Raw genomic sequence first — 72089 nt, 5'->3', positions numbered from 1 at the left:
AAAAAAAGAAAAAAAAAGTGTGTTGCTACATTTGGAGGCCCATTTAACTAGTAGATATGGAAGGTTATTTAGAGCCCTAAAAGACGATGGAAAGGCCATCTTTGATCCGTTTGAGCCTTTCTAGCCATCCCTTTTATTAAATATCCATAGTTAACCCTTTTGAGCCTTTAAAAAAAAAAAATTTCTTTGTCAACTTATCATCTTGACCCACTCCGATTTGGAGTATTATCCGATATCTTATAAGTTCCATCACCTATTTATGTTTGAGAAAATGTAAATAATTATGTTGTTCAGTGAAGTTATACCAAAAAAAAAAAAACAACAACAAAACAAAAGTTGTTGTTTCAAAAGAATAAAAATAACAAAAATAGGTGAAATCCACCTTGCAACTTCCAAAAAATAAAAAAATAAAAAAATTCTTTGCATTTTTCTCAAACATACACTTTGTTTTCCTTATTTCCTTTATTTGTTAACCATATCCCTAGCCTACGTTACATCCTAATAAAAGTCCTTCCTGATTTTAGGGAACTATAATCTGAAGTAGAAGCTAGTTATATGGGCTAAAAAGATGTAGTGGTGCATATAAAAAAAATAAATAAATAAATTGGGTTGACTAACAATTTTTATTTGACTTGAGATCGTATTATTTTTAAGCTGAGGGCATATTTATTTCATCTTGGTGAGAGCATGTGATATCACTTCTTTATTATTTTCTCTCAATTACCATTCATTGGAGTGACTATTTTTATTGGGTTTAATTTATTTGTAAGAGTGTCACTACTTCCAGTGAGATTTTGGGGTTTGACATGTCATTCTTGAAAGTAGCTATAACAAAGTCTACTGGGCTGATTCATGTGGATGGTTGATGTGGGTGTGATGTTGCTTTAGACTGGAGATAATGCTTATACTTTTATTTGATTGCTATCATTAATCTGATTGAATAAACACAAGTGTTTCTAAAAAAAAAAAAAAATCATTTTGAATTTGAATTTTGTTTTTGCTTTATTTGCTAAAGACTAGCAATAAGCTGGTTGGGGGGTGTGTTGAGTGTTAGAAAATGCATATTTATAAAGGAGAAAACCGTCATTTTACATTTCAAGTCTTACTAACAACCCTTACTTTTATGTATTTAACATTCTTGTGATTTAATTACGTGTGTTTTATTTTAATTAAGTAATTTATGTATTTTAGGGGCATTATAGTCATTTCACAATAAAGGAGAGATCAGACGGCAAAACGGACATCACTTTTGAACTCAGGACGGTCGAAAACCTTAGGAGGAGCATAAAAGGAAAAATGACACTATTCACATGTACGGTACTATTCACGTATACGGGACTGTATACGTTACTGTTCACGGCACTGTTCACATAGACGGATCGATGACGTGGCATTGACCGATGATGTGGCATTGACTGATGAGGTGTCACGATCCTGTTGGACTAAAATTCTTATGTACTGTTGATGGTGACGTGGCAGCATATCAGTGGACGAAAAATCTCGCGTACGGTGCATGCATCACACAGGATTATTTTCAACCAAACCGCGTTACTGTTCATCCGGGTCAAACCGCGTTACTATTCAAAGTCGGATCAAACCGTGTTACTGTTCATCCGCGTGGTCAAACCGTGGACTGTTGACTGATGACGTGACGCAATCCTGAGCGTCCAAACTGTTTTTAATCCGATGGCCATGATTTACTCCATGTATCTATAAAAAGGGGGTCTCTCCCCCCTAATTTGATATCTCTGAATCCATTTTTGGGATCTATTTTCTGTAATTCCCTCTCCATCTTGTATTTTCTTCGTATTTTAATAAATTCCCATTTTGCCCTTAGTTCAATTATGAGTGGCTAATTTTCTTTCAAGCTTGGGTTGAAGGTGAAGTCTCAACATGTGTCATGGGCTTAATTTCGTAAATTTATTTTCTCTTCCCCTCTAGTTTTTGTGGATGTTTTGACTTCTCGTCGACAAATAATACTAATCTTGTCTAGTACCGCCTTGGTTTCACCGGCCCTCTAGTACAAGGTTATTATTATTTGGCACGATAAGCCCTTAGCACCATATTGATTAGAGCGTGGTTCATGAGGTGTGGATTCCCCCCTCATGATTTAATTGGCATTAATACGGATTATTTAGCCCATGATGCATGTTGATACGGATCCAGATACCCAAGTACGTCAATTTAATAGATTTTCTCTTCAATTTATTCTCTCCATTGTAATTCCAATTTTAGAATTTATTATCGCCATTTTAATTTAAGTATTAGCATATTCCAAATCATTTCCACCATAAATCCAACTACCCATTTACAAAATTAATTCTATATATAATTAAAATCCACCTCCTCGTGGGATCGACACTCGTCACCATTAGTCTATACTACAATAGATTCGTGCGCTTGCGAGTACATTAAAATTTGCACAACATCTGGCTTATAGACTCAGGAGCTACCTGGCACATGACTTCTCAGAGAGAATGGTTCCACACATATGAACCTATCTTAGGAGGATCTGTATATATGGGAGATGATCATGCCTTGGAGATCGTTGGTATTGGTACTATCAAAATAAAAATGTTTGATGGTACAATTCGCACAATTGGGGAGGTACGACATGTCAACAGCCTGAAGAAAAATCTATTGTCTTTGGGACAAATAGACAATTATGGGTGCAAAACTCATGTAGAGAATGGAATTATGAAGATTGTTAAAGCAGCGCTTGTATTGATGAAGGCAAAAAAGATCGGTGCTAATCTATTCACGCTTAAAGGAGAAACACTACAGGAGGCTGATGCGTGTGTTGCATCAAATGGAGAAGAGTCAACGATGATGTGGCATCTCAAACTTGGCCACATGTCAGAACAAGGTTTGAAGATTCTTTCTGAGCGAAAACTACTTCCGGGGCTCAAATCGGTAAGTTTACCATTTTGCGAGCATTGTGTTACAAGTAAGCAACATAGATTAAAATTTAGTAGATCTATTGCTAGAAGTAAGTGCATTCTGGACTTGATTCATTCTGATGTTTGGGAATCACTGGATATATCCATGGGAGGTACAAAGTACATGGTGACTTTCATTGATGATTATTTCAGAAGATGTTGGGTGTATCCAATTAAGAAAAAGTCAGATGTATTTCTAGTGTTTAAAGAATAAAAAGCGCGGGTGGAACTTGAATCTGGTAAAAAGATCAAGTGCTTAAGGACGGAGGCTAAAAGCCGAACCACGTAATTTTCGGTGTCCTCTTTTGTGCTTGTTCTTTATTTTCTTCCAATTTTATTTTAGCTGCGTGTCTGCTCCACCCACCAATTTTCTAACAGTGGTATCAGAGCTATTGGTTGTATTTTTGGAGTCAGGAACTGTTCACGTAAGGGGTACTATTCACGTATACGGCACTGTACACGTATACAATACTATTCACGTATACGGTATTGTTCACGTATACGATTTTGTTCAATGAAGAAGAAGAATTTTGCAGCAAGTTTGAAAGAAAAAGAAGCACATGGCTTTGACAATAACCCATTCGGGTTTAAGAATTCAACCCAAACAAATTGAAAATTATTTCAGTCGATTCAGTTTAGTTCAAATACAGTTTGGGTGTTACAAAATAATTTGTGTTACAGTAACTATTGTCAAAAATAATAAAATAAAACAGATTTTGACCTACAGTTATATAAAAGCCAAAAGTGAAGAAAAATATGCATCACAGAGTAGTAAGTTGCAGGAAATTGATAACCAAGATAACTAATTTCAACAAAAAATACTCATCACAGAGCAATAAATTGCAGGAAATTGATAACCAAAATAACTAATTTCAATAAAGTACGTTGCATGCAGAACAACATCTACTTCCAAGCTACTACCATAATAAACTATGATCTATCTATATCAAAATGGAAGACAAAATATAATATGAACAAACATTTCTCAAATGTAACATTTGGAAGACAAAACATTTACAAATCATTATTACTTAACAGGAGCAAAGATTTCTAGCTGGGGACCAAAGTTCTCCCAAGAGTCGATAGCCTTCTCAGTTTTGACCCCTTAATATCGCCAATTACTTCCTCAATCTCATGAGCCGCTGTGGTCAACTGAGGATGCCATGATGCGATTATTGTGCAACTGTGGTGCGGCTGTTATGGGATGACGTGACGTTGATTTAAGAGAGGAAAGATGAAGGCTATTGCAATCTATTATGTCCATGTCAGCTCTCTCGTCGTGTGGTTGTGTTCTCATTCCGACATAGAGTAGTGTAGGGATAGCCAACTGCTAGTAGCTTTACACTTGATACAGAAAAGATGTGGTAATAAGGATTAGGGTTTTTTTTTAATTTGATTTTAGGGAGTGGATGTGGCTTTGTATTTAGAGTTTTTTTTTTTTTTTGTTTAAGGTAAGCTTTTTTTCCCATTACAACTCGTTCGATTTAACAATTAACCCAAACTGAATTATAAAACCAAACAATTTTATAAGTTTAAACCATTTAGTTTTTAGGGTAAGGGGAATCAAACCGAAAACCGAATAAAAATTCCAATTTGGCTTGGTTTAGTTTAACTCAAACTAACGCCCACCCTAAACTAAGGGGCTAGTATTTCGGGTTGGATTTTTCCAATATCACTAAGGGGAATAGCAAAGAAAGTCTAACTTGAATATCTACTAGTTTGAGCCTCTTAGCTCAGCCTGAAAAAGTAATAGCTCGACATAGAATTTCTCTTATATCACTAAGGGGAATAGCTAATCCAGTCCGACCTTAATATTTACTAGTAAGACCTAGAAGCCTATTAGCTTGACATGAAAATGTATTAGCCCAACATAGAATTTCTCTAATGTCATCAAGGGGAACAGCCAAGCAAGTCCGACCTGAATATCTATTAAATCTAACTTGGAAGTCTACCAACTCGACTTGAAAAAACTTGCCAACTTGACAAAAAATTTTATTTATCAGAATAAATGTGGCCTATTTTTCAGGAAAGTTAAGTGTCATAATTTTTTAAACCACCCTCAATTGATAGTAACTACGTGCAACTATTAAGAGAGTGTGCTGAAATCAAGGAAGTAACCACCCATGACCAGGAGCCTATCCAAGCTAAAGAAGGTATCATAGGAGGGTTTTAGCAAATTAAAGTAAGAAATTCTATAAGAGATCAACTACTTGAAGATTCTAAAAGATCTTCAACAACACCCAAAATCCTTTAAACTTCAACTTAATTTCAATTTTTCCAATTAATTTTCCTCTCCTTATAAATCAAATATCTAACTAGGCATCAGAGGATCTGCACCGAAACTCTATCTGGCATATCCTAATCGTGATTTATGGTTGGTAGGTATAGAGAGTTGTGTTCGAATTAGCACTTGAGTTAGGATTCGTGTTGTTATCTCCCAAAAAATAACTCCAGTTGTTGAAGTTATTTTTCAGCATCAATAAATCATAAAATGTTGGAGTACGAATAAGTAATATGTATAAGTAATTGATTGATGGCTCCCAAAAGAAAGAATCACTATCCATGGTTTTGAAACAAGAAATTAAGAAAGAGGAAAAAAAACTTAGGGATTTCAAGAGCTTGTTCAATATGAGATGGTGCTAAATATATGTATAGTAAGTAGTAGAAGAACTTTTTTATCAAATTTTATCAACATGTAAATTGCACTGTGTGCACTTTCATTAGTTCCAATATGAATGATTAATTGCTTTTGATTCGTTGAAGGTCAATCAATCTTGTGAAATTACAAAGAAAATGGGTAGTGGATTAGTTTAGTGAGTAGCCGAGGAGATAAAAGAAAGTCTACGTGTCAATTTTTTTATTTAAAATAATATTAGAAAAAATCTAAACTATTAGATGAACTAAAAGTGGAAATTAAAAAACTGCATGATAAGTTATATCCCGATACCTAGAAAATAGAAAGCTTAAATAAATAAATAAATATATATATATATATATATAGAATAATTCTTATTTTATCTAAGTTAGAATGTCATTAAAATTTAAAAAAAAACACAAATTTTAATATACCTTTAAACAAAAATACAGAATCTTACATGTCAAGTTTGATATTGTAGCTAATTATACATCTTTCCACAATTGTGGCAGATTTATGAGATGTCAAAAACTTCTTATTTTTTAAAATTCTTGGGTAGAAATTATTCTTTTGAATAAAATGACAAATTTTAATTCGACTTTTGGTATTAGTGGTCCCAATTGGATGTATAAAAGAATCAGATATGTGGTTTATTGTAATGGAGCTAATGTTATTTGAAAAGAATGTATCACCTGAAATGAGTTAAGAGGAGGTCAGTATTGAGTGGATTTTATAATAGACCATGATATACCCTAGTATCATAGAAAACTATTATAGAAAAATATGAGACCTTAGTACAGTGCTAATGGAAAACGACCATTTTGAGGACTCAAGTTAGGCACTATAGTAGTGATTAAACTAGAAGATGTAGAATACCAGGGATATGTTTTTTAAAGTATTGGTATTGTAGAGGCCAGCCACCACCCTTAGGATTACAAAATGATGAAATGGAGATACCAGGATATTTTTTTTGGTATCATGGTCCCAATTGGATGTATAAGAGAGTCAGATATGTGATTTATTGTAATGGAGCTAATGTTATTTCAAAGGAATGTGTCACCTGAAATGAGTCAAGAGAAGGTTGGTGTTGAGTGAATTTTATGGCAGACCATGAATACCTTAGAATTATAGAAAACTATTATAGTAAAATATGAGACCTTATTACAGTGCTAATGGAAAACAATCATCTTGAAGACTCAAGTTAGGCACCAGAATAGTGATTGAACTAGAAGATGTAGAATACTAAAGATGTGCTTTTTTTAAAGTATTGGCATTGTAGAGGCCAACTACCACCCTTAGGACAACAAAATGATGAAATTATGGTTAATGTACATTCTTAAATCACCAATTGATTTTAGAGGAATTTGACAACCTTTACTTTAAAACTTCATAGTTAAGTGTGTCAAAGGTAGAGTAATTCAATGATGGGTGACTTGCTCGGAAGTTGCAACAAGCACCTCGATCCAACATAAAGAGAATTTATTATAACATGTGATTCATTCCGCATGTGCTAAGTGACCTATAAAGAAAATGAATGATTAAATCCTTATTTTCTCATCGCATAAGTTTATGAGTGGCGATAGAGTGGGCAAGGTTGGGGGGGGAAGGTCTTTCTCCATTCTCAATGTTGTGCAAATTTTATTGAACTCGCAAGCACACGAATCTATTGTAGAATATATTAATGATGACGAGTGTCGATCCCACGAGGAGGTGGATTTTAATTGTGTGTAGAGTTAATTTTCATAAGTGGGTGATTGGATTTGTGGTGGAAGTGATTTAAATTTATCCTTAAATTCAAATTAAAATGGCGGGAATAAATTAAAGTGAAAATCTATTAAAATGACGTACTTGGGTATCTGGATCTGCATCAACATGCACCATGAGCTAAATATTCCTTATTAATGTCAATTAAATCATGAAGGGGGTTTCCACTTCTCATGAACCACACTCTAATTAATATGGTGCTAAAGGCTTATCGTGCCAAATAATAATAACTTTGTACTATGGAGCCGGTTAAACCAGGGCGGTATCTAGACAAGATTATTATTGTTTGTCGATGAAAAGTCAAAACATCCACAATAATTAGAGGGGAAGAGAAAATAAATTTACCAAATAAAGCCCATAGCATATGTTGAGACTTCACCTTCAACCCAAGCTTAAAAGAAACTTAGCTACTCATAATTGAACTAGGGGTAAAATGAAAATTTATTAAAATACGTAGAAAATAAAAGATGGAGAATGAATTATAGAAAATTGAACTCAAAAATGAATTCAGGGATGCCAAATTAGGGGGGAGAGCCCCATTTTTATAGATACACTGAGTAAATCATGGCCATCAAATTAAAAATATTTTGGACGCTCAAGATTGCGCCATGTCATCAGTCAACAGTACGCGGTTTGAATAGTCAGGCGGCTTGAATAGTGACGTAGTTTGGTTGTAAATAATCTCGTGTATATGCATGTACCGTACACACGATTTTTGGTCCATTGACATGCTGCCACGTCACCGATCAACAGTACATAAGAATTTTAGTCCAATAGGATCATGATACCTCATCAGTCAATGTCACATCATCAGTCAATGTCACGTCATCATTCCGTATATGTGAACAGTGTCGTGAACAGGAACATGGACAGTACCGTACAAGTGAACAGTGCCATTTTTCCTTTTATGCTCCTCCTAAGGTTTTCGACTGTCCTGAGTTCAAAAGTGATGTTCGTTTTGCTGTCTGGCCTCTCGTTTATTGTGAAATGACTATGATGCCCCTAAAATACATAAAATACTTAATTAAAATAAAACACACATAATTAAATCACAAGACTTAAATACATAAAAGAAATGGTGTTAGTAAGACTAGAAATGTAAAATGACAATTTTCTCCTTTATAAATATACACTTTCTAACACTCAACATTCAATACTATTTAGAATTTGGCATCCATTTCCTAATAAATTTAGTTTGGCTGGCAATAAAGAATCCCATGTGAGGACTAATTTCCACATCCCTGCCCTACCATTATCCATTTTATACATGTTAGATCTTTTATATTTTATTTTCGTGAAATAAAAATTAAAATGACTCAAATAAAATCACTCACCACATATTGTAAAATATTTAAATTATTAAAAATAGAAAACATCTCCAACATATTGATACAATTTCTTGAATCATATAAAAATGTAAAATATTTGGATAAATAATATTTTAAAAAAATACATTTTTAAATTTATGGGAATTGGGGTGGTGGGATGGGGAGTACAAAACCAAATTAAACCTTAAATAGTAATAGAAGTATCTGTAAATGTTGTTATGAAAATCAACTATGTTTTAAAATATTGAATTAATGCTCACTACTTTAACATGTTATCTATGACTTTGATTCAGTCTATGAAATACATTATCTGTGATTTAATATGAATCAATCAACTATGTTTTATGTTGTTTACATCTTGCTTATGGATTTACTGGTACCAGTCCTACAATCTACTGAGGGATTGATACAATTATGAATATATTGAGTGGTCAAGAGTAACTTCTTGATAAAAGAATTGAACTGTGTTTTGACGTACATAACAAATTATCTAGGACATGATAAACCAATGAAGAGTCTCTTCCATATGGTTACAATCGAGATCACTTAGCTCTAATATAATTTTATCTTTGTTAATGAATCAAATGGCATATTGACCTATATGAAAATTACATTACATCAGGTAGGCCATGGTTCTCTAATTGTTCGAGCATGATATGTTTGGTTCTTCGCCAGTAATATCGCGTTTTGGTTATCACAAAAGATCTTAATGTCCTCTAGCATTACTCCCAAATCACCTAACAAGCCTTTCAACTAAATAGCTTCTTGTACAACCTTTGTTGTTGCCATTTATTATATTCTGTAGTGGAAAGGGCAATTGTCAAATGTAAAATCGACCTCTAACTAATCAGACCTCCACCTAATATGAATGCGTAACCCATTATTGATCTTCGCTTTTCAAGGACTTGGGAGAAATCAAAATCACAATACACAATACATTGTTGACCACAATCCTTCTTGAACAATAATCAAACATTAATTGTCCCATACAGATATCGGAGAAGTCACTTCGCTGTAAGTCAATAGTTTTTGCCCCGATTATGCATGTATCTACAAACCATACTCACGACTTGAGATATGTCGGCCCTTGTGCACACTATAGCATATATAAGACTACCTACAACACTAGCATATAGAACACGAGCCATATAGTCGCGCTCTTCCTAAGAAATATGACATAAAGAAAAGCTTAATTTAAAATGAGAAGCTAGAGGAGTATAAATTGGTTTAGTTTTGTCACTCATACCAAAACTTTCTAGCACCTTCTTCAAATAAAACTTTTAAGTCAACCATATGCTTTCATTCCTTTTGTCTTTACAAATCTTCATCCTAAGTATTCTCCGTGCATCACCGACGTCTTTTATCTTGAACTCAAAAGCCAGCTGCTTCTTTAATCTTTGAATCTCACCTCTATTCTTCAAGTTATAAGCATATCATCGACATAAAGTAATAGACAGATGAAAGTTCTATCTTGTAGTCTTCTAAAGTAAACAAAGTCATTTTGTTCACCTTTAGTGAATTATGCCCTTTCATGAATTGATCAAATCTCTTGTACGACTGCCTTGATGATTGTTTTAATCGGTACAAAGATTTAATCAATCTACACATATGATTCTCTATTCCACCAACTTTGAAACCACAAGGCTGAGTCATATAGATTTCTTTTTCCAAATTTCCATGTAAGAATACCATCTTAACATCTAATTGAGGCACTTATAATTTCATATTCAACTACTAAGGCAAGTAGGAATAGAAGTATATTTTACAGCTGAAGAGAGCACTTCATTGTAGTTAATACTTTTTTTCTGAGAAAAATCTTTTCCTACAAGCCTTGCCTTGTATCGAAGAGTTTTTTGATTTGGAGAACCTTGTTTCTTGGTGTAGACCCATTTATTGTTAATATCCATTTTCTTTTTAGGTAACTCTACAAGTTCTCAAGTCTGATTTTGATGAAAAGATTTTATTTCTTCTTCTATGGCTAACTTGCACTAACTACTTTCACTACTGGACATAGCTTCATTAAAAATGTTGGGGATATTATCATTAATAACTGAAAGTGCATAGACTACCACCATGTCATTAGTAAGCCATCTAGGTCATCATCTTGTCATTATATTGTCATTATCATCTTCTACATCTTTAGTTGTTTCTCTCTCTTATAAGACATCAACAGAAATGACTTTTTCTTCAACTCTTGGGGTCTCCTCCAAAGTTGAACTTTTTCTAATGTAGAACTAATCGGTACATATGGAGTTGCATCAAACTACATTTGGTGCAATTTCTCATTAATCTTATTCTCTACTTACTAAGAAGTTGAAGCTTTCAACATAGAAGCTTCATAAAAAATGACATCTCTGCCATATAAAAAAATTTTAACTTCGAGATCCCAAAGCTTAAAAACTTAACTCCACCTTTGATCCTATAAAAATAGCTTTTCTTGCAAGAGGATCGAGCTTATCATTGTTTACATGATAATAAGCTGGACACATAAATACACGAATGAAATCATAGTCTTATGCATATTTTCCAGACCACATTTCCATAGGAGTTTTACCTCCAATTGCAGCAAAAAACTGCCAGTTTATTAAATGACTTGTGTAACTCACAGCCTCAACCCAAAACTTTTTATCTAAACTAATATTAAATAACATATGTCGTACTTTCTCCAGTAAAGTACGATTCATATGTTCAGCCACACTGTGCTATTGCAGAGTATGTCTCACTGTAAAATGTATTTTTATACCCTCACTCTGCCATACTTGTAAGAATATATCAGAAGTATATTCACTCGTATTATCAAAACGCAATACTTTGATCTTTCTGCCAATTTGAGTATCCACTAGTTTCTTCTATTTCATGAAAATCTTTAAAATCTCATCCTTTGCTCACATAGTGTATACCCACACATGTCTAGTGAAATTATCAACAAATGGCACAAAATAATAGTTTTCATCAATTGATGCAATCTTGGTTGGTCCTTATACATCACTATGAACATATTCAAAGATCTCATGAGTATCGTGATTACAGTACTGAACTTGACCCTTGTTTTCTTGCCTGCCACACAATACTCACATAACTTTATTTTACATGTGTTGGTACCTTTCAAAAGTCCATGTCTCATCAAAGTTTAGAGAGATTTTTCTCCAGCATGTCCCAGTCGTACATGCTATAGCTTTGTGGTGTCACTGTGCGCCTTAAAAATATTAGTTTTATCAGTTGTACCTCCTTTCAAATAGTATAAATTGTGACACCGAACCCTTACAAAATCACCATAGGTATGTATGTGAACTTCATTATACAATTTTCAATGTTAACCTTGTAGCTTTTAGCTTCCAAAGTACCTACGAAAATTAGATGTTTCTTTAATGCTAGAACATATCTAACTTCTTTCAATTCTCTGACTATTCCATCGAACATCTTGAGCCGAATTATTTCTATCTCCATCATGCAACAAGGTTGATCCTCTAACTAACAAAATTTCAGACGATGCTCTTTCGAAATGTTTATCCTTATTCTAAATTTCTAAATTAGTCAGTGTTGTGTAGACATCTATGAAGATGATCACATTTTTACTATATAATAAAGTAGTCATAAAATGGTTATATTCCTCTAGAAGTAAGTGCAATAGAGTCATAGCCTTGACTTCGTCCTTAATATCTTCATCAAGATTCTTCAAATATGTATGTAACTTTCCAAATCTTGAGATATGGTCGTACATTGACACATCGGGCTTTATTTGAAAGCCATATACTTGGCTCATTGTATAAAGACAATTTTGAAGACTTTTCAACAGGTACTTTTCCTCTAATGTATGCCACAAAGTCATCGCACACTCCTCATCTTTTACAAGATATTTCATCTCTTTGGTCAAGCAAGATCTTATCTGACCACAAGTTTTCTCATTCATACAATCTCAAGTTTTTTTGTCATACAAGTATCTTTTACTTTTCAGAACAACATCGAAACCAATTTGAATAAGGGCATCCATAACTTCATGCCTCCACATGCTGAAGTTGATTTTCCAATCAAATTTTTCAAAATCGATCTTCTGGCTTCCTATAACAGGTGTTGCATGGCGATGTGACAAGTCTTGCTTCCCACTTGAAATGTCTCCTAAAGTATTCTGGGTAGATCTCTCCCCACTTCTGAAAGTTTCACTTTCTACCATTCTTCTCGATAAACTATTCTCACCTGAAAGATAAGCACGTATGAAAAATGCACCAAGAAAGTTCCTTGGAAAGAAAGAAGGGGTCACACTAGTCCCACTTAAAACTCAAATTCCTTAAGCTCTTATCACCTTTGCGATAGAACTTTCCTAGACATGCACTTATCTACACAACTATACTATAAGCTCTTGATACATCCAACAACTAATTGTTGTCTCCACCGTAGTTGTGAACAATACTACATATGTGAATAGTACTATATATGTGAACAATACCATACAACCCAAGTATGAACCTTCAACTCTAATACCACTTGTTGTACTCTGACACTAGTTGTGCGCAAAATATGGAATCAAACGCACCATATAATCATAGAAAAATAAAGGACACAAGAATTTAATGTAGTTCGGCGATTATGCCTACATCCACGAGAGCAAGAGAAAATAATTACATTACTAACAATTATTTTAGTATAATATTTGAATAAAAAAAAAACTCACTTCCCAAAACCCAAGTACACCCAGTACTCTTACACACACTTGAAAAAAAAAAAAGAATCTCTCAAATACTCCAATTGCTCACTCTCTCAACAATTCTTCACTTGAATTGTTACTCTCAATTTTGGGATGATATGGAATGAAAAAATGCCCTATATTTATAGGTTTCAAGCTTGCACCACTGTACCTAACCCTTTAATTGCATTTCAACGGTTTCAGCCATCTCCAAATGCATTTCAATAATTCCGGGCACCTCCAAATGCATTTCAACAATTTCGGCCATTGATTTAAAAAACTCTTTAATATTATCCAAAAAAAAGTCTTGCATCCAACAAGTGTTCATAATTTTGCGAAAGTCTTCATGCCCTTTTTTGTTTCAACATTGTTGACCCTGGTTCACTCTCATGTGTTACATTTTGCTTATGAATACACTTCTTTTGTCCATTGAATAATAGTAATAAAATTAAATACACACACTCGAATAGAGAGAACTGTGAAACCATTTGACCATATGAATGTTTGACATAGTGAGTATTCATTGAACTGTAGCTGTTTACCTGTTCTTCTCTAGCAGCATTTATATATACAGAGTCCCAGTACATTGTTTAATCCCTTATGATTTGTCCTTCTCATGCAAAACTTAACCACTTCTTGCTTCTGACATTTCTAACAATCACTTTTCTTTATTCGAAAGATGGCTACAATTCAGTTATTAAAGAAGGCTGGACGCCCATAAGAGCATCCGGTGAGCCACATGAGAATTGCAAATTTAAGAAGCCAATGAAGCATGAGTGCGTACGTATCTTGGAGATAAGAGAAGTTGCTGGGATTGAAGAGGCAGATGCAGATGCCGAGTATGATAATGCATTGAAGGAAGCCATTAGAGGTGTGCAGGATGCCATGACTGCCATTAATGAACATTTAGAAGAAGTTAGATATGAGATTGCTGCACTTAAAGCTGAGTGACTTTACCAATGTAAGATTTTTTGGCAAGAAATTAACTTAAAATACAAAACATCGGGATAATCCATATGGTACCATGATTGCTTGGAAGATTGGGTTTTATTCATAATCAATAGATTGTATTGGATGAAGAAATGTACATAAGATTTTCTATTTGGTATACATTGTCTTCAACAATTACGGTTTGATAATCATAAATAGTCCTCCTGCCACTCCTCAATTACTGTCAAGAAGCTCCAGGAGTAAAAACTTTATAACAATCACGTTAAAGAATTTGTGCTTTAATTAAACTCCACAACTTTTTCGTGTATAAATTATTTAAACCAATATGTCAAAGATTATATTGGCACACATTCAGAATTTAAGAAAAGAAAAGAACTAAGCAAAGAAGAAAAAAATAGTTTCAGAGTTTCTTATATTATTAGCATGACAACAGATAAGCATATTAGAAAGATTGTAGGTCTCAGAGTTTTCTTATTTTTGTTCGAGATAAAAGTTTCCAAATATAAAATTTAGTTCTATTTGGGAGTGCTCTCCCAATATTCTTCCACTGGGGCTTTGCCATGCTTTTATCGTAATGGTGCGAAATTGGCTTTAAAGAGTTTTAACAGCAACGCCAAGCTATTCTGCCTTTTCGATCCAAGAAATGCATTGTTGGAACTAGGTTAGAATGTCAAGTGGCTCTAGATTCAAGGGTTCCCGATGGTCTGCTACACTCAAACACAAGGGAAGAATCATTTATACAGACAAGATTGTTTTTTTCTAGGAGCGGCAAAACGAATAAACTAATCGAATTCAAATTGAATCTTAAACGAATTGAGTAAAAATTCTGTTTACTCAATTTGATTCATTTATTAAATGAATTGAAATATAAAAAGTTGGATTTGATTCATTTATTAAATCAATATTCGATTCGATTCGATTCGTTTAATTCATTTAGTAGAATTAATAAATAAATTAGATGGAATCTTGATCATTTACTATTTATTTATCCCATAATATATGAACGCATAACGAATTGAATTGGATATAAATTTTTTTACAAATCCTTTGAATAAATTTGTCGCTGGTTGGGGAGAAATAACAACAAAATCAAACGAAACCCATCTCGGTGATGACGACTTTAAGAACTCAAGGTGAGAGATTTCTAGGTAGCAACTAATCCGCGACGACTAGTATCCCAACCCACGAAACGGTTCTTCTATTCCCTCCCTACCCCCTCCCCCTCCTCGCGTGCCTGTAGCTGTGAAGAGGAGGAGGTTTTTGGCTTTGAGTGAAGAAGAAGAAAAGGAAGTTGTTGTGAAGAGGAAGCTAGTGAATGATTTTGATAGAGTTGCTAGTGATGATTTGATTGGAGTGATAGTGAGAAGCAAGTTATCTAAAGGGAGGGATGAGATCGAGGAGTTGAGTGTGAGTCTTGAGAAGACCACCAAAAAGGCCAATAACATGAAAACTAATATTAGAACTTTCCCAAGATTAGCTAAGTGTAGATAAAAAAGAACTAAATTCGTTTGATCTTTTGTTATCATTAAAGGGTGGATAAACGCTATGCCTGAACCTGCTTATATATTGTCTTATTATCGTTAATAATTACGAAATTAATTATTTAAATTTAAAATTTTTTTATATAAATTTAAGGATGAAAATATAATTTAATTAAATAAATAATAAATGAATTTTAAACTAATAGACCGCATTCAATTAATTACGATGCATTTATTAAACAAATCCTAAATAATGAATCAATGTCCTCAAACTCAAATTTAATTCGTTTATTTAACAAATGAAATCGAGTTCGCCCATTTATTAAATGAATTAATTTTTTTCGAACTCATACTCATTTAATTCATGTCAAATTGAATCGAATAAACGAATCTTCACCCAGTTTGCCACCCCTAGCTTTTTCAGGTCGATATTCAAACAAAAATACTTGTATGCACCAAAATCCCCAAGTTGGGTGGTAAAATACATTACAAAGGTCCAAATTTTAGCAGATTAGTTACAAATTCGTGGCAAACTCGCTTTAGGAGAAAAAAATATTGATGGCTCAAATGCTATAGGAAGGTTTCAAATTTTTTTATAGATGCAGTACTAATTAGCAAACATCGGATTTTTTAATTCATTTAATAAATGAATTAAAATATTTGGTTGTGACAACCACACTCCCAAACGGGCATTTAGTAAGCTTGCGAAACCCAATGGCAATAGGTATGAGTACTGAAGCGGCCCATCAGGCCCTATTTTGTTTCACATATTGTGTCCGTATTGCATTTGCTCTTTGTTTTCTAGGCTCTTTTACGCCTTTTTGAAGTCAGGTTTGTTTGTTTGGCTCAACTTATTGCCAATTGTATGGGTCAATTCACTTCTTCACCCTCATCATTTTTCCCTGTCAAGCCAGCAATCACTAACATGGAGACTATCTTCAATTAATGAATTCATTTGAAAACAAAAACAGAAACACAAAAATCAAAGGGCATTATCGATTTCACATCAATAACAATCAAATTCCATTACAATGATTTCTTACATGTGATTTGAATCACCAGAAGTTCTTATCCCAAAGGAAGAATCTTCACCTGCCCAAAATCAACCCCTTCTCAAATGCAATCGTATTGAGTGGATTCTTAAACTTCACTATTGATTTCTGTAGCTTTCTCAGATTGCTTCCTTCAAAATTTTGCAGTATTTAACATAAAAAATAAAAAATGAAAAGTCCATCAACAATCACCTTTTATGTGCAATTGCCTCTATTGATCAATGTGTGATATTCCGAATCCTCAATACTAACAGAATCGAAATGATCTCTCAATTGACTTGTAAACTTTACAAATGTCCCGACCGTCTTCTATGTTACAATGATCAGGATACAAGATTATTGATTAGATTTGTTACCATCTTTCTCCACTTCCGTCCCAGTACAAGTAATTAAAATTTGCAACTCAAAATGCAGCCTCCAGAAGAAACATCAGCCTGAAATGTACTGTTTTTGAAAATCCTTAGTTACCTGAGAAAGGCAAGAGTGATATGTTCATGCTACCAGAATCTTGAGTCATCCCAACCGAAAAGAAACAGAAATTGAGAGGGAAAAAAGTATCAAGATGAATCAATCCAGAGCTTCTTCTGTTTACTGAATTTATTCTAGCTGCATAAAATTGAAGAAAATGTAGAGAAAGCACTCTCACCCAGAAGCAGAAGAAGCTTTGACCCATGTACTGTAGATCCCATAATCTTTCACCCTATATAATGCATCATGCATACAAAAAATTACAAAATAAAAATGAAAGAACGGATTCTCAATGATGATAGAATCGATGAATGAAAATGAAAAGAATATGATCACCTTCAATATCTTTAAAGTGATCAAACTGAAAAACAAATGACAAACAAAATTTTCAAATCATAACAACCAATGAGAAACTTCACTTACAAGAACAAATCATCAAGAATGATTTCAGAAAACAGATTGATATAAAAGCGAAAGCCATCAGGGCTGATATCTCTGCATAAAAGACCTGCAAAGGATATTCAATTACATATTAGAGATCCAAAAAGTGCCAGTTATATTCTAAGAAAGCTGCATGACAATGTACCTTTGCCCTCAGCAGTCAGAAGATGCTCCTTGGCCATGGCAGGTGCAATCCCTAAGGTCATTGCAGCATCACTTGCACTTATACCATGTCGAAGGGCTTCAGGCTTTGTCACTAGGGCTCTAAGTCTACCAAAAACCTGCATTATCATGCCAATTAATTAAAAAAGCAGGAAATGTACTATTTTGATAATATTATTTTTGTATTGTTTTATAAAAAGGAATTTAAATATTTATTTTGGGGTTAAATTTAAATATCACCTTATAATTAGGGAAGTGCGTTATTTCCCTATTGGAAAATGGAAATCATGTATGTGTGTCTATATAAATACATCATAAATAAATACATATATATCACCAGCTTTATTACAAGTCTCTCTCTCTCTAAATGGAACTGATACAATAAGGCTTAAGACTAAAATTTCACTAATAATTCTAAGCCTCATCTGCAAATTGACACAAGAAAATGAGGGAACCTTATAATCTATTGGTGAAGCTTGATATGAGGGCATTCTACGATGATATAACAACTAAAGTAGATGCTCAGCCAAATTCCAGGAGGAGTGACATCAGAGGTATTGCGGTAGTGGTGCTTGATGCGCTCACGAAATGACAATGGGTTAGAGAAGAAGATTTAGCAAAGGAATTGACGGTCAACTGCTTGCAAAAGCAGTTTTAACGGACTTTGCAATTTTTGGAAGAAGAAAAACTTAGTTGCTCGAGATCAGAGGAAAGAGACTGTTAAGGGTGCAAAGATATATAGTAACACCGTTGCTAACACAGTTGACGGTCAACTGCTTGCAAAAGAGGGAGAATAAAAGATTAAACTGCACACGCACTCTTAATGTTCTCTAGATTTTACACATATACATATACATACATACAGTCTCTAGATTTTATTTATATGTATATGTGAGTGTGTGTGTGTGTGTGTATCGAGTGGGAGAGAGAACTTTCGCATCCACAGACAAAGGTATCTAAAACCAATCATAGATTGGGGGGGTTAAAGCGCCCAACTCATAATTGGCGAATTCGTAGGTTCAATTCCTACTGGATGCACGCCAATGGGACCCGTTGATTCTCTCCCAATTGGTTGGACCGTAGGTGTGATGATTTACTTCACGGGCGAGGTCTCTGGTTGTAAGTTAATGCTAGATGAAAAGGATTTCGGTTATAGTTTTCCTTGCGACGGTCCGGGACGCCAAGAGGGGAAACAAAATCAAGGGGACTTTCCAAAGGTCAATAACTAATGACTTTATACTTCATCAAAGATTGTTAAATAGCTAGATAATTTCATTTAGAAACTGTTACTATAGAGAAACCAATGACAATGAATGGGGTATACAGCCTACTATAGAGAAACCAATCAACATCAATGAACATAAGTATTAAAGCGATAAAGCTAAAAGATAATTGAGATTACACTGAGAAGATAACTCCCAAAAACCTAATCCTCTCCATCATCGACTATAAAAAAAATAACAATAAATAACAAATAAATCCATTTCGAAGTATAACTAGTAAAAGATTTCAACGATAAGCAGTACTTTAAGATGAAAGTGATCACCTCCTCATCACTGTGGGACTTGCTCTGGATGGCCATGACCCCGCTATCAAACTTCCGAAGCATTACCGGACTGTTGAACAGAGTATAACACATAAATGACATTAAATGTTATCTCGCTATAAACACAGGAGACAGATTCCAACATAAATTCAGCACCAAATTTTTTGCGTCACAATCTCATATATGTCAGCCCACTACAAAAAGGTGAGTGAAGAAAAACTGCACATACACATCAAACTTCTCCCAAAGAGAACACGCTTGCGACAAATCGTCTGGTGAGATCAAGGCTGTTTATTTGTTTTAAAAGGGCGGAAAAAAAAAAGAGACAATATTAATAGGATAAAATGAAGAACTTTTCAACCTAGGCTAGCAACAAATTCTCCAGCAAGACCAATTCTGTGTAAAATGAAAAACTAGATAGAAAGGGAGGTGGGGGGGGGGGGGGGGGGGGGGGGACCACTCAAAAAAACAAACCCAAAAAAAAAAAAAAAAAGAAAGAAACTAAACCTGTGCCCCGTGCACGATTAAAGAGACAATAGACATCTATAAGATTGATCATTCCTCCAGCTCTCTCTAGGGGAATTTTGACAAAATCTGCCAACTATACATCAAGAAACAATAACTAAGTATCAAAAGCAGTCTGTTTCAGGTGAAGGAAAGTTACCAACTAACAAAAATAATTGTCCTGTATTTAATACAAAACATGCTTAAAGAATTCAATCACTGCCTTTTAACTTTTTACTAGTGTTATTTAGTTTCAGACATCTTCCTACTTAACTGTCATTTAGTCTGCTCGCAGTTATTTAAAAAACTTAAATTAAGCAATCAAAAAAAAGTTGAAATCTATTTCATACATAACCACAACTACTTTTTCAAATTTTAAGCTCTATATTTTTTTATAATAGTGTATGTTTCAAGGTGGTTTAGTTAACACGTATTTATTATGAGGCCAATCAATTTTTTTCTTCAAATTCAGTGGGGTTTATAAGAGGAATGAAATTGATGGTAGCAAAGGCAAATGGTGTCAATCAAGTCCAAATATTTTCTTGGAGACTCTACACTGCTTCTAATCAATGACATAAAACCACAGACTGACAAAACAAGCAAAATGGCTAGCCATAAGCAGTGATTTAACATAAACTTCAGCATTTTGTTCAATGCATAGTGATTTTTTTTTTTTTTGGAATAAGAAACAAAGAAACTTTTAAAGAAAATTAGAAGGGAATAAATATTACAAAAGTGAACCAGAGGTTCACAAACTAAAATCTTCCCTATAGTGTAGAACACCAAAAATCTATACAGAACTTTGAAAAAAGAAATCCTTGAAACCCAAGACATAGGAATAAGAAACCATACCAACAAAATTAACCCAAAACTGCATCCCAATCAAGCTGAATGAAAAGGAATGAGGAATCTTGAAAATCCTTGGAAGTTGACGCCCAAAAAGAAGAAAAGAATTGAATCCTGTCCATAACCCATTAACATCATCCTCTTTTTCGCCTACAAAAATACGGCTAATTCTTTCTTCCCAAGTCACCCAAAAGAGAGCTAGGACAACACACTTCCATAATGTTCTAGCTTTCCTTCCTTTTCTAAAGGCAAAAATGTTAACCATAAATACTGCCTTACAAGAGGTTGGTGCTGCCCAAAGAATATTAGCTGCAACACATAAACGACCATAAAGAGAGGCAACATCACAATGAAGAAAAGGATGGGTGCTGGTTTCTTCATTCTTTCTACACATAACACACCAAGAAGGAGAAAGACATGTCTTAGGATTTCTACTTTGAATCTTCTCTCTGGTATTAATAATTCCAAGCGCTACTGGCCAAGCAAAAAATTGGACTTTGGGAGGAACATTTGCTTTCTGGACCATCCCAAATACATTACAATCACTATTAGAATGTCTTCTACCAACCAAGAAAATAAAGACTCGCAAGAGAACTTGCCAGAGCCATTTAACTTCCAGATTCTCTCATCATCTTTACTCTCATAAAAGGGGGAAAAAGAAAAGTCCATCAAAGCTTCAAGGCAGTGTACTCTTGAACCTCTATATCATTCAAATTCCTCCTCAAATTAAAATTTCAACTCCATTCTAGGAAAAGGGATCCTTGACTATTCTAGATTTGATAGTCACATTCTTAGAAAGACATAATCTACACAATTGAGGAAACTGCTCACAAAGAGAGAGGTCCCCTACCCACATATCTTCCCAAAATCAAATTTTCTCACCATTTCCCTCTGCAACTATGATAAATTTATGTATATTGAATCAATCATGAATAATCCTTGCACCCATTTGGTTTTAGTAAACATCAAAATAAATACTCTCTTCACTTGTGCTTTTCAGGAGTTTAAGAAATGTTTACAAATGTCACTAATTGAAATCGACAAAAAATTATATACAAGATGCTTTACACCGCCAATGTCCTCAAAGGAATGATTTCAGCAATTATAATATTAGTTGGAAGGAATTGTAGGACTTCAGAAATAGATTCATTGAGGTAAATAAAGCACAATGCTTTGGTTTCCATATGATTGTTGGTTGCAATTGTTATTGGAAGTATGATCACAACGCATCACATACATTTTCTATTTAAAGCCAGAGTGTAAAACCTACCAAGAAATTCTAGGTTCTATATGTAACATTTCAGCTGAACTAGCTCAAATTACTCTCCTAAACCTAAACCCTGCAGTGCTTTATATGATTCTTAATAAAAATAATAGGACAACAACACTACTGATGTCAAAGATGAAAATAATAACAATAATAGCAAACCTGGCGAGACAGTTGTTGGTGATACAAGGCACCTGCAGATTCTTTGGTAACGGGGGATACAATACCGACACTTAGCAACCAATCTTGCATCTCTTCTTTAGAACCCAATTCCTCATCATTTGCTGAATTGGATTGAGAACTCGAGCCAGCCAGAAGTTTTTGCCTCATTTTCTCAGCTAGCATTACCATCTCTTTAGCTTTATTCTGCAAATCCAAAAGAGTGATTAAACTTAAAGCACCTAAACAAAAAGAATAACAGTGGAATCAATAAACAAAGTTTGGAAGAGAAAAATGCATCAATTTTTCAACAGCCCCATATAAAGAATCTTCAAGGAAAAGTGTACCATGAGAGCATTCAAGTCCTGAAAAGCCTCCTGCAAGCTTCTATCAGTACTTTCCCACATCTCTTGTTCTTTTCTAAGTAAACCCCCAACCCCCACCATTCGCACCGACCCATCACTCGCATACAATGAAGCTGAAGCCGAAGCTGAAGCCGGGCCAGTCTCCGACGGCGTCGTTTCCCACGCCCACGCCCTCCCCCTCCAACACTCCCACATCTTGGACAAAAACAACTCCCAATCCCCTTTCCCCCTCACAACCACCGTAATCACAACCGACCGCAAACCTGTGACCCGGCCAGGGTCCGAGTCGAAGATCCGATTATCGGGAGTGGCGGAGACCTGGAATCGAAAGCGAGGGGAGTGGAACACGGACTTAAGTGATCGCTTGGAGGAGAAGATGTGGGTGATGGCGGAGAGAGGGATGGCAACGGCGGTGGAGGAGCAGGAGGAGGAAAGGAAGAGGAGGCGATGGGTGGTGAGAATAAAGTGGCCGGATTTTAAGGGAGGGAATGAGACGGCATCGTCTTGGTCGTGTTCAATGTCGACATTTGAGAGGAGGTTGCATTCTACTTCGTTTGGCACGAGAACAGGCCGACCGCTGCTCGTGACGGAGGCTGGCAGGAAAAAGTTATTACTGGCCATTTAATTGAATTTACAAAATTAAAAACACATAAATAGATTTGTTCGTCTCTGTGTTTCTTCGAGTGGGTGATCAGATTTTGAAGACACGGGCCTAAAAGGAGAAGGCGAACTAGTTTTTGTTAGTTCACAATTGTTATATGTCATATAAGTCTCCATAGTTTAGGTCTTCTTAAATATGGGCCTAAATTTGTACATTTGCATTAAATAGGTCCTGACATTCTGCTGAAAGACCGAAATACCCTTTTGATTATAAACCTTGGTCCTTTAAACCCTACCTCTTGTGCCTCTCGTGTGTGTTATTAACTTCACTCTGGAAGAATGCAACCTCTCTTCAATGCTTTTGCTAATCAAACCCAGTCCAATTCTTCCACTTCTACGCTTCCTCAGATGGTAATTTTTTTAATACTTGGTTTTATTGTTTATGAACTACAAGCTTTTATTTAGTTTAATATATTTTTTTGATAATTCAGCAGGCTTTTAGACCTAATATGTTACAAAATTCAGTGCCAATGCAACCTCAAACGGGTATAATGAACCCTCAAGTTCCATTTCCTTTGAGTAATTCCAATATGCCGGCAACAGCACCGTTGATGAATCAAAATAATTTCATGAATGCTTCTAACCCTCTTCTTATCGCACAAAGTAATCATCTGGGTTTGCCTCAACTGGGTCATATGTTTCCTGTACATGGGAATTTCGGCAACATGCCGCTGAATGTAAGTCAAGGACAGTTACTTGGTCCTAATTTGTCGAATCTGCCTCAACAGTTTAACCAAAACATGGGTTTCTCAAATGGGCAAATGTGTCTGCAAAGTGTGAATCAACTTTTGTCTATGCAAATGTCAAATCCCTGCTTGTTTGGGAATCCACAGTTTGGTCTTGTGAACCAAAATCAGCAAAACTTTGTTCAGCCAATAAAGGATGTGTCAGGAAATAATACCCTTAAATCTTGTTCAAGTGAGCCTCGTCAAGGTCAGAACTTGCAACCTTCTGCTTTCATGAGGTCACAGGTATCACTTTTACTCTCTTCTTACTTGTATTACAGGAACTCATTTCATGTGGAAAGATAACTTAAATTATTGTAGATAGTACAGCTGTATGGTCTTCTTCTTTTTTTCTTTTTTCTTTTTTCCTTTTCTTCACTTTTATTTTTTTAACTGAACAAGTTAAAAAGAGGATATTAGGGTAAGGATGCGTTTGGAGCTGAGGTTGGGCAGTTGTAGCTTAAAAGATTAAGTAATATGTTTAGCAATAATGTGTTTCATAAACACTAGTTGCTGAAGTTTGAAAGTTATGTTGATATGATTTTTTATTCGGATAATGAAAAATCTATTATATATTTAATAACTTTGTCAAAATTATTATTTAAAATTTATATTTATTATATATTATTAACTTTTATTTCATAGTTACAGTTTTTTTCCAGAGCACCTCAATGCCAAACAGAACCTAAATTTAGTATTATTAATATTACACTTCCTAATTGTGCATACGACGCATATTTTAGGTGGTGAATTTAGTCCTGCAAAATTGTGACCCTAAGATGGTGCTGAAATTGTTGATATCTAAACTACACAACAAGAACTTTTTCTTATTGTTTCTTGAACTATTGTGCTGTTGTGAGTCCAATTTGAGACCAAAAGAATTGATATGCAAATGATGGTTTGTTTTTATGATTGAATTAGCTCATCATATATCAACTTTTAGAGTTGCTTTGGTCTATGGTGCAATATGAAGGAAGGAGGGCCTGGAAAGAGGGTTGGTGAAAGAAGATTTCTTAGCTCAAGATTTTTCTTCATATTTTCTCAATCATTGTTACCTCATTTACTATTTGCAAAGAATTATTGATAGGATGGGAAATGAATTTTATTTAGGGCAGCACCATTTCATGCACTTTTTGGCCAGCACCAAACCTGGTTTAGCAGTACAGCTGCTTTACAATGCTGACTATTTTTCATGATTCTTTAGCCAACTTTGCTGTCAAAACCTTCTTTGAAATTGTTATTGTGCATGAATTTTCTATTGATCTGCAGCTGCCGTTGGTTAATTTATGTCTTCTCTTGTTGTTGCAGAGGAACTTTATTCAAAATGGTCAGGGTAGCATTTCAAAGAGCAATTCTAAAAAAGTTTCAGGAAAAAACTTCATCAAAAATCGAACAAAAGAGTTTTCACAGGGGTTGGTCCTGCCTTTCTGGTTTCCTGATTTCAAAATAGTTTTACAAGTGCTTTTTCAATTGGTTGATTATAAATGTTTAATCTGTGCAGGTTTCAGAAATCTCACTTTCATCAAATGCATAATGGGAAGAGAAAATTTGGGTTTTATAATGATCAAAAACCTAAAGGTTTGTGATAATGCAAACATTCAAATTTCTAGTCAGAAGAACAAAATAATTGGAGTTTGATGTGATCGGCATGATATAGTGTATTGGATTCCCCTATGTTAGGAAGCAATTAAAGCTTGTGGGTGGGGTTAGGATAGAAGCTATTTTGTTGGAAACTGTTGGTGAGAGCCAACTGCATAACGTAACAAGCAGCATGTCTTTAAGTACAAAGTGTACTTTTAACCTTAATACTGTGAGTTTGTGTGGCCGATCTGGTGTTAATTCTCATGTAGGTGGAATTGAGTAACTTACCTAGGCCCATTTCAGGTTGACGTGCTGCTTGAGGTTTTCGTTACTCAAATTTTGCAGTAGTATTACACGTGTGTGGATTATGTTGTGTCAAAATAAATTGGTGATTTTCCTAAAGGTTAAATCAATTAGAGATTATTTAAGAATGATTAGGGTTTTAGAGTGAGACAGAAAGAATAGTTCAGTTTAGAACTGTCATAAAATTTTACAAAAGCCTGGAGGATTACAGATATGTAAACCTTGAGTGCATGTCATTATCTTTCTTCTCAAGATTTGATGGTTATGTTTTAGAAAGGTTTCCAATTCTTGAAAGACCAGATTGGAATAATCTGTAAGAGAATTGATTTCAATATAGATGTGATCCAGTATGCTAAAGGATCAATCTGACTCTGGGGCTATCACTATTATTCTTCAAAATTTTGGGGATATGCTTATATTTGGGAATAATAATCCTTCATTAACTCGTCCGCATGGTAAGATGAGAAAGCAGTCTGTATAAATAATACATGTTTATCATGTGACTGATATGCTGCATAGGGAAAACAAATTATGCATGAAAGATATATGTTGCATATTAATTATGCATGCTCTGCATCCTTTTTGTGCCTTTTAGAGTCTGTGTTACTGACTGATTTCTCTTTTCAACAGGACATGGCAATGGAAAGGCAACAAAATTTGGTCTGGCTAATCAGATGAACCAACCTCAAGAAAAGAAAAGGTAATAATGTACCCCTTCTTTACCAATTGAGGAGGAAAATCTTATGAAATTAGTACCATATGGAGACTCATAAGAAGTGAAGTTTGGACTGGCATGTGTAAAGTATGACATGAATTATTTTTTGGAACAAGATGGGCAATTTAATTTATAAGTACTATTTTAATATTGTTTCAGTTGAGCCTAAGTTTTTAGCTGGCAAATAAGAGCTTTACACTGAACAGTTATGAAAAAGATCATAAAGCGTGGTTTCATTTTTCAATATGCCTTTTCTTTTCAATTTACACGACTATAACATAGCTCTAAATATTTTGCCAGTTTTTCTCAAGTAGTGAAGCAATTATGAAAATTTGATTACCTTTGAACATTCAAATGATGGTCTATCTGTAGGTTTTTCCTTTTCTTTTCTTTTTTTGTAGATTCAAACCACCTTTTCATTATCCTTTAATGCCCAAGGATGCAGATGGTAGATTTTGATTTCTTTCTTTGGTCTCTATATGCTGCTTCTTATGCATCTTTCTAATGTGCTCAGATGGGCTTGTTTCTCATTCTATCTTTTGCAGAAAATCTCTTGCTTTGACCTATACGGAGCAAGAGGTCAAACAGTGGTGTGAAGAGCGTAGGAAGAACTATCCAACAAAAGCCAATATAAACAAGGTTAGATTAATTGTTCTGTGTGTCCTCAATGATGCTCTTTGATATTGATTTTATGTTAATTTAGCTTCACATCTGCAGAAACTGACTGAAAAGCAATCAAACTCTGATGTTATTGATAAAGAGGCCAAAATGCGACGTGAGGTACATTTATTTGGTTCTAACCTTATTCTTTAATATGAATGATTTTTGCTTAAATTTTGCTTGAATTTTGGCAAAGCACATTTTGTCATCCTCACAGCAATAAGGTTACATGATCTAGAAGTTATTGGAGTGCTTTTCCCATTATAAGATCACTTTTCTTGGCAGTTCAATAGCTTTGACTTGTGTGTTTGTGTATTTACTTTTGACCTTGTGATTAATCACTTTATAATATTCATCGTCCAAAACCAATTCTTGGAACTATTTGCCTCTTAATATTATTTGTCTTTTATTTCTTTTTGTTATGATGTAATATTACTGTTACTTAGTTCATATGAATCTTCATGATGTAATGATGAATGAGACACAGGCGAGCTCAACTCATCCTGATCTCATGGATTTTAGCCTGTTCATTGCAGAAGTGAGCCAATGAATTGTATGGCAACTTTTTTTATGTTGAAGATTACAATGGTGATTCCAGTTTCTTTAAGTGCCTGTTTTTTGAAGTTTATACAAATTGCGGCATTTAAAATTATTTGAATTTAGAATTTTCTGTACGGAATGCATAATTGGTTTTGACAGACAGCTAAAGGTACATATCAACCATACATTATAATTCAATTAAACTTTTTTCTTGAAAGGACTAAATAAAGAATTGCTTCTCAAAATGAATTGTTCTCTTTGAATAATTTCAATAAATAATGGACATATAGCTTCTGTAATAGAAGGAATCTTTTTTTATTGGTAAAGAGCACGACCTAGGTTCACCATCCGTTGGGTTATCCCTGTTTTGCATGTTGATATGGATCAACATATAAACAAGACCCTTATACTTTTTACTTTGTTTTTTTCTTTAATTATCAAGAAATTCTGATAATATAATTTGTTTGCAGCAACTCAAGGAGATCTTGGCAAAGCAGGCTGAGCTGGGTGTTGAAGTTGCAGAAATTCCATCGTATTATCTTTTAGATTCAAAGAAACAAGTTCGTGGAAGGGTGGAGAATACAATGCCATTGAATAAGAGGGGGAGATTTCAGAACAATTATGATAAAAGAGGAAGAAATAAAAGAAAAGATCAGTTTTCAAAGGAGCAAAAGTTAGCAGATAAGGATTCATCCAACACCTCTTCTTTCAACAAGAAGAAGCCAACACTTCTGCAAAAGCTTCTGAGTGCAGATGTAAAGAGAGATAAAAGCCATTTGTTACAGACTTTTCGGTTCATGGCAATTAATTCATTTTTCAAGGATTGGCCTGAGAAGCCCGTAAACTTTCCTTTGGTTATGGTCAAAGATGGTGGGGCTGCTGGTGAGGTGGTTGAAGAGAAATCCTTGCTTTTAGGTGAAGAAGATTCTGAAGGAAAAGGCAGAAGGATGGTTGAGCATTTTGAACATGATGAGAATAGGGAAAGAATGCACCATAACATACAAGGTTTTGAGGATGAGAATGATGATGAGGAGGAGGATAATGATAATGGAGAACAAATGAAAGTTTATATTGCAGGAAAAGGTAATACTAATGACGAACATGTGAGGCTTGAGGAAGAAGAGGGAGAAATTATTGACTAGTGCTGCTTATATTTCGTCATCTCTAAAATGTATGGTAATCTGTATTGCATTTGTCTGTTATTCTCTTGTTTATAAAAGCTTTGCCGGAATATTTCTTTGAGACTCCTTTGAGCAGGAAGACATGCCATCACCACGTCACCGGTTGAGAATTGAGAATGCTCAGGAGAAAACGAGTGTCGGGAATTTTTAAGTAAATTTTACATTTATCTGGTCAAATGAGTCTTACCATTTTGAATTTTATGTTCAGTCTTGGGAGATTCAACCTCCCGAACCTCTACATCTTATAGATAAGGGAAAGAGGTGACCCTAACTCAACTAGGTAGTTATTACCAAAATCATGGGAAAACTTCTGCTTATTTCCTCATGAAGTGACAATCTTCAAATCACTTCGTTTACAATTGAAATATTAAGTTACTCTTCAAAATTTGTCATCTCTCTGTTATTTTTAACGGTTAAAAGGATAAAATAGTATTTATATATTTTCTTAACAGTCAATTAACAGAAAAATATCAAATTTAAGTAGACTAATTTTCATGGATCTAAGTCTTTTTAGATTTTTCAAAACACATATAAATATTTTTAATATTTATAGTATGCTCCTTAATACTTTAAAGTATTTTTATTTTGTGCTTATATGACTATTTTTTTAACGGATTAAATTTTTCCTTTTCATATTTAAAAAAATTATTTTAAAAATAAATATATAAATTAATAAAAAGCTACAAATGGAAAAAAAATAATATTTTACATTTTTTCCTATTTTTTATTATTATCATTATTAATTTTTTTCATTTTGTAAAGGTATTTAAAGAATATATATATAAAGAGAAGGAAAATCAAAGAACAAAAGAAAAATGTTACTGTAGTTTTACCAAACAAATGAAAGGAGTAAGGATGAAAAAAATGAAAGAAAAAAAAATGTTACAGGAGTCATGTAGGGATGGCAACTTAACGCAGACCCAAATGAACCTAGATAATTCGATCCAGATTTAATCCGTACATGATTAAAATAAATTCGGTATTCGAATGCAATTTTGTTGAGTCATATGTATTGGAGTCCAATTTTGGGTTTGAGTGAACTCGTAGATCCAGAACCCGAACCTGAACCCGGATATCTTATTTTGAAATTAGTTTTTTAATTATTTTTAATATAAATACAAATAGGGGTGGGCATAAACCCACAACCCATGGGTTTATCCAAACTCAAACCAAATTAAATGGTTTGGGTTGGGTAAATCATGAAAATGGGTTAGATGTGGGTTTTATGTAGAAAACCATTTCATTATGGTTTGGGTATGGTTTATCTATGGGTTATAGACAAAACCCCAACACTCAAAATTTTCAAATGAAATAAATGAAAACAAAATAAATGAACACAAATAAGTGAAAGACCACTATTAAATTTTTTACAATGTGATCAATTGTCAACAGTTATAAAATGAAAATAACAGTAAAAATAAATTTAAATTAAATAAATATTGTTGTAAATAACATAAATTTTTTTTCTTATTTATAAAAATAATTCCTCCAACATGGAAGGATCATCATAGAAAGAGCAGGAGACTCTACTAAGAAGAAATTTATTATTTATCTTATAGTAAATTTTTATTTGTCATTCAAGTTTTCTTATAATAATTTTTTTATCATTTGACTAATAATTTTCTTATATATTTATTATAAGAAAATTTTCACAAAATAAATAAGTATAAAAAAATTTTATTATTAATTTTTTTGTTCATATCAAAACATATATTTCTTATTTTTAATGCTTTATTTTTTATTTGGTTTCTATTCATGTGATTTATTTAATTTAGAATAAATATAAATAAAAGAGTAGTTGAAAATAACGGTAATATTGTAAATTTATACTATTATGGGGGTTTTTGGCCATTATAAAAGCAGAAGGGGAAAAAATAATATATGTTGATTACTGTAGGGGGGAAACTGCCAATCTCCCTAAAATTAAACATATAAGTAGATAACATAACGCAAAACTACCAAAACGATAAATAAAAACAAATATTACATAACTAAATAAATAACAAGTGGCAAAATTTATTATTAGATTGCTAATGTCATGTTTGTGAAAGTTTATTATTAAAGTGTACGTTCTTATTTATTGAGAAATAATAATTTTTGTGATTAAACTTTATTTTGATTTTGTAGTATTCTTTAATTTAAGGATTAAGTTATTGTAAAATTTATAATTTTTATCCACTATATTTTTTTATATTTTAATATCAATTTAATAATTAATAACAATTAATAATTATTATAATTTTGATATAATTAAATTTTATTAAAATAAAAATTATTTTGATAATAAAATTCAAACCAAACCCAAATGGTTTGGTTTGGTTTGGGTTAAAAATATTTGAGTTGGTTTGAGTTGGATCCAAATTTTTATGGTTTGATTTTGGTTGATTTAAAATCCAATCCAAACCAACCCATGCCCACCCCTAAATACAAAGATTAAAAAAATGGCCTAGTTTCACAGATCACAGCCTGCCTTCGCACATTTCCTTTCTCTTCAACTCTTCTCCTCATCAAATCAAATCATTGTGCTTTGCCAATCGCTACCTTCACGATTCTATTCATCATCATCAGCCGCCATTTGTCCAGCTATGATACGATTGAAAATACGACATTCGTCATCATCGGTGGCATCAGTTGAAAACAGCACTAAAACAGCGAGATATCCGATTGAAAACAACACCAACGATATCCGATTGAAAACGACAGCATCAGCTGAAAACATCCTCTTCATCATCATCATCAAGGCATGGGTTTTGCTTTGCCTTTTTCAGCCTTTTCTGCCTCTTTTTTCCTCTGATATGGCAGCAAAGTGAGATCTACAAATGCATGATAGTTCCCACAATTTCTCTCTCGTTATGATTTGTTTCCTCTGCTTTTGATATTTTTTCTTGCAAATGAATATTATTCTTATTGATGATTATTGTATTTGTGGATGTTTTATTGCTTAGAAACATTGAAATTTAATCCATATCTGTTTATTTTATTTTATTAGAATATGGATTTATTTTTATTTTTATTTTTTTTACTTGATTCATTAATCCAAGTTCAAAATATGGAATCCAAAAACCCAAATTTTTTCTTGATTAAACTCGAATCGGACCCAGATGAAAAAAAATTAGGTTTAAATCTGGATCCGGTATAAGAAAATCATATACGAAACTGGAAAGGCTGGATTCAAACTTGGATTTTGTCATCCCTAGAGTCATGTAAATGAAAGAAAAGGGAAAAAAATGAAGGAGTAAGGATAAGAAAAAAAATGAATGAAAAGAAAAGATGAAACAGTAAGGATGAGAAAAAAAATGAAAGAAAAAGACGAAGATTGTATGGCTTTTTAATTTTGAAATTTGATCATGATGACATTATTGCGATTTACATATGATGATATGTCTTGTAATTTATTTAATTAACATATTTAATTTTAAAAAATTATTAATTTATTTATGTTCATTAAGTCATTTCAATAGTTTATTTTTTAATGACTAGTTATACATCAATTATTTTTTTTATTTTTCAATAACTAGTCATATATAACTTTTTTTTTTGCCTTACAATGTCATTACAAAAATATTATGTTAAATTATGAGTACTTTGGTATTTTTATGAGTCAACAACGGTCAATAGTTAAAAATAATGAGTTTTTGGAGATAACTTGATGTTTTTAATAATAAGAAGGGCAATTTGAAGATTGTCACTTCATGAGTGGATAGATCAAAATTTTCCCCAAAATCATCTAATTTGATGGAGTGGTATTACATGTGTAGAGAACATTGTAATGGTAGGATTATGAAATGTGAAAACAATCTTTTGGAAAAGAAAAAAAAAATATGCACTTACCAAACCCCATCTCACCCTATTAAAGTTAATTGTTACGGTTACTCTGTTATTAATCCAAATTTCAATGGTATTTATTAAAATACTTTAATTTTTATTTATTCTTATGTGGGATAGAATTAAACTCTGTAATATATCTATATATATATATATATATATATATATATATATATATATATCTTCAATGTACATGTAAACCAAAGTTTTATGTTGGACACACGTCTCTGAGCTGCCGCATATACGGTTGCTTTTCTAAAGTAACACGTAGAGTGATAACCTAAAGTCTTAATTATTTTTTGGGAAATTATACATGTATGTATATGTGTGTGTATGAATGTAAGTGAGTTTTTTGCAGATCTATAAATTGATAAGATCGATTTTACAAGTGGAGTAACATGAGAGGGCCACGCACGGTGGCAAATGCAGTGACCCAAACTTATCGTCATTGAATAGTGGCAGTTAGGAGATTGCGGTCCCACGTGGTGACTCTACTGAAAACAGTGACATGTGTCATCATTTGATTTGCCTTATTCTTTTTATTTTTGATATATAATTAAATTTAAATAATTGCATTAATAATAGCCATTCCTATAATTTATGCAATCCAAAATTTATTTTTTTATCTTAATTTTTTAATAAAAAATGTTATAAGACATTTGTGAAACATATTTCTAAATATATATAATGTCTATTCGGTATCCTGAAAATTTCCAACACATCCAAACATTTAATAAGATAACAAAGATCATCATCTTAATCAATGGGTATCTACACGGCTGCTTTTTCTCTTTGAAGACATATATAAACTGTGAAACTTTTGTTCGTTTAAAATTCTCTCGGTCAAGGAATCAATAAATTAAATGATTTTATTTTGACTGGTCACGCCCATCAGGTTACTCGTTACGCCCATCAAATCAACGTGGATAGATAGATATCATCATCTAGGTCCATATATGTAAAATTCTTCAATAAACCAAATGTATCGAAGATTCGGATGAGAGATCTCATCATCTAGCAAGGACTTTTTTTTTTTTAATATCATATATCATAATTAATTATTTCTCTCTTCCTGTATCAAAACTCATTAATTTATGTGCTCAAAGAAATTTGTTAATTTTATTACTCATAATTTTTTTTATTAATTAAAGGTAGATTTTGCTGGGGATAAAATAATAAAAGAAACAAAAAAAAATTAGAAGTAAACTATTTTTTTGACAGCTGTTAATAACTTACAGCAACTCAAAAATATAATTCAATATTAAAAAATAATAATATGTGAAGCAAGGGGAGGTTATAGATAACTATTTTTTAATTTATTACAATTTACATATGATTTAACTTAACAAGATATTTTTTTATAATAAAAAGATTTTGTAACATGAGAAAAAAAAATTAATTTACTAAAACAAACATAGAGTAATGTTCATATATATTGACGTGTAGTATGGTTTTAAATTCTATCTAGAAGCAATTACGTGACCGATATGGCCAACTTTCCTTTATAAACATTCTCCGCGCAGTCTCTCTAGATGAATACAATAATTAATTAATCTTTTTTAATGTAACTACTCCACGGCAAGATAAGTTTAATAAGAAATTGTCCTTTCCACGTCCCAATGTCACAATTTTATTATAAGTATGCTTTTTTAATTTTTAATTTTTTTCTTTTACTCAAAAAATTATGACAATCTTGTTTTGATAGGGTTCTTGATTTTTTTTGGATCGGGGTTCTTGATTGGGGGTCGGGCTGTAATGCAGTGCTGCATGTCATGCAGCTGCCTTTATTATTTTTTTAATAATGCGGATGTAACCGGCCACCGATACGCTCCTTTTAATCGCTTAAAGCAGCAAATGTTAAAAGAAACTATCATACAGCTCCCTCATTTTAGGAAATATTAAGATAATCAATTCAAAACTAGTAAATTATCAAAGACCCCCTCAACTTTACACCAAAAAAATACTTCCTTTTTCTTTTGATTCATGGAAAATATAGTTAATATATTTAACTTATATCCTAAAAGAAACATAATTAAATAAAACTAATTGGACTAATATATTTAAATAAAAATAATTATATTATTTTTCTTAATATTACATTATAAATTTAATGATATTTTGCCTTAAAAAATGTAACTTATGTACTAATGAGAATACTATTTAAATATAATAAATGGAAATAATTATATATTAATTAAAAAATTTAATTTATTAATTGCACTATTTTTAATATTATGTAATAAATATAATGATATTTTGCTTACAAAACTATCAAAATAATTTTATCAACTTTTAATTACATTAGAATCCGAGTATCTAAACATATAACGAAATCGATTTATTTCCAGATATTTAGAAGAAATCAATTCCAGGATCTCACGATTCACATTCAAGGACTTAAATCCCTACCTACTAAAATGAGGACAATATTTATCCAACTATCAAATAATTATCATTCCAAACATCGTAATTACCCCTCAAATGTTGTTGTTGTTATTATTAGTGGCCAATATTAGTATGTTTTATGTATACCCTCTAAAACAAATATTCATATATTACAAAAATATAAAGCATCTAATATTTGATATTTTTAAATAAAACTCATAATCAATCTCTTGTGCAAATTAATTCATACTATCTTAAGTGAGATTAATTATTTTATTTAATCCTTTTTGCTATAATAATTTTTTTGTTAAACATTAATCAAATTCATAATGGTACATAACATGGATAATTACAATTTGAATGCAACTAATATTGAATAATGTTGTATTATGTTATACTTATAGTTATATAATTTAAGCATGACAGTTATATTTCTAAATTAAATTAAATTATTTGAGTAACATTGCACTCACTATATGGGTACATGATTTGTCTACTAAATGATGTGCAAGTATTATAAAATATGTTCAATCTTAAATTTATATCTATATTTTTTTGAAATTAAGTTAATTTATATCACAACCAAAAAAAATTAAATTATTTAAAAATATGAAAAATATAAATTCATTTTCACAGTAAGCAGTATGTTTTACTAAATTTACTTTTAAAACATTTTATGCCATTGGGGAGAAATATAGTCTTTTAAATTCATTTTTATTTATACGTCTTAAGCTTGTTATAATCTTTGCCACATGAAATATGTTTTCACTGTAATTCTCGCTAAATTTAATTTATATACTTTTATTCTAGTGGTAAAAGAAATTGAATTTGAATATAATTTTTTCAATTTAGTTTTTTTTAACTGATTAAGCATCATGTTACTGTATTACACAGATATTTACAACTGTTATAACAGCAGATTATTACACTGATATTTACAATTAGATATACAAACTGAGACTTATATTATTACATTTTAAATTCTATGAAGTAAGTGCCCAGACAAATAACCCTCACGGAGGAGGAGTGTCTCCACTCCACTTGTATTTCGTAAGGGAGAAAAATTTTACAAATAATCTCCATATAATTATGTTTAATTAAGGGAGTTTGAGTCTATGAGGACTCGAACTATTGCCCTCATAGTCATGTTTTACTTTAATGGTGTGTTTACTTCATGAAATGAGGAATGAGAATGAAGGAATAAAAATGAAACATATATTTACTTGGCAAAATGTAATTTGGGAATGAGAATAAAATGTGTGGGTCCCACACAATTTGGGAATAAGGAATGGGAATCTCATTCCCGGGGGTTGGGAATGTGAATGAAATATATGTTTACTTTTGTATTCCTCTAATTTTTTCATATTTTCTAAATTACCCTCATTCAAATCACAATTAATTTTATTATTTTAATTTATCAAAAATTTATTATTATTTTAAATGTCATTAATAATAATAATAATTATTATTAAATTTTATTAACTTTATTATTTTAGTTATTATTAATTATTTTTATTTTTATTATTAATATTATCATTATTAACAATAAAAATAATGATAAAAATAATAATTAATTTATCATTATTTTTATTATTATTAATAAAAATAATAATAAAAATAATTAATAATAACTAAAATAATAAAGTTAATAAAATTTAATAGTAATAATAATCTAATTTTCATTATCTAGATATAAAAATGATATTAATTAAAAATAATAATAAATGTTAATAATAATATTAATAGTAATAATAATCTAATTTTCATTATCTAGATATAAAAATGATATTAATTAAAAATAATAATAAATGTTAATAATAATATTAATAAAAATAATATTAACAATAATTAATAATAATTAAAATAATAAAGTTAATAAAATTTAATAATAATAATAATAAATGTTAATAATGATAATATTAATAAAAATAATAATAACAATAATTAATAATAACTAAAATAATAAAGTCAATAAAATTTAATAATAATAAATGTTAATAATAATAGTAATAATAAAAACAACAATAATGATAATATTGTTAATAATGATAAATTAATTATTTTTATTAATTATTAATACTATAAGTATTTTGGTAAATTGATTTTCATTCACATTCCTCATTCCCATTTATTTTGTCAAGTAAATACATCAATGACATTTCAGCACATTCTCATTCCCATTTATTTTTGCCGAGTAAACATTAAAATCGCATTCTCATTCCAACTCATTCTCATTCCCAGCCCATTCCTATTCTACCACATTCTCATTCTATGACGTAAACACACCATAAGGTCAATGGTTCACCACTGGGCTAAAGCCTAAGTGGCTAATTTAGCTTAATAACAACTAAATTTACTCCCATGGATTCAAACATCAACTATTTTGTTTTTAATTCAAATGATTTACAACTGCATTAATTAGTACCCACAACGTGATTATTAATATACTTACAAAGTAATATATCTCATATATATTAAATTATCAATATATTTGTAGAAAATTAATTTTATATTAGCACAAAAGTTTAAAATATATCTTTTTTATGTAAAATTTATACATAGAAAAATTTTGGCAAGTAAAACTACCGCCTCAATGAAAATATTATTTACAAATTACAAAAATGAATTTTTAGATTTTGAATGGTCACAACAAATTTATCCGTGGAAGTTTTGTCATACATCATCACTCTTTTGTAACTTGCAAAAATCAATTGCATAATCAAAATGTTAATGATATCCATCGAGTGCAAAAATAGCGTAGGACATATGTACATTCTTATTATATTTAATTATAAATCCCACAGGATATGATATTAATAATAATAACTGTAGTAATATCCAACAAGCACACAGAAAAAAAAATAGAGATGCTCAACTAAAATAGATTAACTAAACTTTAATCTTGTAAATTAAAGTATTTTTGTAACTTAACTTATATCATCATAGCTTTAGAAGCATAGCAATTGCAATCCTTCTTACTTGTTATTTATTTATTTACCGTTGACGTTATGAAAAACTAAAGCAATTAATTTGAAAAGTAAAGAGAAAGATGAAAATAAATGCATAGATTTATTTTTAATATAATTAAACGCTATTAATTAAAATGATTACAATGAGAATAGATATGTATAAAAGTTAAAAGCTCAAGTATACATACAATCAAACTCAAAAGATTGCATGAAGTAATGAAGATGAAAAAAAAAAGGACTTAGATTATGGACTCAAAATGTTGAAAATGATGAAGGGTTGCAATAAAAAAATTCTTAGTATTATGTGGTAAATTGATATTTGTTAAAATAGTAAGGGGTCAACCATAATTTGCCTTATTGATATTATTGTTATTTTCAACAAGTAATTTATTATTAGTAAAAAAAAAGAACCTGAAACATGTACTGGTAGTGTTGGAATATAATAAAAATAATAGGAACATAAAACCATTATTAGAGTTTAACAAGAGTTGAGGAGCATAACTTAAAAGTTTGAAGAACTTAACAAAAATATGATAAAGTTTAATAATAAGTCGAGAACTAGAAAATAAACTTGAAATATCTAAGTAAAATGTTAGAAATCAATGAAAAGAGTTGGAATACAGAACCAAAAAGTAGTGGGAACAAGAGTAGAAGAAGTTAACCTAAAAGTTGAAATAACTTATCATGAATTTGATAAATTCAAACACGAAATAGGGATCTGAAAAGTAAATTTGACATATTTACCCAAAATTTGAAATTCAATGAAAAGAGTAGAAATATTGAACAAAAAAGTTGTGAAAAGATAAGTTGGAATAACTTAGCGATAACTAGATAAAGTCTAACAGGATATAGAGATATAAAAAATAAACTTGAAATGTTAACCTAAAAATTTGAAATTTAATAAGAAGAGTGGAAATATAGAACAAATAACTGGTGGAAAAATGAATTGAAACAACTTACCAAGAATTTGATAAATTTTAATGGAAAGTGGGGATCTAAAAATTAAACTTGAAATTTCCAAACAAAAAGTGGGAATTCAATAAAAAGAGTAGGATATAAAACCAAAAAGTGGTGGAAAAAAGAGTTGAAGAGGTTAACCTAAAATTTGGAAAGAGTTACCAAGAATATGATAAATCCAACAATAATTAGGGATCAAAAAATAAACTTGAAACATTCACGAAAAATACTTAAATTAAATGAAAAGAGTAGAAATATAGAACAAAAAAAATGGTGAAAACAAGAGTTGAGGAGCATAACCTAAAAGTTCGAAGAACTTAAGAAGAATATGATAAAGTTTAACAATAAGTTGAGATCTATAAAATGAACTTGAAATATTTAACCAAAATATTAGAAATTAATTAAAAGAATTGGAATACAAATACAAAAAGTAGTGGGAACAAGAGTGGAAGAAGTTACCCAAAAGTTGAAATAACTTAACAAAGATTTGATAAATTCTAACGCAAAGTAGGGATCTAAAAAGTAAATTTGACATATTTACCCAAAATTTGAAATTCAATAAAAAGAGCAGAAATATTGAACCACAAAGTGCTGGAAAAATAAGTTGGAACAACTTAACGATAACTAGATAAAGTCTAACAGGATATAGAGATATAAAAAATAAACTTGAAAAATCAACCTAAAAATTTGGAATTCAATAAGAAGAGTGGAAATATAGAACGAATAACCGGTGGAAAAATAAATTGAAACAACTTACTAAGAATTTGATAAATTTTAATTGAAAGTGGGAATTTAGAAATTTAACTTGAAATTTCCAAATAAAATGTTGGAATTCAATAAAAAGAGTAGGATATAAAACCAAAAAGTGGTGGAAAAAAGAGTTGAAGAGGTTAACCTAAAATTCGGAAAGAGTTACCAAGAATATGATAAATCCAACAATAATTAGGGATCAAAAAATAAACTTGAAACATTCACGAAAAATACTTAAATTCAATGAAAAGAGTAGAAATATAAAACAAAAAAAATGGTGGAAACAAGAGTTGGGGAGCATAACCTAAAAGTTCGAAGAACTTAACAAGAATATGATAAAGTTTAACAATAAGTTGAGATCTATAAAATGAACTTGAAATATTTAACCAAAATATTAGAAATCAATTAAAAGAATTGGAATAAAGAACCAAAAAGTAGTGGAAACAAGAGTAGAAGAAGTTAACCCAAAAGTTGAAATAACTTAACAAGAATTTGATAAATTTTAACAGAAAATAGAGATCTAAAAATTGAACTTGAAATTTCTAAACAAAATGTTGGAATTTAATAAAACGAGTAGGAATATAGAACAAAAAAGTGGTGGAAAAATAAATCGAAATAATTTACCAAAAACTAGATAAAGTTTAACAAATTGTAGAGATATAAAAATAAACTTGAAATATCTATCAAAAAATATGGAAGTTGATGAAAAGAGTGGAAATATAGAACCAAAAGCTAGTGGGAAAATGAGTTGAAACAACTTACAAAAATTTAGATAAATCATTACTAGAAATAGGAATTTGAAAAGTAAACTTGAAATATGCATTATAAATATTGGAATGTGACAAAATAAGTAGGAATGTAACCATTTTGTGATATGTTTATATTTTTTGTACTATTTTTAAATTTTAAATTATTACAATCTTTTTCCTTATTTAATTAAAATTTTACTCTTTTTTTTCCAAATTTTTTCATAATTTTTTCACATTAAAAACAAATAAAAATATAATTTTCATTATATTATCCGGTTAAAAACCGGTTGTACCGGTTGCATGCATGTGCTGTATGAGATACAGCGCTGCATGGTAGGTTGACTCCTTGATTGGATGTTGCTTATTAATTACGTAACATGGCCAACTTTCTTTGAAATTTTCTTGGTCTCTAGCAAGACACTAGGGATGAATTGACTAAACTATTTAGTCCTAAAGTTTCAAGTTTGGCTCTTCAATGTGAAAGTATTCGCAACAAAACAAAACTAGCTAGTTATTTATTGGTCATATAATAGAGTATGTATTATTTGTCTAGTGCATGCTTCAAATTTTATTATTTGTCTAGTGCATGCTTTAAATACTAACCAACACATAAACGTTTTTAGTGGATAGTCGTATGTTAAACACAAAAAATTATCCGTTCTTTCTATTATTTCGTAATAATAATTGTCAAGATCATTATTAACGTGACATAATTTTAGAGTTACGAAATCTTTACACAAATTATTAATGTGACATACTGTCAATGTTTGGATAAAAATATCACATGACATACATTTTAATAGCGAAATTTAAGTTTTATTATTTAAAAAAAAAAAGAACGCGAAATTGAGAGGTTGAGAAAACTAAATTATAGCATATAGCTCATGAAAAATGCAAATGAAATTGCAATTCTAGGAGCCGTGTGGATGTCAAACTAGCAACGAAATCACACCAATCAATAATGTAACGATCAGTTTCGTCAATTTTATATCATATCTGTTTCCATTGTATACTACGTTAAAAAAATAATAATATTAGGGATCCTAACATTTGGATCAAAATTTACATTTCAACTATATGTGCTACTCATTAATTAGAGGATGAGTTTTAGAGAGATTATCAATTTTCTCCTACTAAAATCAGTATATATCATTTAATCCCCTACTGTTTTCTTCATAATATCTAAAAACCCCCCTCTAGCACCAAAAAAAGTTAAAGGAAAATAAGATAAATGAGTCATTTTCTTGATAATTTATCTTGAAATATGAAATATATATTCATCATAAGAAAAATATTTAAAAAATAGTAAAAGTACAAGAAAATTATCTTATCATTATTTTTTTATTCACATTGAAACAAATATTTCTTATTTTTCGTACTTAAATCTTTTTATTTTAATCTCTATCCGATTTATATGATTTATTTAATTTATAATAAATATGAATAAAAGTTAAAATTATACTATCAGGAAATTGTTAGCGATTATGAAACAGTAAGGGATAAGTGATATATATTGATTTCAGTAAGAAAATTTGACAATCTCCCTAAACTTTATAATTAGCAAAATTATGATTATATCACCAATAGATGGATGTCGCATCAATTGGATATAGATTGGAACTAAATGTTGGGATAATTTTGTTAAATTAATAATGATGATTTCTTTTTAATAATGATATTACAATCAAGAGTTTATGTATATTTACAATCTAGAATCTATTAGAACTAAGTTAATTTTATTATGGCACAATTTAATTTTTTGTGCATATCTACGCACTAATTTTTGAGCGGTTATATATCCTTTCTAAATATTGTTCTATCATCTGACTTATCATTTAACATATACGTGATAAATCTGTCATATGAAACATATGAATATTTGTTCGTACTAGTCTTATATATTACAAGTCGGTATATTATAAATTTATAACTAATCTTACGTAGGCATGCTAGCAACCTGTCATAATCTTTATAATATTAAAAACTTCATTTCTATGTATTTTATATATCATAAGATTCCACAAAAATATTATAAGTTATAAAATATGATTGTTTAGACCTCTTCTTCAAGGTAAAAAAATAATTGTACTCTAAATTTTGATCTAGCTAAGAAAATATGTAATCTAAATTGATGGTAATATATATCGGCAAAGGATCGATGGCCCCTTAAAATTGTACTATTTTTTACACTCTATCTGAGCTTTTAGATTACGTATAAATGAACGGTTAATATTAGATTAACTAAGTGACAAGTAACATTTATTTTTATTTATCATTTTTCTCTCCTATATGCCTTTCCTCTCTTATTATTTTTAATCCATCTTCCATCTCTCACATTTCTTTCTATTCTCCAATTTTTTTTTCCTCTCTCGTTTTAACCCTTAAAACTTTTCTTTGCAATATCTCAAACAATAAAAATAAAATTTCAATTTGATGAAGCTTCAACATTTCCAAATTAGCCGTAATAACAATTGAAAAAAGAAGAAGCAGGAAGCAAGAAAAGTTTATCATCCATTACCATGACCATAGACAAGGGGAAGTACGGGTTTGAATGCTTTTCAAAGAGGGAACAATCAATTTTCATATTTCCTTAAATTTTTTATGTGAAATAAATTGTGATTTTGTTTGATGATTTCCGTTTGGTAAAAAATTGTCTAATAGAAGTTGATGCAAGTTCAATGTAACTATGGTATGGTTAAGGGAAATCAAGAAATGGAAAAAAAGAGTCCATTGGTAAATTTGACTCTCCTTCATGATTCTAATATGATACAACCCGAATAATAACCTTCACTTAATGGAAATTTATTCTACTCCTAAAGCGGGGAGCTAAATAAACCCCTATGAAAAGGGGAGTCGAGTCCCAATAATTTTTTTTTTGTTATAAATATCAATAGAGTTTTGATTGTAATATATCAGTATTTTAAACAAAAAAAAATGAAAAAAGAGAGTCACGAGGACTAGAGCTGGCAAAACGGATCATCGGGTCGTGTTCGTGTCATGTCAGCTTCATGTCGTGTCAAATTTAGGTCGACCCAAACCCGACCCATTTAATAATCGTGTCAAAATATTGAGACACAAACCCGACACGAAAAAATAATCGGGTTACCCAATAACCCGTTTAATATATATATATTGAATAAAAGTTACATCAAATATTTACACACTATCATACATACGTATGTACATAACTACATACATACATACATACATACATAATTTATCGATATTATAAAATATACATATCTACCAATATATTACACATTTACACTATTGAAGTTTTAATTATATATATATATATATATATATATATATATATATAATATTATATATCAATATTATAAAATATACATGTCTATCAATTTTTACACATTTACACTATTGAAACTCTAAATGTATGTAAAATTTTATAAATAAAACATTGTGTTTATATTCACCCTTTTAAAGAAAAAAAAAAAGAAAATCATCTCTAATATTTGAGTTTTAATTATAAGAATATGTAAATTATTTTAAAATAGGAAATATAATCGGGTTATTGATCGGGTAAATGGGTCAAAAATTTTAACCCAAACCCGACACGGAAAAAAATCGTGTTGACCCGGACCCGACCCATTTAATAATCGTGTTAAATTTGACTACCCATACCCATTTATTTATGTCGTGTTCGTGTCGGGTAATCGGGTCGTGTCAAATTTTGCCAGCTCTAACGAGGACAAAAAGAAAAGAAATGGGTAAATGTGGCCGTGAAGACCATTGGAGAGAGAATGATTAAAAAATAATATATTTAATACATCTCATTAATTTTTCACCATTCATCTATTTATAATCTAGTTAACAAACAATAAAAATAAGTGTAATTTTTTGGGATAAGTGATCCTTCTCTAATATATATTTGTATAATATTATCAAGAATATTTTTCTAATCAGGGATTCCTGACTTTAATAAACTCAGAGATTAACTAAAAAATAAAAATAAAATTAATATACTATATGATAGTGCATTTGAGTTTGTGTTTATTTTATTTTTTAACTAATTCCTAATTTTATTAAAGTCAAGATCTCTGATTGAAAAATTAATCATATTATCAATGTCATATATCAAATAATTATCAAAGACCAAATTATTTATTTTTTTAGAACTTACACTATGGACATTTTATCAATTTAAAATTTGAATGAGTGCGTCTAATTCCAAATATCTTAAACACATCAACTTCGCCAATTCTTTTGGGCAGATAGGTGAAATAACATATTTCGAGGACATTTTGGGAATGTAAACCCAACAAAAACCTAGAAGGGAACCATCAACGAAAACTTACTTAAGATAGTAATAAATAAATAAATAAATAAAAATGTAGGTTAAAGTCATTCAGAATCGCAATCAAAGCATCTGCAAAAAAGCAAGCTATTAAAACTGAAGCAGGGACGTGCCGGCTTGTAGTGGTTGAAATCATAACTAAAATAAAATTAAACAAAGTGCCAAAATTAGACACTAATAAAGAAAGAAACATCAAAGAAGGTATTCAATTATCTTTTAGAGGGAAAAGGAGATTTTTTTTAAAGCACTAATATCACCTGGACCCTATAAGTTTTTGAAATCACAAATATATACTATTTTTCTTCTTTAAGTCAATGCTTATGTTATTTTGGAGTATAAGACCAATCCCACAATTTCACTCTCATGCATCTCATATGTGGTTGAAGTCTTCCCTTATAATTTTGTATTATATTTGGAAGGTTAGAAATAAGTTAAAGTTTGAAAATATTCAACCTTTAGTTACACATATTAAACATCAGTATTTGAGTTAAATCTCTCATTTGAATAAATTATGTCCGAGTTTTATAAGCCTTTTTGACTCTTTTCTTATTTATAACTTATTTAATTTGAGCAATTTTCTTTACACTTCTCTAAAGATCTTTACAATTTTATGATATCTTTTGATCTTTTTCTTCGATTAAAGCAATTGATGATCTCTCTAAGGCAATACGAGTCCTGCTTCTTGCAGTGTTATTTACAGAAGATAAAATAGAACATTTTTTGGGTGCTTTACTATGTCAATTGAGAATCAAAACTTCTTTTTATGCATAACTTTATGTCATTACTTATGCTATTAAAATTTGTATTGTGGTTAGAATATGACTCAATTGCTGCTTATTCTTACTTGAAAAGTAACATTTTTTTCCTCATTGACAACTTTGCACTAAATGGCTCAATTGCTTAACCATAATAAAATTTATGTGATTTCATTATTTCTATATCTATAGAGAAAGTAACGGCGTTTTAGCCACTGTTAGTTTGAGTTTTTTGAATTTGACATGGTGGTATTTTCCCACATCAGAAATTAAGAAGTCTGTACTTGATTATTCTTGGGTAAAGCTCAAATACCAATTTGCTTAATCTTGTTATAGTTTGCTATTTCAAAGACTATCTGTAGGATTGTATTTGGCAATGTTATTACTAAATGAACTCTATACCTTATTTTTCATTTAATGTATTATACCTCTTTCGAGTTTTTATTTTTTTTAAATCCCATGTTATAATAAAAAAAATTACACACTCTAAGGTTATTTTGTCTTTAATGCATTGGAGTTCACGTTTATATGTCTTTTAGTTTGGTTATTATTTCATTAAAATAAAGGATCCGCCATTAGAAACAAGCTCATAATAGTCAAAGTTTCTATAACTTGACTAGCATTACACACCAGTAGAGATCCAGGAAGACATTCCACAGTTGCTTGTAAACTAGACTTGCCTATCTAATTAAGATTAAATTTTAAGATGAATCAAGTTGAAACTCTCAAGATGCTCGCTATGTCTTAGTCATTAATTTTATTGATAATTAGATTAAATTTTAAGATGAATCTTAATTAAAATGCACCTGAACAAATTTGAATTAGATATAAGGAAATTTATACGAGTGATCTAGAAGTAATTTTTTTTCCCCTTAGACATTATCTTTCAACATGATTGATTTGTTTAGATTTTGGTCTATAATGACCTTTTGTAGACTATTATTATCATGTGCAATGGGAGTTACCATGAGTCCTACCCATATATGCACCTAGCTTTAGTACTATATAAAAATCCATACGTGTACATATACTCAAACCTTCTGTATTGAAATTCCATTATCATTTGTATTGTTGGGGAATATTGGACTGATGTGAAGGTTTCAAAGAAACTAGATTCATGCGAGTGATTTTAACAAAAATAAGAAACCGATTGTTATTACCCAAAAGAAAAATGAAAATGAAAATGAAATGAAGACCCTTCTCTCCATGATTCATTCAACTGGTCAAAATCAGACACCCATGAAAATTATTGTATGAGATATCATATAATAAAATATTATTTAAACAAAAACAACTACCAAAACATAAGCAAAGCGGAAATGGAAAGCAGACAAGTCCAAGTGCTTCTAGAAACAGAACATTTTGTTTGATTTTTGACATCAAAGATCAAACTACTAATTCTTCTGTGTATACTTTTTCTTTATGTTTGATTTTAAAAAAAATTCTGAAATCAGACAACATGTGTTTTGTTTTTGTTATTGTCGCCATCCCATTACGACTCTTCCTCATTTCTTGTAAACAACGAGTATCCTGTATGCCTTTGCCTTTGACTTTTCGCCATTTTAATTTCTCCTCCATTTACATTTTCATTCGCAAAATTCAACAACTATAAAAGAACCTGATAACAACTATCAGAATATTGACGTATTTCTTTTCTTTTGTAACCTGCTTTACACGCAAGTAAGTTCTCGCAACCCCTTTGTTTTTGTTACTTTTTTGTAATCTTGCTAAAGATTTGTTACTTGGGTTAGCTTTGTTCAGTTGTTTGAGTTCTGGGATTTGTTTGTATTTAGCAAATCTGCATCTGGGTATCTCATGATTTTGTAGATTGTTGACTTTTGAGTTGTTATTAATGAGGTCCTTGATCTCTAGATCACGACCTCTCTGTAAGTGGCTGATTCTCAAGAGCTTGTTGAGTCTTTGTTTTGTTTTGGATTTCTAGTGCAATCTTCTCTTTTTGAGGTGGAGGGGTTGGGGGTGCGAATCTTGATAGGCATCTTGGGATGGATTTAAATAATTCGACTGAGAGCACTGTTCCACATTTTGAGATAAATACCAGTTCATCATCCCGGCGAAGCATTTCTTCTAGTCAATCCAGGGCTTCCCGTGGGAATTCGATAAGGGAAGTGACTTTGGGTGATTTAGGATCAAAGCCTGTTAGGTATGGATCACGAGGTGGTGATTCTGAGGGTCTTAGTATGTCGCAGAAGGAGATCAGTGAAGAGGATGCTAGGTTTGTGTATATAAATGATCCTGTGAAGTCGAATGAAAAGTTTGAATTTGCTGGGAATTCAATTAGGACTGGAAAATATTCAATCCTTACATTCATTCCCAGAAATTTATTTGAACAGTTTCACAGAGTTGCATACATATATTTCCTTGTGATTGCTGTGCTTAATCAGCTTCCCCAGCTTGCAGTTTTTGGACGGGGAGTTTCTATTTTGCCATTAGCCTTTGTCCTGTCGGTTACAGCAATCAAGGATGCTTATGAGGATTATAGAAGGCACAGGTCAGATAGAATTGAGAACAATAGACTGGCAAATGTTCTGGTGAATAATCAGTTTCAAGAAAAGAAATGGAAGGATATTCGGGTCGGGGAAATTATTAAAATCAAGACAAATGAAACTATTCCTTGTGATATGGTGCTGCTCTCTACTAGTGATCCCACTGGGGTTGCATACCTGCAGACAATTAATTTGGATGGGGAGTCGAATTTGAAGACTCGGTACGCAAAGCAAGAGACTCTTTTGAAGGTTCCTGAAAAGGAGACTATCAGTGGGTTGATTAAATGTGAGAAGCCCAACAGGAACATATATGGATTTCATGCTAATATGGAAGTTGATGGGAAACGGCTGTCCCTTGGACCTTCAAATATTCTTTTACGAGGCTGTGAGCTGAAAAATACCTCTTGGGCTCTTGGCGTAGCTGTTTATGCTGGCCAGGAGACAAAAGTTATGCTTAACAGCTCAGGAGCTCCATCCAAGAGGAGCTGGCTTGAGATGCATATGAACTCAGAGATCATCAAGCTCTCTTTTTTCCTTGTTGCTTTGTGTACAGTTGTCTCCATCTGTGCTGCTGTTTGGCTGAAACGTCACAATGATGAATTGGACTACATGCCTTACTATAGGAGAAAGGACTTCTCTGAGGAGGGTGAACCAGATAACTATAAGTATTATGGATGGGGATTGGAGATTCTTTTCACCTTCCTCATGTCAGTTATAGTGTTTCAGGTCATGATCCCCATTTCTTTGTACATATCTATGGAACTTGTCCGGCTTGGCCAGGCATACTTCATGATCCAAGATTCCCACATGTATGATGAGGCCTCGGGTTCAAGATTTCAGTGCAGGGCTTTAAATATAAATGAAGATTTAGGACAAATAAAGTATGTATTTTCGGACAAAACTGGTACCCTTACTGAGAATAAGATGGAATTTCGATGTGCAAGCATTTGGGGGATAGATTACAGTGGTGGCAATGCACGTTCTCACAGTGAGGAAGTTGGTTACACTGTGCAAGGTAATGCAACTTAAGTTTTGGCAGTATATCTATAGTCATAACTTCTGATTTATTTATTTATTGTTATTCTTTACAAAATCTGACTATTTTCTTTCTTCTTTATGTTCTTTGATATTCAGTGGATGGAAAAGTTTTGAAACCAAAGCTGACAGTGAATGTTGATCCTCATCTTTTACAATTATCAAGAAGTGGAAAGAACACAGAAGAAGGCAAACATGTCTATGACTTCTTCCTTGCATTGGCAGCTTGTAATACTATTGTGCCTCTTGTTGTCGACACATCTGATCCGAATGTTAAATTAGTAGATTACCAAGGGGAGTCTCCAGATGAGCAAGCGTTAGTTTATGCTGCTGCTGCATATGGTTTTATGCTAATAGAAAGAACTTCGGGTCATATAGTTATTGATATTCAGGGTCAAAGGCAAAGGTAATTTCTGACACTATACCTTAATTTATTGCTACCCTTATGTAATCACCATTATCATCACTGAACCTACTTTCACAATGACCACTACATCTAAACTCTAATTTTGCATAGCATTAACGTAATTTGTCTAAGTACCTCAGAAGATGGTAGCAAGAATCATTATTGTAGCTTCAAGGTTAGCATTTAAGGGGGGGTTGGTGGTGGGGGGGGAGGGGGGGAGGTCTCACTTCAAACAGACAAAATAATCTATGTATAATTGTGTAATTGTATAAATTTCATCTTTGTGGGAGCCTGATAGCTGAGTACAAAATCTTTCCCTATCATGTGAAAATGTGTTATAAGCCCTTTTGTTTTTTGGGAGGGGTTTTGGGTTGGGTGGGAAAACGTTGGAGTTCCAGGTGGGATCATTCCAGGATCTTCTTTTTCTATTTGTCCTTTGTTGGACTGATGGATTGAGATCCTTTTTTGGTGGTGGACTCTACAAGCTAACTGCAGGGTAGTAGTGTTTCTAATTTTGTACTACATTATAGTTTATTACTGTTTCCAGTTTTTGTTTTCTAAAATTTATTCAAGTTATAGGTCTTATTGTATTTTGCTTCATTTCCTCTTATGGGCAGAGCAGGTTCAATGTCTTGGGTTTACATGAGTTCGACAGTGACCGGAAGAGGATGTCGGTTATTTTGGGGCTCCCTGACAAGACTGTGACGCTCTTTGTAAAAGGTGCTGACACATCTATGTTTAGTGTGATAGCTAAAGCTTTGAATATGAATGTAATAAGGGGAACTGAAAGCCATCTCCATGCTTACTCCTCTCTGGGTTTGAGAACACTCGTTGTTGGTATGCGAGAACTGAGTGCTTCCGAATTTGAGCAGTGGCAGTCTTCCTTTGAGGCTGCTAGCAATGCTTTGTTTGGTAGGGCTGCTTTACTTCGCAAGGTTGCTAGCAGTGTGGAAAACAATCTCTGCATACTGGGTGCCTCAGGTATTGAAGATAAACTACAACAAGGGGTGCCAGAAGCTATTGAGTCACTTCGAGCAGCTGGTATTAAAGTATGGGTTTTGACTGGTGACAAGCAAGAAACTGCCATATCTATTGGCTACTCGTCAAAACTCCTAACAAGCAAGATGACACAAGTTATAATTAATAGCAACTCAAAGGAATTGTGTAGAAAGAGTTTAGAGGATGCCATTGCCATGTCTAAGAAGCTAAAGACCGTGCCTGGTGTCTCACACAACTCTGAAAGAAGTTCTGGAGCTGGTGTTGCACAACTGGCCTTGATTATTGATGGTACCAGCCTTGTTTATATTCTAGACAGTGAACTTGATGAACAGGTATGGAACGACCATCCTTTCCATTTATTTGTGTCTCCATGATATCTCATATCCTGATCCAGATTTTATCATCTTGAACTGCAGCTTTTCCAATTAGCTGGAGACTGCTCTGTTGTACTTTGTTGCCGAGTAGCACCGTTGCAAAAAGCTGGGATTGTTGCCCTTGTAAAGACCAGGACATCAGACATGACCCTTGCGATTGGGGATGGTAATCAAAATTCCCTTCATTTTCTTAAAACCATCAGCTCTCTATACAATATTACAAATTTTCAGCTCACCAATTGGTGGTTTCGGCTGATTTGAGAATGTCTATTGCAATATTTAACAGGTGCAAATGATGTTTCAATGATTCAAATGGCTGATGTTGGAGTTGGCATAAGCGGCCAAGAGGGTCGGCAAGCTGTAATGTCATCGGATTTTGCAATGGGGCAGTTTAGATTCTTAGTTACACTTTTGTTGGTCCATGGGCATTGGAATTATCAGCGGATGGGCTACATGATATTGTACAACTTTTACAGAAATGCAGTGCTTGTTTTTGTTCTATTTTGGTGAGTAATTTTATGACAACTTTATGATCTTGCTACTTTCTCTATCCGCAAATCTAAATATCAAGAAATTCTGAAAATTCATCATAAATCTTCATCTTCGCCTGAATTTCTTGTGTTAATAAGAAGGAATAATTTAATTATTTCAGTTGTCTACTGCTCAGTTTTACATAATAGGCTTTTTCTTTCCTTTATAGGTCCATAGGTTTCTTGTACCCCTTCTCCTTGTCTGCCATATTACAAGAATGAATGTTACAATTAATTATCAGGCTTTGTGAATAATGTCATTTATAATAAGTAGTTCATGGCTGCTAATATCCTCATCTGTTGTGTAGGTATGTGCTATTTACTGCTTTCACTTTGACAACTGCAATTAATGAGTGGAGCAGTGTGTTATATTCTGTGATCTACACTTCTTTGCCTACAATTGTTGTTGCTATACTTGACAAGGACCTTAGTAGAAGGACTCTTCTACAGAATCCCCAGCTCTATGGGGCTGGGCACAGACAAGAGTGCTATAACACAAAATTGTTTTGGCTGACAATGGCTGATACATTGTGGCAAAGTGTGGTGATCTTTTTTATTCCTTTTGGAGCGTACTGGGACAGCACCATTGATGTATCAAGTATAGGGGATTTGTGGACACTTGCTGTTGTTATTTTGGTTAATATACACTTGGCTATGGATGTCATCCGGTGGACTTGGATTACTCATGCAGTCATTTGGGGATCTATAATTGCAACGTTGATTTGTGTCATGATAATAGATGCTGTACCTTCATTACCCGGTTATTGGTATGCCCTCTTTCCTGCTATTTGGAATATACTGTTAGGTGTTTCCTTTCAACATATGCATAATTGCGTGTACCATTTGTGTTGTTGCACTCTTAAGACATCAACAGGAAGAATCATATTTTTTCATAGATCTGGAAGAAAACTGTTAGGTTTTCTCTACTTCTGTTCTGATTGTGTCAAGAACATGTGCTCGTGTAGAGCTTTAGGCATTGGCCACTAATTTCGTACCAATTGCCAAGAACGACTGGTTCTATGGCGGATTTCATCGTTATGGCTGGTTAGGTCATTAAGGCATTAACTAATGTTGACTATCCTGGGGCAATAACTGCACTTGGCACCAGCTCAGAAGTAGACTGTCCTTTCCTTCTCATCCATCTCAAAGACTCAGATAAAAGAAGAAAAATAAGTAGTTAAATTCTTTTAAGAACGAAAGCCAAGGGGGGAACTCCAGTACTTGATCTCGTTTGTGAATTCTCCTTTTTCCTAATATTTGAAACCTCTACCACTGTTTACTTAGTTTCACTCATTACATGCATTTTACTGTATCCTTAATAGCCTTCACTTATGCATGCTGTGAATTTTGTTCAATTTTTTTTCACATCACCCTTGTATATAACAACTGAAGTTTCGACTCCTGCATAATTTGACAGGGCATTCTTCGAGGTTGCAAAGACACGATTGTTTTGGTTTTGCTTGATGATTATTCTTGTAGCAGCACTTATTCCACGTTTTCTTGTAAAATTTCTCTATCAATACTATTATCCATGCGATGTTCAGATTGCAAGAGAAGCCGAGAAGGTAGGGAATCTTAGGGAGCGTGGAGCCGGAGAAATAGAAATGAATCCAGTATTAGATCCTCCCCAAAGATAAAATTTGATTTTGCCTCCTCCCCCCTCCCTTTTTTGTAACATATCATATTCTTTTGGCTTCTTCAGGGAACCACTCTACAGTAGCCGGTTTTCATTATTTGCTATCCGAAGGATAGAGTTCGAGTTTGTATACCTAGGTTGTATTTTTGGCAATGTTGTATCACAAAATTTGTTGTATCACAAAATTATTCAATGTATATTAGCATTGTCTACAACCAACCTTGTAGATGAAGTTGAAATTATGTGCTTCAAGTTGCTTTTGATATCCTTTCGTCCCTACAAATTCTTGTATTAAACTACTAATTTCTTTCAACCAACCAGCTGTATCTAACTAGGAGATGACATGCAGACTGATAGCACAACAGATTTCTTCTTCTGAACGTCTATTGCAGCAAATGGACATTTGAAATTGCTTCCGTTAAGCTCCGAAAAGCTGCCTTAAATTCCGTTTATGTTGTCATTGGAAGTATATTTGCAACACTTGACAGGAGCATTAGAAGAAGCTCATACAGATGCTTAAATATGCCTAAAATATTCACGTAGGTCTACATATGTTGCTCTTCACATTCTCTGATGCATAGATCCGAGTTCATAGTTACAGTGCCTCCTGATTGTTCTCTTTCAGACCCTGAATCTGGGTGGCAAACTGCAAATTCCACAAAGTATCTTCAACAGAAGGTCTATCCTTTGGCTCATTGGACAGACATCGCAGACACAGCTCCATCATTCTCTTCAATGACTCGTCCGAGCATTCATTCATAACTGCAGGATCCACGATACTCTTTCGAGCTTCATCAGTCCCTATGTTTACTTGCAGCTGCATAAGAAACAAGAGTTTGCTTACAAGAAGTAAAATTAAAATTTAGTTTCAAAGAACTGATAGGAGAATTAAATTGTAGAATCACAAGCACTCACAAGATCTTTTACAAGAACAACAACATTTTCGGACGTGATAGGCCTTCCCACAATGATTTCGATTAAGATTATTCCTATGTCATAAACATCACTTTTGTCATCCTGTTCTGTCCTGCAGACACATAGACACAAAGTAACAAAGTAAATTCTAGGCACTGTGATAAACACCATCGTATATGCAAGTTGGTAAAAATGTATTATGCACCTTGCCAAGACACTTGTTTTTTTTGCAGGAGAAGAAACTTCAGCACTGCCCTGAAATTTTAAGCAGCATATGATCAACTCAAAAATACTGATATGAACGGCAGCACGTGTGGTGAATGAGACACAAACATATTAATATCTTATCCATACCTTGCCTCTAGCTTCAGCTAAAAGAGGAAGGTTATAGCTGTTGATTTTTACATGAAAATTCTCATCTAATAAAACATCTGTTATCTTGAGATTATTTGAAAAGACTCCCGGCACAATCCCTGTATGCAGGAACTGGACACCCTTTACAATTGCTATTGCAGCTGCTATTCGTTGGACCCAAGTAAGCTTGTAGCCTGCCAAACAAAGTTTAGATAAAGATGTAAAATGTGTTATTGTCAGGGTCATCGACAACAGATAAGGGGAAGGAAAATCAATATCACATTACCAGGTCCAGATATGGAGCTTCTTAGCGTCTCATTTGGAGCATACTCAAATATAAGATATATAATGCTTATGCTTGGATCATCCAAACTGAAGTCCAAGCAGTGTCCAAGAGCACTAACTAAATTGGTATGTCTGAGTTTTGAAATCAGCTCAATGTGGTAGGTGTACATATGTGGACTGCTCTTTTTGCTCATTTTCAAGCTTCTAATAGCAACCAGAGTGCCATCAGTGAGCTTTCCTTTGTAAATCTGATGTTAAAGGTGCATATAACATTCAGAATAAATAAGTTAATCTTATAGCAACATCATCAAAATGTAAAGACACTTGATCTTTCAATCCAATACTTCGGATGAAATTTGAAATACACACCTGACCATGTGAAGCATCACACATGAAACTTGAAGAATCAAAGCAATCAGTGGCCTCCTTAAGCTCATCGACAGTAAAGGTTCGATAAGCAGGGAGGCTAGCTCCCATCTTCATTGTTTCCGATATATATCCTGCAAATATATACAAGTATTAGAAACCATATATGTCAAATACATATAATGAAACATGCATAAAAGAAACAGAAGGAATTAATGGATTGGAGATGTAATTACTGGCATCTGAAAGCAGCTTCACTGTGTTAATTGTTGACACATTCTCCAGTATAAACCTTGTTGAAGTTGTTTCTACTTTATTATTATTCTTATTGTACACCTTTTTCACAACCAAAAGAACAGCCCCAACAACTGCAATGCCACCAACAGTCCCTCCCACCACACTTGATGCATAAGAGCTTTTGTTCTTCTGTTTATGCGGCAAAACTTTGACAGCCAGAGCTTCATTTTGGCAGAAATTAGAAGGATGCTGCTCTTGTTCTTCATTTGATAAACAGTTTTTGGAATACAAGACGAGCCTGGTCTTTGCTTCCACTTGTAGACAAGAAGGTAAATATCCTGTTAAAAGATTTGAAGATAAATCCACAAAGGCAAGTTGCGGATTGCATGACATGTTTTGCAGGAGTAATCCTGTTAATTTGTTTCCATGGATATCAAGATAAGTAATGGAAGGTAACGATAACAATGATGGTATAAATGGCCCCACAAATCGATTTAGAGAAATGTCTAGCTTTTGAAGCTGATTGTAGGAGCGTAATTCATCAGGATTAATACCAAACTGAAACCTGTTGTTTCTGAGAACAAGAGTGACCATTTTCTTATGCAATCTGGGAAAACGAGGACCAAAATAATTGTCTTGCACATCAAACACTCGAAGATTTTTCAAGTTGCGAAGATCAGGTATTTCCCCAGACAAGTGATTAGCTGAAAGTGACACAACTCTCAGACTTTGTAAACCTGTTAGAGAAACTGGCAAGAATCCACTTAGAGAATTGTTCTTCAAGCTCAACACAGACAAAACTTGGAGTAAACTTAGTTCACTGGGGACTGCCCCAGTAAACTTGTTATCATCAAGAATGAGTGTTTGTAAGTTTCTCAAAGAAGAAATTTGAACTGGGATGGAACCACTCAAATAGTTTGAACTAAGATTCAATATTTCCAGGGAAGATGAATGAGCAATGCTGCCAGGAAGTGGACCCCATAAGCCTAAAGAAACCAAAGATAAGACTTTCAAGCTGGAAAGACTTCCAAGGGTTGAAAAGAAAGTGTCAGTTGAGAAATTATGAGCAAGTCCACCATTGATGTTGTTGTTGTTGTCACCTGCAATGTGAAGCTGAGTCAAATTATCTTCATAACAAACTAGAGTTAGTGAAGGAGTTGGTTCAATGTTGCAGAAATCAGTGACAGTGGTGGTGTTAAAGCTGCTTGAAACTGAAGGATAGTTGAGCAGCTGCTGGATTCTCACAAGGGTTTGATACTGAAAGAGTTGAAGCTGGTTTGAATGGGGAGCAGAAACAATAATGCTGAGAATTATAAACACAAGAAGATGAAGCTTATCAACTGGTTTTGCCATGGAGACAATACTGAGAATAATGAATGTGCATTCATACGCATACAGTTTTTAAGAGATTTGTGCGTCAAAGATAGTATCTGCAGACACAACTTTCAATACAAATCAAGTCATGTTTTTGTTCTCACCCTAGTGTGTGTAATCGTGTTCTTGCTCATTGGAAACATAAATTGCTTTGCTCCAGATTCCATTCCGTGCCACTTAGTAGACACCTACAATTGTCAATTGACAATTACTAAATACACGTAAATCTTGATTATCTGGAATTAATTCATTAAATTAGCCCCGCAATTTAGTATTAAGTGCACAGATTCATCTATAAAATTATTTTTTAAAACAAAATAGTAATAATAATACTTAACCAAAGTTTGATACAAAATTTATATCTCAATTAAAAATATATATATCATAAATATGACTAAGATTGCCGCACGATCTTAGGTGAATAAGAACAGATTAATCTCAATTATATACCATCGTCCAAATCTTCCTTAGATTTGGTGGTGGAGTGCTTCATGCTTTATATTATCTATGGGGGTAATTTAGCGTCTACCCCATATATTTTAACAATGTGCCCTGAGCACCCAAATGTTTTGATCATGTGCAACACGCCCTTACTTCCGTCAATTTGGCATTTAAATATAATGGTATCATCAATTTGACAGTTAATTTTGACTATAGATGTGTTTGAAATTGAGGTTGAGCAACTGCAATTTAAAAGTTACAGTACTAAAGTATTTTGTAAAGACTAACTGTTGTAACTTGAAAGTTATATTGATATGATTTTTCACTTGTATAATATAAAATTTATTATATCTTTAATAATTTTGTCAAAATTATTATTTAAAATTTATATTTACTACATATTATTAATTCTTGTTTCATAATTATAACTTTTTTTTTTCACAACAGTTGTCTTTTAAAAGTTACAGCACCTTAATCCCAAACAGGACCTAAATGCCTACAACGCCATAGATAAATTAATGGTAGATTACAGTACATATCACAAAGTAATTCCAATCCACTAATATTCAACCTCCTTTCGGAAAATGCATTGATCCTCTAAACTCAGCTAATCTGATTCATATGACCAATTAATAGAACAAATCACCAATTAATAAAAACCTTATTTCAAATACACACACACAACATAAATAGTGTTAAAATGAATATGTTAATAATATTGATTTTGATGATAACAAACTTTAAATGGTTTTTGATGGAGTTATTCCTTAATAAACGAAAGCCTTATAATCATTCCAATCATATTCAGAAAAGATGGACTTTCAAATTAGAAAATGATTCTCTGTAAAATCTGGTTTAAAATGTGATTCTGGAAATAAACGGTGAGGTTAACCGATTAAAACCAGAGAGCAACATATTGCTTAAGCTCTAACCGATTAAGAAAAACGGAAAACACAAAAAGCTGGGAAGGTTACTAGAATTTAATGGTAAACCGTTTATTTAACCGATTAACCGATAAAATCTAGAATTAAAGATTGTACTCTTCTGGCACCGTTTAACAAAACCGGATAAGGCTAAATTGTTTTGCAGGTTACTGGAAACAAACGGTTAACCATTTATTACAAACGGTTAACCGATAATTTTTAGAGAGGTCATTTCATACAAATCCTTAACCGTTTAATGTAAACGGATAACTGATGTTCATCTTGCAGGTCTCTGGAATTTAACGGCGAAAGGTTAACTCTAAACGGCAAACTGTTTATTTCAAATTTGGCCCAACGGTAACTTTTGACCAGCCTAAACGGTGAACCGTTAATGGTTAACGGCGAACCATTTTCGGGCAGATAATTTGTAACGGCTAGTTTTTCAGCTCCAACTATAAATAAGCTCATTCAAATTCAAACAAGATTGATCACAACACGACCATTGAGATTATATTCGAGAATACAATCTTCATAGAGCTTTAAAAACACATTCTTGCTTCATCTATTCACACATTGGACATTGATTTGTAATCTTAAATATTGTGTGAGGGAAGAACAATTTTTAATCTTTTACTTTGAGTGATTGTAAGTGTTGTGATACACTTGAGTTAAGAGATTGATGATAATCTCTTGTTGTAAAGGTTCATTGACACATTGGAAGTCAAGTGTAAGCATTTGAAGCCTTGGAGGTGTGCTTAGTGAAATCCTCAAGCCCGGAAAGCTTGGAGGCGTGGATGTAGGCGAGGTTGACCGAACCACGTAAAAATCTTCGTGTTTGAATCTCTCTTCCCTTATCTTTTTATATTGTGATTGATTTAAATATTTTTCCATTAAATTCATTTTAGATTTGGTTGATAATTTGTTTAGAATCAAATAATTTTTTAGAATCCCAATTCACCCCCCTCTTGGGTTGCACACTTGTATTTCATTTGGTATCAGAGTTTGGTTCTCTTGTTATGACTTAACCGTCTAGAGTAAAAGATCCATGGCAACCCAAAATGACTCAACCTTTAGGGAAGGACAGTCCACAACTAGACCACAATTCTTTGACGGAAATGACTACCCATATTGAAAAACTAGGATGAGAATTTATTTACAAGCACTAGATTATGAAATTTGGGAAGTTGTATGTGATCGTCCGTTTTTGCCCCTAAATAAAAATGAAGTCGGGGACGATATTCCAAAGCCTTCAAGGGAATGGAATGAATTGGAAAAGAGAAAAATTTCTCTAAATTCCAAAGCTATGAATGCTTTATTTTGTGCACTTGATAAGAAAGAATTTCATCGAGTCTTTAGTTGTGAAAGTGCCAATGAAATTTGGCACAAACTTGAAGTAATCTATGAAGGCACAAATCAAGTGAAATAGTCAAAAATCAGTAGGTACACTCGACAATATGAGTTGTTCCAAATGGAACAAAATGAGAGTGTGTACTCTATGTATACGAGATTTACGGACATAGTAAACACCCTAGGAGCCTTAGGAAAGGTCTTCTCAAATAGCGAGAAAGTGAAGAAAATCATTAGGTCACTTCTAAAAGAATGGAGACCTAAAAGAACCGCTATTGAAGAGTCCAAAGATTTAAATGCTTTACCTCTTGATGATTTAATTAGTTCTCTCATTTCATATGAAGAAGATTTGGCAGCAGAAAAAGGGCATGAGGAGAAGAAGAAAAGCATTGCTCTCAAAGCTTCAAAATATGAGAGTGATCGGGAGAGTGAACCGGATGATGAAGAGCTGGCCATGCTAGCAAGGAGGTTCAAAAAATTCTTCAAGAAAACCAGAGAGCGAAGAAATTTCATAAACTTCAAGAACCAAAGGGAGAAGAAAGAGGTAATCACATGCTATGAATGCAAGAAGCCTGACCATATAAGATCAGAGTGCCCACTCATCAACAAACTCAAGAAGAAAGCCATGGTTGCAACTTGGGATGATAGCGAGGAAGATTCAAGTGATGAAGAAGGGTCGCAAGAAGTATCAAACCTAGCACTTATGGCAATAGGAGGGGATGATGATCTCAATGAGGTAAGTGATCCCACCTATGATGAATTGTATGATGCTTTTAAAGAATTGCATAATGAGTTGATAAAGATTGGTAAAAAGAATGTATGTCTTAAAAAGAAAATGACAAAGTTTAAAAATGAAAATGAATCTCTAAATGCAAAAATTGCATGCCTAGAAGTAGAGAACAAAACATTGCATGATGAAATTGCATTATCAAATGAGAAACCTAGCATCTCACATAAGCATTTAGAATCACACATAGATGATTTAAAAAATGAAAACCAAATGCTTAAGAAAAAGAGTAATGAGTTGAATGAGATTGTCTTGAAGTTTACAAATGGGCAAAAGATGTTGGACAATATGCTTAACTCATAAAAATGTGTTTTTGATAAAGGAGTATTTGGGTATAAGCCTAACTTGAAGCAAAAGTATTATAAGAATTTTTTTGTTAAAGCTACCTCCACAAGTGATCATAAGATTGTATGTCATTTTTGTAATCAAGATGGTCATATGAAAAATAGATGTCCAATAAAAAGAAATGCATATTATGGTATGAAATGCATTTGGGTTCCAAAAGGAATCACTACTAACTCTCAAGGACCCAAAAAGCTTGGGGTACCTAAAACTTGAGTTTTTCTTTGTAGGGCTTGAAGAAGAAGAAAAATAAATGGTACTTGGACAGTGGTTGTTTAAGGCACATGACCGGAAACTATGCATGGTTCTCAAGGTTCACCAAAATTGAAAATGGTGGAGACGTATCTTTTGGAGACAACTCAAAAGGAAAAATTCTTGGAATTGGAAATGTTGGTAAAGTTTCCTCAACTCTAATTGAGAATGTATGTTTGGTTGAAAACTTGAAACACAACTTAATTAGTATTAGTCAATTATGTGACAAAGGTTATAAAGTTATCTTTGATAAATTTAGTTGTGTTATTGAGAATTCATGTAATGGCAAGATCTTATTTGTTGGGAATAGATGTGATAATGTTTATATCATTGACATAGAATGTGCATCTACTCTTGATAAATATTTTTCGGCATTGCATGATGATAGTTGGTTATGGCATAGAAGGTTAGGACATGCAAGTCTGGATTTGATTTCAAAAATTTCGAAAAATGATTTAGTTAAAGGTCTTCCAAAAATTGGTTTTAAAAAAGATAAGATTTGTGAAGCTTGTCAATTTGGAAAACAAATCAAAACTTCTTTCAAAAATAAAAATCATATTTCTACTTCAAAACCACTTCAACTTCTTCACATAAATTTATTTGGGTCTTCTGGATATGCTAGTCTAAATGACAAATGTTATGCATTTGTGATAGTGGATGATTATTTTAGATATACGTGGGTATTATTCTTAGCCAATAAGGATGATGTTCTTGATGCCTTTAAAGTGCTTTGTAAGAAAATACAAAATGAAAAAGGGTATGGTATTGCATGCATTAGGAGTGATCATGGAGGAGAGTTTGAAAATCATGCATTTGAGATTTTTTGTAATGATTTTGGCATTGAGCATCAATTTTCATCACCTAGAACTCCACAACAAAATGGAGTTATTAAGAGAAAGAATAAATTCATTCAAGAAATGGCTAGAACTATGTTGAATGAAAATTCATTGCCTAAGTATTTTTGGGCCGAGTCCGTCAACACCGCTTGTTATGTTTTAAATCGTGTGTTGATTAGACATAACCTTAACAAAACTCCATATGAGCTTTGGAAACATAGAAAACTCAATATTGGTTATTTCAAAGTTTTTAGATGCAAATGTTTTATTTTGAACACAAAAGACAATCTTGGCAAATTTGATCCAAAATCTAATGTTGGTATTTTTCTTGGATATTCAAATTCAAGCAAAGCTTATAGAGTTTATAACAAAAATACACTAGTTGTAGAAGAATCTATGCATGTTATATTTGATGAGTCTAACTCCTCCTCTGCGGAGAAAGGAATAAATTATGATGATGTAGATGGAGAGTCACAAGAAGAACCATCAAAGGATAATCAAGAGAATGCACCACAAAGAAATCAAGAGGATGAACAAGAAGAGCAAACAAATATGGAGCAACATGAATGTACTTCTCAAACACTCCCCAAGGAGTGAAGGTATGTTTCTTCTCACCCTAAAGATGTAATTTTAGGAGATCCCCCACGAGGTGTTACAACTACATCATTGCTTAGGAATACTTGTGAGCATAATGCATTCATTTCGCAAATTGAACCAAAATCCTTTGCGGATGCGAAAAATGATGAATCTTGCATTATGACAATGCAAGAAGAGTTGAATCAATTTGAAAGAAACAATGTGTGGGAATTAGTTCCTAAACCGAAACATCAATCCGTCATAAGTACTAAATGAATATTTAGAAATAAAATGGATGAATCTGGTGTGGTTGTAAGAAATAAAGCTAGATTAGTGGCTCAAGGTTACAACCAAGAAGAAGGAATTGATTTTGATGAAACTTTTGCATCCGTTGCTAGACTAGAATCAATTAGAATGTTGTTGGCATTTGCATGTCATAAAGATTTCATCTTATTTCAAATGGATGTGAAAAATGCTTTCTTAAATGGGTATATTATGGAAGAAGTATATGTAAAACAACCCCCTAGTTTTGAAAATGAAAAACTTCCAAATCATGTTTATAAGTTGTTTAAAGCCTTGTATGGATTAAAACAAGCACCTAGAGCATGGTATGATAAGCTTAAGAATTTCTTGTTAGAAAATAATTTTTCCATGGGTAAAGCAGATACTACTCTCTTCGTTAAACATAAGGAGAAAGACATACTTGTTGTTTAAATTTATGTTGATGATATTATTTTTGGTTCTACTAATGAATTATTATGTCAAGAATTTTCATCTTGCATGAGTAATGAATTTGAAATGAGTATGATGGAAGAGTTGAAGTACTTCATTGGACGGCAAATAAAACAAAACCAGGAAGGAATTTTCATAAATCAAGCCAAGTATGCAAAAGATTTACTCAAAAGATTCGGCATTGATAACTCAAAGACCAAAAACACTCCAATGAGCACAACAACCAAACTTGACAAAGATGAAAAAGGTAAGAAAGTGGATATCAAAATGTATCGAGGTATGATCACTCACTTGTTTCATGGTTTAGCAAGAAACAAAATTCTGTTGCACTTTCAACTACAGAGGCTGAATATATAGCTGCAGGAAGTTGTTGTGCGCAAGCTCTTTGGATGAAACAAACACTTAGAGACTATGGTATTAACCTAGAACAAATTCTTATTAAGTGTGATAATACTTGTGCTACAAATCTTTCAAAAAATCCCATTCAACACTCTAAAACCAAGTATATAGAAATAAGACATCATTTCTTGAGAGATCATGTTCAAAAGAGAGATATTGCATTAGAGTTTATTTCTACAGAAAAACAACTCGCCGATATTTTTACCAAACCCCTTGGTGAAGATTAATTTTCCAAAATTCGGCATGAACTTGGGATGATGAAATTTTCACATTAACGTCTCTATTCATGCTATTGAGTGTATTGAATTAATTGACTTATTGGTGATTTAATATTTATGAAATGCTTAGGCTTGATATTCAAATGATGTATTTGCTTTGTTAATTCTTGATTGATTATATGAATTAATTGCTTGAATACATGTTCATGAATCATGCATTAAAATGGCTCATAAAATATTTTTAGATCAATTACATGATCTTGGAATGTATTATTTGCTTACTAAAAATTAAATCAAATGTGCGAAATTATAGATAAAATAAACGGATAACCGTTTCCAATAAACGGTGAACCGTTTTATTCCAGAAACGAGTTTATATGTCTGTCTTTTTACTCTTTCACCGTTTGTTGCAATCGGTAAACCGATTAAAAACAGAGAGTCCTCTAACAGTTACTCCTTAGCCGTTAAGAGTTTAACCTTTTACCGTCTGCCATTCCTTAGCCTCTGGAGGTTACCCCTTAACCATTTAAATAAACGGTTAACCGTTTTCGTGAATATAAAACTGTTCAAAGGTTTTCTTCTTCCTCTTCAGTTGCCCTTTCACCGTTTCAGCCATTGTTGCGCAGCCGACGCTTCCTCTGTCCTTAAATCTTCATTTTCCTTGCTTTTCTTGCCAAATCAAACCTACAACATCATTTCTTATCACCTTTAGAACACTTTCACCGATTCAAATCTTCAAATCAAGCCTAAAATCGAAAAATCCCAAATTCAAACCGTACGTGCAGTCATTCGGGTTTCTTCAATTTTTACCTGATTCTTGCCCTTCTTCAACCAAATTGAGCCTCAAAATCACATCCTTTACTCATTCCTAAACAAATAATCGGTTCATCTTCTTCTCATCACATCTCTCCCGAAATTTTCAAACTTCCTTATTCTTCACCATGGCTGCACCCCCTTGGAGAAATCTATGCCTCCAAGGAATCCTATACCACCACGGGAAGTCTCTGAATTTGCAAGAATTCATTTCCCCATGCCTTCCTTGGCCAAGCGGTTCGAGGATCGCTTCAATGGTCGTAAGGTACTTGACTCTTCCTATGTTGAAATAGATGATTTCAGTACCTTAGTTGTTTGTGGTAGAAGCATTAGGGATATGCTTCAGCCTTGGGAGTCTGCCATTGACTTTGATGACTGAGTTTATCCCAATTTAGTGCGAGTCTTTTATTCGAACATGGAAATCTTCGCAACTCGTCTAAATAGGATAGTTACCCAAGTCGGCAGTGTGCTTATAGAATTTGATGATGGGGACCTATCTGGCTTTCTTGGTATCTCTAGTGAGGGTCATGACATTTACACCTCTAGGAAAGCCTTTTCTTTTGACGATTTTAGTCATGTTGATGGAGTTCGTAATATTTGTCGCCGCCGAGACTTGTCTGATGAGATCTGCAATCTACATTTTTTGTCTCAACTTTTACCTCTCCAAGTTCGCATTCTTCACTCTATTTTACAACACATAGTGACACCTAAGAAGGGTCACTCGGATGAGGTTACGAGGTTGGACGGTGGCCTACTAGATAGTCTCATTTCAGGCTATCCCATTAACCTCGGCTATGTTATTGTGCGGCACATGTTGAGTACTCCCGCGGTTAACTACCGCTTGCTTCCATATGGCAGTATCATTACTAAGCTACTGCGACGCTTTAAGGTGCCTCTTCTCGATACCGGTTATATAGAGACTAGACGGATTGGTCCCGAGGCCATGACTAGTATTGATTTTTCTAGGAAGAATGGAGAGTGGATAAAGACAAACAACTCTAAAAACCGGGATACATTGATTGCCCTAGAGGACGATCGGATGCTCAATGATGTCTATCCTCTCGATAAGCTTCCAGATTTTAGATTAGGAGCTCATCCTCATCCTCTGCGTCGCTGTTTTGTCCCTCGGCCTCCAGTTGACTCTGACTTTGAGGAGCGTGCGATGGATGCTGACATTCCCTCCTCTTCCGAGCCGCCTTTGGCTCCCGAGTAGCCTCCTGCTCCTGAGCCATCTGTTGTTCCTGAGCAGTCCTCTGCCTCTGAGCCACCTCCAGCTCCAGTTCAGCCCCCTACTTCAGACGTTGTGTAGTAGTTGATTGTTGATGTTCGCCGGATTTCGGAGCGCCAACAACTAATTCTCGATCGGTTGGACACCTTTTCCCGTGACCACCAGCAGCTACGTTCTGGTTTTTAGACCTTCCAGCAGCAGAGCATTATCAGCAGCTTGAGCTTATAGCTGGACAACGCACTCTTCTTCGCTATTTTGGTTATGATCTGGGGAGCACATCTTCTCCACCTCCATAGTTTCTGAGTTCTATTTTCGCACATACATTTCATATTTTGTTTGTTTGTGTGTTGCTATTTATATTTTTATATACACTGCTACCTCTATCTGATCCTGATGGATTTTGATGACATGTTTGTGTGATGTTCTTGATGTTGGATGACTTGATATTGGTTGATGAAATTGTTGGTTTATTGGTTAATGGAGTTGTTGGTTTGTTAGATGATGGAGTTGTTGTTAATATATTTTGGAAGTGTTTTTAATCTCATTTTGTATTAGTGGTTTTGCTCAATTTTAAGGGGAAACTCTGCCAAAATTTTCGCTCGCCACAACTGGGTATCTTCTTTAACGGCTTTCTGGTTTTCCTTTCTCTATTTTCTTTTTGATGATGAAGGGGGAGATAATTATGGAGAGATTTAAAATGATTTTTAAAAATGCTTTCTTGAGCAAAAATCTTTTTATTGGACATTTCTTAATTTGACCATACATTTAGGGGGAGCATATATTAAGGGGGAGCAAAATATTGAATGAAGTTTGTCATCATAAAAAAGGAGGAGATTGTTAACATGAATATGTTAATAATATTGATTTTGATGATAACAAACTTTAAATGGTTTTTGATGGAGCTATTCCTTAATAAACGAAAGCCTTATAATCATTCCAATCATGTTCAGAAAAGATGGACTTTCAAATTAGAAAATGATTCTCTACAAAATCTGGTTTAAAATGTGATTCTGGAAATAAACGGTGAACCGTTTTTTTTAAAACGGTGAACCGTTTTCTTTAAAACGGTTAACCGATTAAAACCAGAAAGCAACATATTGCCTAAGCTCCAACCGATTAAGAAAAATGGAAAACACAAAATGCTGGGAAGGTTACTGGAATTTAACGGTAAACCGTTTATTTAACCGGTTAACCGATAAAATCCAGAATTAAAGATTGTACTCTTCTGGCACCGTTTAACAAAACCGGATAAGGCTAAATTATTTTGCAGGTTACTGAAAATAAACAGTTAACCGTTTATTACAAACGGTTAACCGATAATTTTCAGAGAGGTCATTTCATGCAAATCCTTAATCGTTTAATGTAAACGGATAACTGATGTTCATCTTGCAGGTCTCTGGAATTTAACGGTGAAAGGTTAACTCTAAACGGCAAACCGTTTATTTGAAATTTGGCCCAACGGTAACTTTTGACCAGCCTAAACGGTGAACCGTTAATGGTTAACGGCGAACTGTTTTCGGGTAGACAGTTTGTAACGGCTAGTTTTTCAGCTCCAACTATAAATAAGCTCATTCAAATTCAAACAAGATTGATCACAACAAGACCATTGAGCTTATATTCGAGAATACAATCTTCATAGAGCTTTAAAAACACATTCTTGCTTCATCTATTCACACATTGGGCATTGATTTGTAATCTTAAATATTGTTTGAGGGAAGAACAATTTTCAATCTTTTACTTTGAGTGATTGTAAGTGTTGGGATACACTTGGGTTAAGAGATTGGAGATAATCTCTTGTTGTAAAGGTTCATTGACACCTTAGAAGTCAAGTGTAAGCATTTGAAGCCTTGGAGGCATGCTTAGTGAAATCCTCAAGCCCGGAAAACTTGGAGGCGTGGATGTAGGTGAGGTTGGCCGAACCACGTAAAAATCTTCATGTTTGAATCTCTCTTCCCTTATCTTTTTATATTGTTATTGATTTAAGTGTTTTTCCATTAAATTCATTTTAGATTTGGTTGATAATTTGTTTAGAATCAAATAATTTTTCAGAATCCTAATTCACCCCCCCTCTTGGGTTGCACACTTGTATTTCAAATAGCGTATCACACTTCAAGCATGTTGTAGACAATTCCTCAACTACTCAAATTATTCCTAAAGAACAATGACCTAGCTAGGAGCATAAGCAACTTACTTGCTTATATTTACTACATTTATAGGTGCATTTGTCATCTGTTGTAAATGAATTACCTTCTGCGCTTTATATTTAGAGAGGCCTGAGAATATAAACGAGACATACTTGACACTTTCTCAAAAAGATCATATCTTACCCCAATATGCATTTTTCTCTCTTCTAATGGAGGAAAACTTGTCTCATCAATGTAATAGTTTAAAAAAAGTGTAGTAAACACATAACCTATTAGGGGTTTAAAATACATAATAATTATTGGTGAGGTAAAACCAATAAAAATTATTATCGTTCTTTTTCAGAACAAATATAATATGTAGTTAAAGTTTGTATATCTACAGCAAAACAAATGTATGTTGAATTTCAGGATAAAAAGTATATAAACAAAGTAAATAAAATCAAATAGGTACCCTTAATTGATAAAGGTACTTCCATTAGGCAATTTGTTATTGATCCTTTAATCCTTCATCTTCAATCTTTTGTCTTTAAACTTTGCTAGCAATCTTAATATTTCATAAATATAGAAATATTATAGCCATCCTTATTTTTTGATGTGCAAGTTTTAATTTGATGGCAACTATGTAGCATACGTATAAAGATAGTTTTATTGAATAAACAGATAAAATAAAGAGTATAAGGGAATAGGATTCTTCCTATACTAGAGTACAGTATTGCTGATAACCTGTTTGTAGGTTTAATTGGAAAGTATTAGACATGCATGTAAATAATATAAATGTTAAGAAGTTAAAGAAATATAATGATATTAGCCAAGAAAATAGAGATAAAGCTTTGGGAGAGCTTAGATTGCGAATATCCTCTCTTTATAAAGGTAATGTGTGTTTCACATTAATAACTTTGGAAAGTAAATTGTAAAAACAATTATATGACTTGTGATATATGCATCACATTTACTGAAAAATATTGTGAATTGTGCATCACATTAATTAATTCACAAAAGTGTTATACATCCAATACTTTAAAATTCAAAGAGTGTGTTGTTAAGTTCACGACCAATTAATATATTTGATTGGTTATAAATAGCCATCACCATCTGTAATCACATATAATTTAAAATTTAATTGAAAAATGAAATAAAACACTTTGGATTGTGCCTAAACTCACAACAATTGAAATTTCTTTATCTTAGGTCTAGAAGAGAAAGCATTAACGCATTATTACTATCTTCAACTACACAAAGTAGTCCATCTATATTCTATCACCAATGGCTTAGCTGAAAAACCAATCTTCAATTATTTGAAAAACTGCTGTGAATAGGTAAAGACATTCAGCACTGATTTTTAAAAAATATAAATTTGTATTCCTTGAATAAATACAAAGGAAAAGAAATATTGTATACTGAAGTTGTCAGCGACTCAGCATAATGCATCAGTCCAAAGCAAAGCAGAAACAGCAACATTAGATTCTAATTAATAAAGTTCATATAAAACAGGATGGACTATTAAATAGAAGATGCTGAAGTGATGTCTTTTTCTTTACACCAAAACTGGCACTTAGCACCAAGACCACCGTACAGTATCTTCTAAAATTTATATTTTCTTTTAAAAATACATAATTAATTTCTTTCACCATTTTTTTTAGATTATTTCATTTATTATTACCCTGATTTTAAATATTTGAGATTTGAACTCTTTACACCAGAACTGCAAATTTTGTTTTAAATTCTTTTTTATATTTAAAAAATTACATTATACCAATATCTACAACAAATCTATCAGAATTGCAATCTCATATGGACCCAAAACGGTAAACTATCAAATATTTAGGAAAGTAAAAAAAATAACTACCATAATGCACATAAAAGAACTGAATAAGCTATTTGTATGGTTCCCAATTCTTGCATCATTTTAGCAAAGCAATTATCTGTTTATCATAGGTTGTTATTTTTTTCCTTCTGATAAGATCATAGGTTGTTAAACAGAAAGTATAAATAGAATAATATAATGCATTTTTTCACAATAGGACACATTGTTGACAGCAACTTGTAAAATGACACAGACAAAAACAAATGAATGTAGATTCACACAGTGACTCACGGGAACAATAAGAAAAGCGTAAGATTGACTTTAAAAGTTTTGTCGTGCTCAAAAAAAATCACGAGAAGCGTTGGATTGCCTTGCCTGGCCAGATGCTTTATTTCTATTTTTGAGCTCTTTTAATCTTTTTTGTAAGGGCATCACGCGGTAGAATTTGAGCTAATGAAAGCAGATTTTCGAGTTTATTTCAAAAGACCTCTAGACTGTCTATGGTAAGTTTTTTACATTGTAATATCTGTAGATATACCCATTAAAAAAAAAGAATAATGTATTGTAATGATGCTATCTCGACATATAACACCAGTAATGAATATGAAATTAACAGTTAGTTTAGTTTAGCACCATATTCACGAATCTGTTATTTCATTTGACTGAAGATTGAATTTTGAATACCATCAATCTTAATCAGATACTATGTGATGTTACAACAAAACTCGCAATATCTGCTCTTTTGAAAGAGAAAAGAATTAAGAAACCGTTTTATTATGTTCCAACAAAGGCATTCCGTATCCAATGCTTTTCAATCTTCAAGAATATATCGGTTTCTTCTTGCACCAAAAGCAATTCTCTGCATGATAACAGAAAGTGAAAATAATGATCACCCAGAAATTTTCCTATGAGGATAATACCAAATTTGACTGTGTTTCAACCTAAAGTAACTGACTCAGGTTTTTCACATACCGAGAATATCTGTGAGTAGGCCTTCACTCCAGTGAGGAAACGAAGATAAGTAGGCTTTGTTGATCCACTGGCAGCGATTGATCTGATTTTAGGGACAAGACACTCAGCAACCTGCAGTAACAAGAAAATCCGACAAACAATGAAGACACAAAGAGCAGAAGTAATACATTCTAGTTAATTTATCCAAAAAAATGTAGATAAGCACTGACTGCATGCACAAACATTTTACAATTGTGATCCCAGTCAAAACGACCCAATATTACTGCAGCTATGTCACTTATTTGATTGGGTTCAGAAATCTATGTGTCTAATGATCTATGATTCAGCACTAATCACATATTACGAATTGGCTTTAGTGTCACACAACAATCATCCAGTACAAAAAAATAGACATCATGATGACAATTGACTTCTTGTGTCTCTATATATGTTAAGCTGTTGAACAAAATATTACCACATCAGCTGGTTCTGCCAAAACATTAATGAAGAATTTGGCCTGCAACAAACCAAAAGTTTTATTTTCAGCTTGAAATCAGAAATAAAAGGATAATGACCAAAAAGAAACATATATTTACTGTACCTACCTGCTTTGTAGTAGCACCAGACATGAGAAGATCAGTTGTCACCATTCCTGGCTGAACAATAATTGATGAAAAATGAAAAATGAAAAATGAAAACGATTGCGTATCATGGTAAGGGGCATCTAAAACAGTTACCTTAGAACCCAAAGCTAACCCCAGCATGAAATAATTGAGGAATCTATTAGCGATCCTTCAAATCTCTGTAAAACTAAAGTTTCTCATGGGTGCACAACATGGAGTAGAAGCTAGTTACATCACACACAAGGCTGCCTAAAAGAAAGGTAGTTTGATATAATTCACAACCATGAATCATTTACAAAGTGGAGCCAAGGTAAAATAATCTTAGGATCAGTGTTTCATTCTTTGGTGTAGCAATTTGGCACCAGTTGCTGACCTACGACATAATCTTACCTTCTTACGGATGGTGGATATTAATGGTCGTTGAGTTTTAACTTGCAGCTGAAAGAAAGGTCAGGATGGCCTCAAAACGAATTTGAGCAAGAACATGTTAGATGAGCAGGTGATTGAAACCTGGAGGCTAAGTTACCAGTTTCAGAGACATGACTTTCACATCAAAAGGTAAGCATTTGTATAGATCTTTTAGCAGTAGTATTTCAATTTCCCATTATCAATACGATTTAGATCTATACTTTCAATTAGGATTGGATATATAAAATTTAAACATAGGGTAACTACTTAACCATAACAAAGCTTACCGACAAATTATGCACCACAACATTTTTAACATCTTGCATCTGCAATTCTGCCTGTGCAGAGGGAGAAGAAGAAGCAAAGAAATCAACATAATTTGCATTACATAATTAGATAACTACCATTAAACATAATCGTACCAATACAGTCACACATTTTCAAAGGCAAAAGAGAAAGCTCATGCAAAACAACAAAAAAGAAATCATAAAGAGAGATTTGAAAAGAAAATTTCCCTTTTTCAATTTTAAAAAAGGGAAAATAAAAAGAGAAACACCGCACATATAATTGCATTTAACTCCTCCCATATTC

At 32.7% G+C, this 72089-nt stretch overlaps 5 protein-coding genes across 9 annotated transcripts in view; 2 read left to right on the top strand and 3 right to left on the bottom strand.

Annotated features, from left to right (window-relative positions):
* Window positions 1-16749: 16749 nt before the first annotated feature.
* On the bottom strand, window positions 16750-23347 carry LOC127901775 (vacuolar protein sorting-associated protein 36). Of its 3 annotated transcripts, none has more exons than XM_052439440.1 (9): window positions 22572-23347; window positions 22228-22431; window positions 19956-20049; window positions 19678-19735; window positions 19449-19518; window positions 17886-18021; window positions 17723-17807; window positions 17478-17531; window positions 16750-17338 (listed from the first exon to the last, which is right to left on the bottom strand). In XM_052439440.1, the coding sequence occupies exons 1-9, from the start codon at window positions 23208-23210 to the stop codon at window positions 17329-17331; spliced, it is 1350 nt and encodes a 449-aa protein (XP_052295400.1). In that variant the 5' UTR covers window positions 23211-23347; the 3' UTR covers window positions 16750-17328. The 3 variants fall into 3 exon arrangements, with proteins under 3 accessions (XP_052295400.1, XP_052295401.1, XP_052295402.1); XM_052439441.1 differs by having other exon boundaries at window positions 16750-17299; XM_052439442.1 differs by lacking the exons at window positions 19449-19518; window positions 19678-19735; window positions 19956-20049.
* Window positions 23348-23434: 87 nt separating this feature from the next.
* Window positions 23435-29017, top strand: LOC102622087 (uncharacterized). 2 transcript variants are annotated; one of them, XM_006485469.4, is made up of 8 exons: window positions 23435-23600; window positions 23684-24220; window positions 25283-25386; window positions 25476-25552; window positions 26489-26558; window positions 27119-27212; window positions 27291-27353; window positions 28244-29017. In XM_006485469.4, the coding sequence occupies exons 1-8, from the start codon at window positions 23529-23531 to the stop codon at window positions 28913-28915; spliced, it is 1689 nt and encodes a 562-aa protein (XP_006485532.1). In that variant the 5' UTR covers window positions 23435-23528; the 3' UTR covers window positions 28916-29017. The 2 variants fall into 2 exon arrangements, with proteins under 2 accessions (XP_006485532.1, XP_006485531.1); XM_006485468.4 differs by having other exon boundaries at window positions 23436-23600; window positions 23681-24220.
* A 17931-nt stretch (window positions 29018-46948) lies between these two features.
* LOC102621803 (phospholipid-transporting ATPase 1) lies at window positions 46949-53408 on the top strand. Its single transcript, XM_006485467.4, has 7 exons — window positions 46949-49178; window positions 49298-49604; window positions 50227-50935; window positions 51020-51143; window positions 51264-51483; window positions 51816-52274; window positions 52925-53408. The coding sequence occupies exons 1-7, from the start codon at window positions 47663-47665 to the stop codon at window positions 53142-53144; spliced, it is 3555 nt and encodes a 1184-aa protein (XP_006485530.1). The 5' UTR covers window positions 46949-47662; the 3' UTR covers window positions 53145-53408.
* Window positions 53409-53736: 328 nt separating this feature from the next.
* On the bottom strand, window positions 53737-56772 carry LOC102609508 (probable inactive leucine-rich repeat receptor-like protein kinase At3g03770). Its single transcript, XM_006485505.4, has 7 exons — window positions 55300-56772; window positions 55067-55197; window positions 54699-54945; window positions 54413-54606; window positions 54264-54313; window positions 54059-54170; window positions 53737-53960 (listed from the first exon to the last, which is right to left on the bottom strand). Exons 1-7 carry the CDS (start codon window positions 56651-56653, stop codon window positions 53739-53741), a joined length of 2310 nt encoding a protein of 769 aa, XP_006485568.1. The 5' UTR covers window positions 56654-56772; the 3' UTR covers window positions 53737-53738.
* Window positions 56773-70153: 13381 nt separating this feature from the next.
* LOC102621306 (chlorophyll(ide) b reductase NOL, chloroplastic) overlaps window positions 70154-72089 on the bottom strand; it is a 9749-nt gene continuing 7813 nt past the window's right edge. For both annotated transcript variants that reach the window (XM_006485465.4, XM_006485466.4), the window contains exons 9-13: window positions 71786-71836; window positions 71073-71123; window positions 70943-70984; window positions 70489-70599; window positions 70154-70375 (exon numbers count right to left, since the gene is read on the bottom strand). In XM_006485465.4, the coding sequence (XP_006485528.1) occupies window positions 70328-70375; window positions 70489-70599; window positions 70943-70984; window positions 71073-71123; window positions 71786-71836 (303 nt within the window). In that variant the 3' untranslated portion in view covers window positions 70154-70327. The remainder of the gene's footprint in view (window positions 70376-70488; window positions 70600-70942; window positions 70985-71072; window positions 71124-71785; window positions 71837-72089) is intronic.

This window comes from Citrus sinensis, chromosome 4 (assembly GCF_022201045.2).
Source record: "Citrus sinensis cultivar Valencia sweet orange chromosome 4, DVS_A1.0, whole genome shotgun sequence".
NCBI classification, from domain to species: domain Eukaryota; kingdom Viridiplantae; phylum Streptophyta; class Magnoliopsida; order Sapindales; family Rutaceae; genus Citrus; species Citrus sinensis.
This window is presented reverse-complemented; position numbering and strand designations above follow the sequence as displayed.

Coding starts and splice junctions, on each gene's coding strand:
- LOC127901775 (XM_052439440.1), bottom strand. CDS start 23,210: ATGGCCAGTAATAACTTTTTCCTGCCAGCCTCCGTCACGAGCAGCGGT. Junction 19,519..19,677: donor CTTTGGGAGAAGTTTGATGT/GTATGTGCAGTT, acceptor TCTGTTCAACAG/TCCGGTAATGCTTCGGAAGT. Junction 18,022..19,448: donor AGTCCCACAGTGATGAGGAG/GTGATCACTTTC, acceptor ATGATAATGCAG/GTTTTTGGTAGACTTAGAGC.
- LOC102622087 (XM_006485468.4), top strand. CDS start 23,529: ATGCAACCTCTCTTCAATGCTTTTGCTAATCAAACCCAGTCCAATTCT. Junction 23,601..23,680: donor CTTCTACGCTTCCTCAGATG/GTAATTTTTTTA, acceptor TTGATAATTCAG/CAGGCTTTTAGACCTAATAT. Junction 27,213..27,290: donor CAAAAGCCAATATAAACAAG/GTTAGATTAATT, acceptor TCACATCTGCAG/AAACTGACTGAAAAGCAATC.
- LOC102621803 (XM_006485467.4), top strand. CDS start 47,663: ATGGATTTAAATAATTCGACTGAGAGCACTGTTCCACATTTTGAGATA. Junction 50,936..51,019: donor ACAGTGAACTTGATGAACAG/GTATGGAACGAC, acceptor CTTGAACTGCAG/CTTTTCCAATTAGCTGGAGA. Junction 52,275..52,924: donor CCTTCATTACCCGGTTATTG/GTATGCCCTCTT, acceptor ATAATTTGACAG/GGCATTCTTCGAGGTTGCAA.
- LOC102609508 (XM_006485505.4), bottom strand. CDS start 56,653: ATGGCAAAACCAGTTGATAAGCTTCATCTTCTTGTGTTTATAATTCTC. Junction 54,946..55,066: donor GTGATGCTTCACATGGTCAG/GTGTGTATTTCA, acceptor CTTTAACATCAG/ATTTACAAAGGAAAGCTCAC. Junction 54,607..54,698: donor AAGCTCCATATCTGGACCTG/GTAATGTGATAT, acceptor TTTGTTTGGCAG/GCTACAAGCTTACTTGGGTC.